The following is a 72,089-nucleotide window of genomic DNA, read 5'->3' as shown; positions in this document are numbered from 1 at the left end:
CTTTGTCAGCTCAAACCAATCAGGCCATTCTCTGTTGACCTCTCTCTTGAACAAGGCGTTTCCATCCGCAGAACTGCTGCTCACTGGATATTTCTTTTTGGCACCATTCAGAGTAAATTGTAGAGACTGTTGTGTGCTAAAATCCCAGGAGATCTGCAGATACAGAAATACTCAAACCGACCCATCTGGTACCAACAATCATGTCATGGTCCAAATCTCTGAGATCACATTTTTCCCTATTGTGATGGTTGATGTGAACATTAACTATAGCTCCTGACCCATATCTGCATGATTTTATACACTGCACTGCTGCCAAATGATTGGCTTGTTAAATAATCGCATGGATGATTGTTGGTGCCAGATGGGCTGGTTTGAGTATTTCAGTATCTGCTGAACTTCTGGAATTTTCACACATAACAGTCTCTAAAATTTACTCTGAATGGTGCCAAAAAAAAACATCAAATGAGTGGCAGTTCTGCGGATAGAAAGGCCTTGTTCAAGAGAGAGGTCAACAGAGAATGGTCTGACTGGTTCGAACTGACAAAGTCTACAGTAACTCAAATAACCACTCTGTACATTTGTGGTAAGAAGAATGCTATTCTGATAAGCGGGTTGGTGCTGATTTGGCGGCATGAAGAAGAGCTACACCAAATTAGGCAGGCGGTTTTAATGTTGTGGCTGATCGTGCATGTTCTATACATAGTAGAGTACAGCGCCCTCTTCTGGGTAAAGGCTATACACATAACTGGTAATCTGGTAATCAGAAGGATGCTGGTTCGAGCCCCACAGCCACCACCATTGTGTCCTTGAGCAAAAGCACTTAACTCCAGGTTGCTCTGGGGGGATTGTCCCTGTAATAAGGGCTCTGTAAGTCATTTTGGATAAAAGCACCTGCCAAATGCATAAATGTAAAGGCTGAATGACTTCTCTTGTGAGATATCAAACACATTGAAACACAATGCTAGGTGGTTTGGACTAGTATTTTGGTCTTTGATGATCTTCTGGGTTTATCAAATGTCTTTCAACTGTAGGTGTAATACATTTTAGGCTTTTGTACAGTGTTCCAGGTTTCCTGTCACTGTGGGCTCCAGGCACAGTAATACAGAGCAGACAGACAAATGACGGATCAGGTGGATCTGAATATTCTGTGACAAGAAAGAGGAACTCTGGTCGAGATCCTGGAAATTGACGATAACATTGCAAGTTGTTTACGTTCCCACTGTAGTTACAGGAGAGAATCACATTTTTACCTAAAAAAATATAATGTTTATAGGATAATGGTATTATTGTGTTTGCAAATTAATCCCCTGTAAAAAAGAAAAAAAAAATGAAAGAAATGCAACTTTTATTTATTATGCAGAAGACAGATTTACTCATCAGATGCTCTAAAATTATATTTATACATGCGTTTCATTTTCTGGCTTTGAATCTTTATCTTAGATCATGATGATTCGCTGACAAATGAAACATTTTTAAATACAAATAATGAAAATGACATCCAACAAAAGAGAAGCATGATGTATGACTGTCAGAGGATTGATGACAAAGACAAATTAGAGTGACTCTAAATCTTCCTTCTTGTACATTTATACACTTTGTGAGAGAGCTTCACCCTCTCTTATTCTGATAAATACAGGGCTTTTCTATACATGTCAACACTTCAAAGTGATTTGTAGTTGATTGATGTTAGAATATGTTCGAAGAATAACATTAGAACACCGTGATATTTTATATGATGTTGTTTAGATATTTTCTAATGTAAGGTGATTGTTGTCTCTGATTTTTGTACAATGTAGAAGGGTTTCCTGTTACTGTGGGCACCAGTGCACAGTAGTATATTGCAGAGTCTGCCGTCTTAGTTTCGGAGATCTCTAGGTCAAGTTGCTTTTTGTGCTTTTGAGCTTTAGCAGCAAGACGCTCCTTCTTCTCCAGACCCATATTCTCAAAAACTTGTAAAGTAAATTCTGGGGCAGTGTTGGGATACTGTCTGTACCACTGAAGACTCCTTATATTACTTTCATTGTAATTGCAGGATAGAATAATGTTTTCTCCTTCTAAAGCATGCTTTTCAGTCGAGAGGGATGTTATTGGATTTGCAAAGACACTTTCTGGAAAGAACATTTAAAACAAAAGAAGAAAAGTCACCTTAATCGAAGTTCAGTAGCTGTATCTGTCCACTCATGTAAATCTTATACTAGTTATATTAACATATGACTTTAAATAGCAAAGTTTAGTACCTGTAAGAAGTGCCAAAAGTGTGATGTAAAAGAACATCATAGTGTCTGAAGAAGAACTGCACAATGACGAGTAACACAAGAGCTGCTTCTGTGGAAATGTTCTGAACTCATCTCTGCTGTACCCATTCTCACAAAGCTCCACCCTAAGAATTGTGAAACTATTGGTAGACCCTAATTTGCCTTTCATTTCAGTGATAAGAAATAAGGAACTCTCATCCAGATCTGAAATACTACTGCAAATCCTTTAATTTATATATTTTTTTGCAGTGAAAATCCAACACGATTGTGGATATCCACATTGTAACATGTAGCACCAGGATCTGAGACAGAACAGTACAGTGGGTAAGTGTCATATCACAGGTTTGTGTACAGTGTAGATGGGGTTTCCTGTTACTGTGGGCACCAGGGCACAGTAGTATATTGCAGCATCTGCCACTTCAGTTTTGGAGATCTCCAGGTCAAGTTGTTTCTTGTCCTTATGAGCTGCAGCAACATGACGGTCCTTCTGTGCTGGAGCCACATTCTCAAAAGTCATTAGGAGAAATTCTGGGGCAGTGTTAGGATACTGTCTGTACCACTGAAAATTGTCATTACTTCCACTGTAGTTGCAGGAAAGAGTAACCTTTTCTCCTTCTGAAATATGCTTTTCAGTCGATTGTGATGTTATTGGATTTGCAAAAATGCTTTCTGGAAAAAATTATAAAAAACAAACGAAGTCACTCTACGTTCATTAGTCACATCTGTAAAATCTTTTAAGAATAGTCTTTAGTAAATACAATTCCAGATATATTAACATTTGACTTTAAAAATCAATATTGGGTACCTATAAGAAGTGCAGATACTGTAAGGTAAAATAACATCATTATGGCAGGAGGAGATCATACACACATTGACATTTAGAGCAACACAAGTGCTGAGTGCTATTTCTGTATTCCTTTTGCTGTTCCCATTCTCACAAAGCTCCACCCAGAAAATGGCCAAACTCTGTTCTGTGAACTCAAACAAATTCTGTGCAGTGAATAGAGGTAACATGCCGAAGGCTTACATATACAGTCTACAGTAAATATCTGACAAAATAATTCTAATTGTGTCCTTTTGTGCTGGAGTCACATTCTCAAAAGTCATTAGGAGAAATTCTTGGGCAGTGTTTGGATACTGTCTGTACTATTGAAAAGTTGTATTATTACTTCCACTGTAGTTGCATGAAAGAATTTCTCCATCTAAAACATCTTTTTTAGTAGAGATTGATGTTATTGCATTTGAAAGATACAACAAAATATAAATTATGCATCTGTAAATAAATGAAAATATTTTAGATGTAAATGAAAAAACTTGAATGGCTTTGAAATAAATACCAATATCAGTTAATCACCTGCAAGAACCTTAAGAACTGTTAAGTAAAAGATCATCATCTGGACTGAATACAGAAAGAGCAACAGCAGATACAGCAAGAGCCTCCTGTATTTTTTGTCATAAAGCACCACCCTGTGAATGACTACTTCCTCTACATTTGTTCAACTGATAGTGCAGGATGACTGAGTCTGGGTGAAGTCAAAGGTTTTGTTTTGTTTGAGAGAAAATAGATCTGAAGATACACTATAAGCTTTTCATTATACTAGATGTGCCTACTACACCATGGACTCAACTATTGTTAAATAGTTCATGCTTTGGCAGTAGACAGTATAATAATAGTCAGTAATGCATCTTTGAACTCTTCTGTTTGTTGTATCCCACATGCTTCTGCTAATCATTTCTGTCTATTTTCTTGCACATGAACATGACAGAGAAATTAATTGTTCCAACATGAAGTTGTCTCTTAAGTTTGCATAATAAATACAGTATCATATAGGAGAAGAGTAAGAGAGATGTTATTATATTCCCAAGAAAAAAGTATTTTCTACATAAATTCACTATTATAATCAGATGCAGGTGCATCAGTCATGGAAAATAATTTTTAGAATGAATCGAAAGTACAGTAGTGAATATACATTTTCCTTGCTTTAAAATATTTAAAATGAAAGAAAATGCTGTTGTTAAGTGTAACCTGTGAATTAAATTATTAAACCCTTTCCAGTAACCACAAACTATTGGACAAATCATGGAAATTAATTGGTCAAAAAGAGATTTTTTTTTAATATAAAGTAATTATATTAAAAGAGGTCAGTATATATCAAAAAAAAAAAAGAGATAATAATAAGTTGGTGATAAATAAAATAGCATATGTGAGCATTGAAAATGTTGGAAGTAAACATAGCAGCATGATGAAATGAAATGAAAGACTCAGATGTGCCTTGTCTCAAGTGAAACAATATTATTTAGGCATGGAGCTCCACCCTGTGGGAGAAGAGGAAAGCTCTCTATAAGCTTCTTCACTGTTCTGTGCAGAGCAACCATTAACTTTTCAACAAAATGCTGCTATTGTGCTACATATACACTTGGCAATTTTAGAATTGATATTTAATCTATCTATTGCATATACTGTAGATTTAAATCACAAAATATTGTTCCAAATTTAAAATTGTTCAATTACAAACATAAACCGTAATGAACAGACCTGCATTTAGATTTATTTTGTCATTGTTAAGCACTCAAAGCTCTGAGTGAATACCTAACTTCTGGTACTTTTATACATTTTCTTGTGACTTATATTGAGTGTGTGGAACCATTTACTGTGTGTGCATGAGGACTACAGAGTAGAGCATGTCAGCCTCTTATGAGAAAAATCACATTCAAACTTTTGTGATCTTAATAATGTCTGTAGGGTTAATCTAATGTCTTTCAAATCAGGTGTAATACATTTTTGTACAGTGTTCACATTCCTGTCACTGTGGGCTCCAGGTCACAGTAGTACAGAGCAGAGTCTGTTTCTTCAGCAGAGGAGATCGTAAGATCCAGACTTTTCATGTCTGTTTTAGCTTTTGCTGACAGACGAAGTGAAGGATCAGATGCATTAAAAAATTCTGTGATAAGAATGAGGAACTCTGGTTGAGATCTCTGATATTGACGATACCATTGTACATTGTTTACATTCAGTACAGATTACATTGTAGTTACAGGAAAGAATCACATTTTCTCCTCTGAAGATCTGTTCAGAATCAGTGGGAAATGGTAGAATTGTGTTTGCAAAGTAATTCTCTCTAAAACAAAAAAAAGAATGCATCTTTAATACTGATTTAAGCAGATGCTCTAAAATTAACATTTTAGTCATGTATCACATTGTTTGGCTTTTATTTTTTATCTCGTATGTATCATGATTATACCCTGACAACTGAAACTTATCTTACCTATGAATAATGAAAATGACATCCAAATTGATTACAAATTGTTGCAGGAGTGTATACAGTATGTTGTTTACATATTTTCTAATGTAATGCGAGAGTCATTCCAGGTTTTTGAACAGTGTAGAAGTCTTTCCTGTTACTGTGGGCACCAGTGCACAGTAGTATATCACTGAGTCTGTCACTTCAGTTTTGGAGATTTCCAGGTACACATGTTTTTTGCCTTTATTAGCTGCTGCAACATGACGGTCCTTCTTTGCTGGACCCGTAGTCTCTGAAACTTGCAAGAGATATTCTGGGGCAGTGTTGGGATACTGTCTGTACCACTGAAGGCTATATATATTACTTCCACTGTAGTTGCAGAAAAGAGTGACATTTTCTCCTTCCAAAGCATGCTTTACAGCAGAGAGGGATGTTATTGTATTTGCAAAAACACTTTCTGGAAAGAAAAAAGAATCAATCAGTGCACCCTCAATAATTAAATAACTTCATTAATCTAAATTTGGTATAAGAATAGAGTCTTAAAAATACTACATATAAATATATCAACGTGTGGAAATATAAAATTGAAATACCTGTAAGAAGTCCCAAAATGACAAAACAAACGAACATTATGAAAGCAGGTGATATTCAAAATGAGATATGGAGAAACACTGGAGCTGAGTGGCTCTTTTGTGGAAATGTTTTACATGACATTCAACATAAACTTCCTTCAGCTCTACCCATTCACACAAAGCTCCACCCTGAGGAACCCTCTGTTGATTCTTCATTATTAATAGTGGCAACAGGCGGCAGGTATAGAGCCACAGATACTTGTCACAACAGAACTGAATGACTAGACCTTATTATACAAATTTTGTCATTTTATATTCAGTTTGATATGCATAAAAATGGCAACTTTCTTTGCAGAATAGTGAGCATTCAGTTACATGATATACAGTAATTGCTTAGTTATTAAACTTATAATAATCAAAACATAAAATGCCCTAAATCTTAATGTCACAAAGTTGCAAAATAGATTATTATAACATTAAGTAATCTCACTCAAATAAATCCACAAACTGATAAGTGACATTATGGTTGAAAATCTGAATGACTGTCATCAGATATGTGCAACTCCACTATCTACAGAACATACAACATCATAAAACCAGATGCATGTGTCTAGCCATGCATTTCTTCTCCCCCTCTAGCATGTTTAAGATCATGCCAACATGTTTCTATTTTAATGATAAGCATTGCCACTATCCTAAGAAATGTAAAGATGAGATGTTCATTGTTATAGTACTGATATAGAATCTACTAATTAGCAAATTTTCTGTGGTGAAGAGGTAACTACTGTATAATTCAATTGTCACAGAATTTTAAAGGGCTAGCTCTTCAGGATTGCATGGCTACTCATTTTTACTAGTCAAGTAACCATCCTAAAAAGTAACCAATTACTAAGTTACTCAGCAGCACAATGTTTCCCTTATGTAAATAGGTGTGTCCTAAACCGTACACTTCTGCACTCTTCTACATCAGTGTACTCTTCTACAGTAGTGTAATTAGTGCGAGTAGTATGTTTACACTGATCATGCATCAAAAAGAAGTGTACTGTGAATACCTGGATGATGCATGTTTTCAACCGTCAAAACGGAGCGTGGAATATTGGCAGAGATGGACAGTAACAAAATACATTTACTTCAGTACTGTATTTAAATACACCTTTTGAGTATCTGTACTTTACTTGAGTATTAGTTTTTCTGGAAACTTGTGACTTTAACTTCACTACATCTGAAAGACAAATATCGTACTTTTCACTCCACTACATTTCAATCAAGGTACTCGAGTAGAAAGTTGTTACTATGTAGCAGGTTTGAAAATCAGTGGAGGATTTGTTTTTCTTTTCTAAAACGTGATTGTTTTTTAACAGGTGACAGACAGCCTATCAGTAATCACTCTTGTAGGGTCATGTGTCGTGAAGTTTAATCATTTCCCAGCATTATTTTAACTCTGATCAGTTGGCAAAATGGAAGACGGCGGTTCCTCGGCGCAGTGAACTATGGCCATACTTAGAAAATATGTTCCAGTTTTTTGAAAATGTTAAAGATTAGTTTCGTTAAATGTTTTTGCCTAAAACGAACCATATCACAGCCTTCAAAAACTCGCCGTCCAACCTGCCGAAGCATATTGAGATATGTAAACTTTTAATTTCTTGTGAAAGCTTGAAATTATCTGTGCTTAAGAGCTACAGTTTCAGTATGAAGTATGGTCAGTAGAATAATTTTTTATTGATTTGCCAACCAAGTTGACATAGCCTTGTGGATACGCCGCTAACGCATAGGTAACGTTCAACAATGACGTTAGTTAGCATGCAAAAGCGTGAATTCAAATATAAATTGTAAGTATTACAACAATGCAACAATAAGAAAACAATGCGTTGACATAAAAAAGGAAATTAACTTTTGATACTTAAGTACTTTTAAAACCAAGTGCTTCTGTACTTTTACTTAAGTAAAAATCTGTCTTTACAACTTTCACTTGTAATGGAGTAATATTTGACCAGAAGTATCTGTACTTTCACTCAAGTAATGGAGTTGTGTACTTTGTCCACCTCTGAATATTGGACACTTGATGCACTCAGCACTCATGGCTTGCCATACAAAGTGGAAGGGGTGGAGTTACCTTGCTGCATTGCTGGTCTGACAAAACAATTGTAAAGAATGCCACTATCCTATGAGATTTAAAACAAACAAACAAACAAACAAAAAACTTAAAGTTAGAAACTTCAGCCAAGACAGCACCTTACAAATATTAGTTGAATGTTTTATCATTACCACATGCTGTGTTATTATGCAAGTAGTTTGAGATACAGGTGTTGTTCAGAGGTTGGCTAATGCGCTAAAGCTAGTGGCAACACATTGCTTGCGTTTGAAACGTCACTTTAATCAGCTGTTAAATGGCGGATTCCGCATAATTAAAAACTGTTGTAGCGTTCCATTTGGGACAATAATACACTTTTAAAATGCATACACTACATGGCTAGATTGTTAGTGCATAGTGTAGGCTGTAGTGTGTCATTTAGAACACAGCTCATGACTCTGAGGTTGTGTTAACCTAAGTGGTTTCACTTATTTCCACATTTTAAAGGTGTACTTACTAACTTTTTGTTCATGTCATCTTGGAATTACAGTGACAGCAGGTCATGTGACTCTAAATTGGCAGCTCCCATAGGGGCTTGTATGACTAGAGTCCTCATCTCATGTGAGTGGTCATGATTTTATATATATATATATGTTTCGAAATTGCAATTCATTCCTATTTTTTAATGGGAAAAAATTACTGATTGCACCTTTAAGAAGATTGATGGATAATTCCAAATAACATCTGTCTATTTCACAGATAAAATATATGTTAGAAAGCCATATAAACCACAGCACGTTCATTTTCATTTAACCAGTTTTTCTGTACGTACTGCACATGGTATGTTTATAGCTTCACTAAGTGAGTGATTGAAGAGAAAGTCCAAGCAACTGAAATGACGCAGATCACGGTGAGAAACGAAAGCATGCAACAAGTATCTCCATTGACAGCTATGTTGCTTATAAACATGGTGTTGTCATACACAGTACAAAAACAGTAATTTCCCTAAAGTTTCTTGATTAATTTCAGGGCGCATCACAAGAATTTAATGGCTTGCATGTGAAAAATAAAACTTTTAATGTCCACAGTGCGATTCCCTCACACATGCTTCATAAACGCAAAGTGTTGAGGTTAACTTAATTTATAATGTATAAATATCTCCTTTCCTCCCAATTTGGAATGCCCAATTCCCACTACTTAGTAGATCCTCGTGGTGGTGTGGTTACTCACCTCAATCTGGGTGGTGGAGGACAAGTCTCAGTTGCCTCCGCTTCTGAGACAGTCAATCCAAACATCTTATCATGTGGCTAGTTGTGCATGACTCCGCGGAGACTCCCAGCATGTGGAGGCTCATGCTACTCTCTGCAATCCACACACAACTTACCACGTGCTCCATTGAGAGCGAGAACCACTAGTTGCGACCACAAGGAGGTTACCCATGTGACTCTAACCTCTCTAGCAACCGGGCCAATTTGGTTGCTTAGGAGACCTGACTGGAGTCACTCAGAACACCCTGGATTCGAGCTTGCGACTCCAGGGGTGGTAGTGAGCATCAGAACTCACTGAGTTACTCGTGCCCCTATTCATACTTTATTAATATTTATACTAGCACAATTAAAATAAATTTTTTTTTTAGATAAGATTAGATTCAACTTTATTGTCATTGTGCAAAATACAAGTACAGAGCCAATGAAATGCTCTGCGTCCCAATTTGTAGACTTGTAATTTTCCTCCTGATATCACCATATGTAACAATAGCATCTGTAATCATGTGATCCACAAGTACTTGGCACATACCCAACATGTTGACTTTTGACAAAACTAACAGACTAACCGAGAAGTCAACTCTTAGGTTCAACAGCTACAACTTGCCAAAACTGTCATTATTTATTCACCCTCATGTTTTTCCATTTCAATAAGTGTTTCTTTCTTCCAATGAACACAAAAGGAGATGTTAGGCAGAATGTTACCTTCGGTCACAATTCACTCTCATTGCTTCCTTTTTCCATACAAAAAGTAAATGGTGACTGAAGCTGTCAGCATCCTTACATTCTGCCTCACACATAACCTTTTATTTTCAGGTGGTCATAGATTTGGAACAACATACTGTAAAGGTGAGTATATAGTGAACATTTTGGGGTGAACCATCACTTTAAGATAGTGGTCTTCAAACAGGGGGCCTCAGCAAACTTTCGAGGGGGCCACACGATGACTAATTAAAAAACAAAAGTTTATTATTCATCAATTAATGAATTTGCAATGGGGCCCTTGGAGTTAAAAAGGCTGAGAACCTCTGCAGAGGAAGAGTAATGAAAATGTTTTATCAGAAGACCACTAATGTACAAAATCTTTGTACATGAGCTCCACCCTGTGGCTGAATGCATTTTGTATGTGATTGTATAGGTTCAGGAGATCTTTCAGCATGAGTTTTGTTTTAAATGTAGCCCTGCTAAAATATTAGTGTAGACCTGTTCAAATGTTATAGTGTAACCTTGGTAAAACATTAAGGTATCTTAATTGATTGTTTATTTATATATTTTATTTTCTGTATGTGTTAAAAGAATATACATGGTTATTTGATGTTGCATTGAAAAAATAAACAAAAACATTGATGTGAAGGTTTACATGTACATAACTGTGAGCATGTCTGTGATTGGTTAAGAAGGAGGGGCGGGGAGGAACGAAGTAGAGAGCGAAGGGGAAAAGAGAGTGAGTAAAGTTTAGAGAGAGCTAAAGCTATTCTTTAACTACTGTAAAGGACGCTTTTAATAGATTATTGTGTGATTGTTTAAGCAGTGAGAGATAGCAATTTCTCTCATAAGTGGTTTCAAGCAGATCGAGATTGTGAGTGTTATAGACCATAAATTCACTTCTAGAACAACGAAGTGAATGGAGTTGACCACTTCTTGCCGAAGAGTCTTAGGAAGAACCAGATAGCACCATGAGATCCAGGAAATTATCAGTGGTTCCTCTGGCAACGGTGGAATGTTTGTGATATCTGTGTTCAAAGGACCGATCGCTCATGAAATGTGAAGGGTATGAAGAAAAACTCGGATTGCTAACAGTGAGGTATCCATTTTGTTCGAAGCACTTGCACCATCAAAGTAACAGGACTGCAAGTTTTATTTAATTTTATTTCAAAGAGTTTGAGTGTAAGTTTGACACGATCACGTGCGTATTGACATTCCAAAGGGTGAAACCTCTCTACAATAATGCCAATATTCTAATATTGGCAATGGTGTTTGAGCCCCACCTGTTTTGGCGCGAAACTGACCGCTCGTTGGCGCGAAACTGACCGCTCGTTTTGGCATGAACTGACCGCTATAAAACAGGTGCATTCCCTCAGAATCTCTGACTGAGAACAAGGAGCGCATTGCTGGTGCCTCAAGAACTCTGAGTCTTGTGGTGTGGCTAGCGTTTGCAATGTCTCATTCCCTTCGTCTCAGGGAACCTAGGTTATGTACGTAACCAAGACGTTCCCTTACGACTTCAGTCCACTTGACATCACGTTTACTAACGCATATGGGGAACAGAATCCCATCACGCTGCTCTACATGACATAACTTCCTAAGGAGGAAACATGGCAGCGTAGTCTTATGGGACGACGACCGACATGTGTATGCTGCAGTGAGTGAACCTCATGATGGCAAGGAGGAGAGCACTCATAATTAATATATGAGTTATGGCCATATAGTATGAATTACTCTTTATGAACAAGGCCAGGAGGGGAGTTTATTTATAATGAAGTGCTTGTGACTTATGGAATTTTAACAGCCTTGAATGCAGGCGGTTGTGTAAATGATGTGGAGCCCGTACTTAAAAAGGGGGCATAAGTATATAGATATCTATCTATCTATCTATCTATCTATCTATCTATCTATCTATCTATCTATCTATCTATCTATCTATCTATCTATCTATCTATATATATATATATATATATATATATATATATATATATGGCAGGGTGGAGGGCGGGGCCGGGATGTGATTATACACACCCGGTCCCTTATCAGGCTAAATAAGCCTCCGAGAGGGATAAAGGCCGATGACAGACGGTGGTGCGTGGAGAGAGAGATAGTTTACGGACATGTCCGTCATGTGTGTGTTTGTCAATCACCTCTGTTCTTCCAAACTCTCTCCATTGCTTGGCGAAGCAGCTCCCTGTCAGTGGTGCGTACACGGTCCTCGCCCTCAGAACGAGGGTGATTCGTGAGCGAAGCGACTTGAGACTCATGTCCTCACAGTGAGGACAGTCTGTCTCCATGAGAGCTGACTCTGCGTGGGCACGGCCCAGACAGAAAACGCAGCTCTCTCTGACGGTGGGATGTGTCTCTCGCACAAGGAACATGAAAAAGATGCGAACCCGTAAGTGGATCTTCTAGATATATAAATATAAATGTACAGTCAGGTCCATGAATATTGGGACATCGACACAATTCTAATCTTTTTGGCTCTATACACCACCACAACAGATTTGAAATGAAACAAACAAGATGTGCTTTAACTGCAGACTTTCAGCTTTAATTTGAGGGTATTTACATCCAAATCAGGTGAACGGTGTAGGAATTACAACAGTTTGTATATGTGCCTCCCACTTTTTAAGGGACCAAAAGTAATGGGACAATTGGCTGCTCAGCTGATCCATGGCCAGGTGTGTGTTATTCCCTCATTATCCCATTTACAAGGAGCAGATAAAAGGTCCAGAGTTCATTTCAAGTGTGCTATTTGCATTTGGAATCTGTTGCTGTCAACTCTCAATATGAGATCCAAAGAGCTGTCACTATCAGTGAAGCAAGCCATCATTAGGCTGAAAAATCTAAACAAACCCATCAGAGAGATAGCAAAAACATTAGGTGTGGCCAAATCAACTGTTTGGAACATTCTTAAAAAGAAAGAAAGCACCGGTGAGCTCAGCAACTTCTTTCCCTGGTGAAGAAAACACCTTTCACAACAGTTGGCCAGATCAAGAACACTCTCCATGAGATAGATGTATGTGTGTCAAAGTCAACAATGAAGAGAAGACTTCACCAGAGTGAATACAGAGAGGGTTCACCACAAGATGTAAACCATTAGTGAGCCTCAAAAACAGGAAGGCCAGATTAGAGTTTGACAAACAACATCTAAAAAAACCTTCACAGTTCTGGAACAACATCCTATGGACAGATGAGACAAAGATCAACTTGTACCAGAGTGATGGGAAGAGAAGAGTATGGAGAAGGAAAGGAACTGCTCATGATCCAAAGCATACCACCTCATCAGTGAAGCATGGTGGTGGTAGTGTCATGGCGTGGGCATGTATGGCTGCCAATGGAACTGGTTCTCTTGTATTTACTGATGATGTGACTGCTGACAAAAGCACCAGGATGAATTCTGAAGTGTTTCGGGCAATATTATCTGGTCATATTCAGCCAAATGCTTCAGAACTCATTGGACGGCGCTTCACAGTACAGATGGACAATGACCCGAAGCATACTGCGAAAGCAACCAAAGAGTTTTTAAGGGAAAGAAGTGGAATGTTATGCAATGGCCAAGTCAATCACCTGACCTGAATCCGATTGAGCATGCATTTCACTTGCTGAAGACAAAACTGAAGGGAAAATGCCCCAAGAACAAGCAGGAACTGAATACAGTTGCAGTAGAGGCCTGGCAGAGCATCACCAGGGATGAAACCCAGCGTCTGGCTATGTCTATGCATTTCAGACTTCAGGCTGTAATTGACTGCAAAAGGATTTGCAACCAAGTATTAAAAAGTGAAAGTTTGATTTATGATTGTTAATCTGTCCCATTACTTTTGGTCCCTTAAAAAGTGGGAGGCACATATACCCTATATGTAAATACCCTCAAATTAAAGCTGAGGATGCTGAGGTCCGTTCACCAGCGAAGCGTCAGTCGGCGAGGTGGAGTGATGTTCACCGGAGCAATGCAGGGGAGCGGAGAGTCTTCTCGCTGCCGTGAAGATTCTGTCCGCTGACTGGTGTGAATCGACGGCGAAGGTAGAGGGCTTCGAGACAAGAGGTAATCGCTGTCTTGAAGGAAGTCAGTTTCGGCGCCAAAACAGGTGGGGCTCAAACACCATAGCCAATATTAGAATATCACCTGAAACAGGCAAGCAAACATCATTGTTGTCATCAACACAAATCACAAATGATTAATGTCTGATTACCTGTATTTGAAACAAGGAATATTTAATTAAAAAGACTGTTTGCCCGAAAATGAAAAAAAAAGACAAAAAAAAAAAAATGTACGTTCTGATTAACGTTTTCCTTTGTGTTCCTCAGAAAAAAGTTGTACTGTTTTGAAATAATCTGAGGGTAAGTAAATGATGACAGAATTTTTTTTAAAGTATTCCACTTGAATGTCAAGTATCTTACCTGCAAAGAGAGGAATGAGCCAGATACTGCATAGGAACATCATGACTGATAATCTCAAGCTGCTACAACTTGATACTGCATAGGAACATCATGACTGATAATCTCAAGCTGCTACAACTGTAGGGTTGACTTATTTTGACTGATCCAACTCACTTCTTCCCTTATTTAGCTGTTAGACCCAATGTAATTGTTTACATTTTTCTGTGACCACTGTCCTCTACTGTACATGTTTAACTATTGCATTAATTAACTTTTGCAATGACAAGAAGCTCTACTGATGCATTAGGTGATTGCTGTTTTCCCACTGAATGGTTCTAGGCTTACATATATATATATATATATATATATATATGTATGTGTGTGTGTGTGTGTACAGTATATATATATATATATATATATATATATATATATATATACATACTGTATATATACATACAGTTTTTCCACTTTCTTGAGAACAGAAGGTGATCCAACTGATGATCGAACAACACATTGTGGTATTTGCTCTTGCTCCTGTGACGCTCTTGTTCTACCCGCTTCGTACGGGACTCCAAACCAAGGTCTCCGGCGTGGGAGGCGGGTGCTCTAACAAGGATGCTAAAGGCTACAGCCTCTAGCGTCAGTCGCTAGTGCACCTCTTGAGGTCAGGAGAGTGAGGTTTACACACTGCACAGCTATCTACCAGCTGGCTCCCGTTACACTCCCATGAATTGTTCTCTCTTCATAGTGCTATTCAAAGTTATGATCAGTGGCAGTTACAACACAGCCAGACACGCTAATCAGATGTAGATGAAGGTGCATTCTCGTTCAAAATTAATGCAGTAAGTTGTGAGCCATACATTTTTCTGGTCTGTTTAGCCGGAAGAGAGAGACTGCTGATTTTTAATGCTTATATGCTCAAAAAAATTTTTGTCAACTTTTAGAAAACACTAGTATGTAGATGGCCTGAAAACTGATTGATATGGACTAAAAGTTTTTATTTTACTAAATATTAGTTAATATTAAATGGAAGTTTTATTGAGTAAAATGTCCCATCCTAACCTTTAACCTTAACATAAACCTAACCAATAGTGTCCTGAAAGCAAAGCAGAGGTGAACAAAACAGACATCCTTACCCTTAACTAACACCTTAACCTAAAGGCGAATTCAAATTTACCTTTGCATGGCAAAATTCCCCGGGCGAAATACAGTTATCTTAATGGGAATCCCCACTGTTGTAAATGTTGCCAATGAACATCTAGTGGCAAAGATTTCCCCTCGTTGATTTCTTGTGGAGTTCAAGTTGGGTAATGTTCAACTGGGGAATTCACCGCATTGACCAATAGGAAGCTGCTTGGTTTGTCAGTGACCTCTGTGTGTACACAGTTACACTGGATATTCACAGTGGACAAGGAAATAATTTAGTGGTGACTTTCTTTTTAACTTAACTTTACCATACTAATATAAAGTGCAGATTTAAAAAGTATTTTTTTCACCGTCCGCCCACGCCTTCTTCGCCAGCGGAATTTCGTCATGCAGTGGCAAATGTAACAGTGCTTTTACCGATAGTGTCCTAAAAGCAAATCAGAGGTAAAGAAAACAGACATTTAAAATAAGAAATAAAAGCACTTTTTAAGAAACTATTTACAAGCTTGCATGCTTGTGTAACCATACCAACCCGTATAATAGAGAACCAACTGATATACTCAAAGTCTAGATAAATGTTTTAATGCAAAGAGGAACTTGACGATAGATTTGATTATTATGACTATTATAACACATCAAAGTGTGAGTAATATAGTGAAAAATAAGTGTTTATAAATTCATAATCAGCCATTGCACAGTAATTGTAGCACCTAGTGTTGATTTCAACAGAAAACTGCTGCAAAATGCACACACACAAAAAAATGATTTTTCAAATTTTCTGTGATAATTGTGGGGGGTCTGTGAGAATAACACAGTAAAATATGCTGAGAGAACAATTATTCTTGTCAACAACTTGTCTTATTGATAACTTAAAGCGAAATAAAATTATTCAAAGTGTTGAATAAATGAAACTACAAGGAGCTGGTAGAGTTGGTACAAAGAGGAAGAAGTTTTCATAGACGTTTTTGTACAGTGTTGTTGTGTTTCCTGTTACTGTGGGCTGCAGGGCACAGTAGTACAGAGCAGAGTCTTTTACTGCAGCAGAGGAGATCTCCAGATCCACCTGCTTATCTCCCAGTTCGCCATCCAGTCCTGGGATAGGGGGGTCCGCATATATTACATTCCGTTTAGATGACACAATGACAAGGAGTAGAAATTCAGGCCTGGACCCAGGAAACTGTCGATACCATTGCAGACTGTCTGCATTTCCATCATATTTGCATGAGAGAGTGATATTTTCACCCTCAGTGGCATACATTTTGATCTGCAATGGTGTTATTGACTGTGCAAAACCTGCATTTGTATATTGAAAATAAGTATTTCAGTTAACAGTCACAAAATGTTTACAAAATGTAAATCAGTTAGCAGATGATGAAATAATGATAATTCATTACTATGTACTAGCATATATATATTTTTATTGATACAGTTTATTACTGTAACACATTTGAGCAAACTTTCACTTACCTTGCGTTACTGTTAACACAAACAGACAGCACAGAAACATCATCTTTGCACAACAGCAAGCAAATGGAAACTGATGACAGATCTGATGTGCAGTTTTGTTTGATCTTTCAAAGCTCCACCCAAAACTACCAGTGTATCTTTCAGAGAGTGAAAATAATCCGATATACAGTATAACAGGTTATGTGTGCACCAGATTCATTTTGATGTTGAAATATATTTGATATACTGTATATTGTTTTTCATGAATTGAAAGGGGGTCATATTGTGAGGAATACAATTTTCTATGATCTTTTGAGATATTTTAGAAGAACTTTATCAAGACATTCTGTACTTTAACTTCCAGAACTCAAACTTCCTCCCCAGTCCAAATTGAGTATTTATTACAGTGCCCTAACTTAACCCCTAACCCTAACTGTGAATCTTCTAAAATTAATGCCGCAACCACTTAGAGCAGAGGTCTTTGACAGAGGGTCCACAAAGGTCCTGCAGGGTGTCTGCGAATTAGGTTTTGATCTCAAACAAGTTTTTGTGAAAACTTCAAACGTGTTAAACTAAATTTCAAAGTTAAAGGAATAGTTAATCCAAAAATGAAAATGTTCTCATCCTTTACTCACCCTAATGCCATCCCAGATGTGTATGACTTTCATCTGTTGAACTCAAATTAAGATGTTTAGAAGAATTTCAAATAATTTTTGGTCCATACAATGCAAGTGTGAATGGGTGCCAACATTTTGATGCTCCAAAAATCACTCAAGTCAGCATAAAAGTAATCCTTAATACTCAAGTGATTAAATCAATGTCCTCAGAAGTGATAAGATTGGTGTTTAAAAAAAAAATATATATATATATGGTATATGATATATATAGGCTGATATATATATATATATATATATATATATATATATATATATATATATATATGGTCTTCCTTGCTCAGTCAATCTTGACTTTCACTTTCACATTTTTTTTCTGTTTATGGTTATTCACATTATTCATGCATATTGTCCCCTACTGGGCAGGGAGAAGAATTTCTAGCAAAAAAAAAAGGACTTAAATATTGATATGTTTCTCACCCACACCTTTCATATCTTTTTTGAATGTAAGGATGTCATATGGATTACTTTTATGATGCCTTTATGTGCTTATTGGAGTGTCAACATTTTGGCACCTATTCACTTCCATTGTATTCCTTTAATTTAACTTAATAAATCAAAGCTAAAGTTAAGAAGCTAAAGATCAGCTAAATGTTTCATTGTGCCTCCCACACTAAAATATTTTAAGTCAAATTAAAATCTAATGTATAAGTTTAATGACTCAATATATAAATAATTATTACTTTAATGGATATTTAATGGTAATATACGTAAATTATCATAATGTAAATACATGAATATGTTACTATATGCGTGTAATTATGAGCAAGGATAAAAAAATAACACTCAGATTTCTCAGGCTTCCTGTCACTGTGGACTTCAGGGCACAGTAATACATAGCAGAGTCTGTGGTTGCAGCAGAAGAGATATCCAGATCCACCTGCTTATCTCCCATATTCAGTTTGCCATCCAGTCATTGAATAGGATGTATGACACTCTTTATGGATGACTCGATGACAAGGAGCAGAATTTCAGGCCTTGATCCAGGATATTGTCTATACCAGTGCAGACTCTTTGCACTGAAAGAATGACTGTCTCCTGCTTCATGACAATGACTGTCTCCTGCTTCATGACATGCATTGTGTTCTGCAATGGTGTTATTGACTGCGCAAAAGATGTATCTGCATATTGAAAATAATGTCTTCAATTAGCAAGAATGATAAGTTAAAGAAGTTACACAAAATGGAAATTGTTGTGGAACCTAACTATGCGAGAGCTCTGTGTACAATTGTGTTGTTACAATTGATCCATCACAGATATAAAGTATTTTCAATTGGCTTATACAGAAATCAAATAGCAGATGATGCTAATTAAAAGCTTTTCATACAGATTACTGTATGTTTACTAGCTTTTAATGAATGACGTCACCTACCGTGTATTACTGACAACACAAGCAGACAGCATAGCATCATCATCTTTGCACCATAAATAGGAAATGAAAGCTGGAGATAGATCAGATGTACACTTATGCCATCCCAGATATGTGTGACTTACTTTCTTCAGCAGAACAAACGTTAAGATTTTTAGAAGAATATCTCAGCTCTTCTGGTGTATATATAATGCAAGTAAATGGATGGCACAATTTGGAAATTTGGAAAGTCACATAAGAAAGCATAAAAAGTAATCCATAAGTCTCCAGTGGTTAAATCAATGTCTCCAGAAGTGATATGATAGGTGTTGGTGAGAAACAGATCAACATTTAAGTCCATTTTTACTATAAATTCTCCTCCCGGCTCAGTCAGTCTCCACTTTAACTTTCACTTTCACATTCTTCTTCTTGTCTTTATGGTGATTCACATCCTTTATGCATATGGCCCCCTACTGTGCAGGAAAAATTATTTCTAGCAAAAATTTACAAAACGTTCATATGTATCATATACAGTATGTATCATATCACTTCTGAAGATATGGATTTAACCACTGAAGTCATATGGATTTTTGGCACCCATTCATTGATAAATTCAAGGAGAACAAGGAAGCATACTCAGAAGAGCAAGGCGAGCGCTTCCATCAGGATATACTGGACTTTGAACAAATAACGAGAACATGATGGGAGACTACATTTGGGGGCTGATTCGTGAAAGTGATTTACAGTTTAATCGTAAATCTGTAGAGTAAATACACATTCATTTGGATTGATATGTTGTTTTTTCTGACTTCATGTGAATGAAAAGACACAATTCCATCCGTTTTTCTCATTGGAAATATGTAAATTTCAAAATATCAGTGTCCTGGTCACAAAAGCAAAGTTTGTGGGGAATAATAGCCATTTTCTATACTTTTAGGCATAAGCAATTTGTAAATACCATTTACTACCCAGGAACAAAAATTGTGTTACATAGTGTTATTAATGATATAAGTGGACCGCAGGGAATAAAATGAACCTTGAATCTGAAGCATAAAGTTGAATCAAACCTCCAAAAATCTTGATTTCATGCAAATTGCAGTCATTTAAACAGACAATGCCAATATTGGAGCTAAAGCATTGATAATAGATTAGTTGGAATGTTAAGGATACATGGAAGGGACTGTCACTTAATAATAATATTAGATTATAATAATATACTGTGGAACCACTCCATAAGATCCAATCCCTATCACAGAGGTTTTCTGTACAGTGTGGCTGCTTTTCCTGTCATTGTGGGCTCTAAAGCACAGTAGTACAATGCAGAATCTGTGACTGCAGCAGTGGAGATCTTCAAATCTACCAGCCTCTCCACCTTATTCACTGTGGCATCCAGTCTTGGGAAAGGGGGATCTGCATGTAATGCATTACTTGATGATTCATAAAGAAGCAGCAGGTATTCAGGTTTGGATCCTGGATGCTGTCGATACCACTGTAAACTACGTGCTTGGCTATCATATTTGCATGATAGAATGATTGTGTCTCCCTCCATGGCATGTTCTTTGGTCTGCAATGATGTTATTGACTGAGCAAAAGATTCATCTGCAAAAACATATAATACTATATCAACCATAATATCTGTAATATTATAACAAAACTATTTCAAAATAAATTAAAAATCTAATTTATTGATCAATTATGTTTGATATTCACCAACTATTATTAAGGAGTTAAAGAAAGATTATATCACTCACCATGTATGACTAATAGCACAACCAACATACAAAGAGACATCATGTATGCACTGCTGGTGAAAAAGTTCAAATAAATAATAAATCATGATTGACAGAAAAATGTCTCCACCTGTAGACCTCTAGAGGCTCCACCCACACATCTCAGGATGATACATTTTTTATTTTTTTAGGCTTGTACCACTAACAGTTTTGTGACTACTGAGGCCACAAACACATCAGTATGTTTTAGGGTTGAGATGTTAATGCCTCGCACACTGGAATGGCATTATATTATCCCAGTCAGCAAGTGAGCCCATAAATGGTAGCATTTGAGTCATTACACTTGTGTCTAATTTTTATAAAGAGCTGACATCTCCTGCAACTGTGGGCTTCAGAGCAGAGTAGTAGCTACAAAGCAGAATCGGTTTATGCAGTGGTTGAGATCTCCAAACCAACTCAGTTTTTCCTCATTTAATCTAGATATTCCAGGAATTGTAGGATCAGCTTACTGCTCAAACTTGGCTTCTTTAACCACATACAGGAACTGTGGTCTGAATCTTTTTGAGTACTGACGATACCACAGGAGAGTATCTGTAGTGCCTGATCCTTTGTAACTGCAGGACAGGGTGACAGATTCACCTTCAGACTCAAGTTCATTAGGGAAATTGGTGCAATTCCTTCACTAGAGGCTCACCTAATATAAAAGGAAGGGAAAAGGGTAACAATGAGTGGAAAAGAGGGAAAAATAAGTCTTCAAGGAACTAAACAAAAACACAATCAGCTCACATATATTCAAATAGCATAATGTATTACATTTAAAATCTTTCATTCCCATCTGTTTGATTGCATTTATCTGACCTGTTAAGAGACAAGCCACAGAAGTATCATGTCTGACAAGGAACTTATAAAAATTAAGATAAACTATCTATAACTTCTGCATGTCTCAAGTTATTGCCTTATTTCTCCTACCCTTGTGTGTCCTTAAATAATTTTCTTTACATTTTTATTCAGTTTTGGGTGAAGAGTGTCCTCTTGTGGATCATTTCAGCTATCACATCACAGGTATGTAAACATGTTAATTTCACATTTGATAGAGGAAATACATTTCTTAGTAAGGGAGACCATAAAGACAGCTCACAGTGTACATTATGGCAAGGGTTTTCAAAATGGGATCCGCAGAACCCCAGAAGGATGCTAGGGGGTCTGCCTAAAATATTTTATAGTTTTTATAAATTATAAATTTTAACAGTGATAACCTAATCTGCATATCCATATTGCATTGTATTTTATTTGAGTCTTTTTAGAATTTATTTATAGGAAAATAGAGTATAGGCAAGTTGGGGTGACACAGCTCTGATAAAAAAGAAAAGGCAAATTATAATATTTGTATTAGTTATATAGTCACAATTTTAAAGTAAAAGCAATGAATTAGAGTATGTCACATACAGACACATTTAAGTTACTTTTATTGAGATGGAATTTGGAGTCTGACTGTGACTGCAGCAGAGGAGATCTCCAGATACACCTGCTTATCTCCCAGCCAAAATGTTGGAAAAAAGAATGATTGGTTAATTATTTGAAAATAATAGGTGCATATAACAATATAGAATGCTATGATATATATGATTTATAATATTTTACATATTATAAATGGTCTCTTACATTGTATAACTGACAGCAGAAGCAGAGAGCACAGAAACATCATGATTGCACAGTAAAAAACAAATTAAGCTCAAGACTGAATGTCTCTCTAAACTCCACCCACAGATCTCATCTCTATGTTTAAAGGTTAAAGATGTAATTGACCAGGATAAATAAATTGTGCAAGAAGAGAGTCCTACTGTCAGGAAAACTGAACTACAGTATGACTGTCTGAGAGTGGGGCAAATTACCTTTTGGACAAACTACATTCACACTTACCTCTCTTTTTGCTTATTATGATTTAAAATTACATTAAAGCTGCTTCTTGGCTCATTAAAGTATACAAGAAAGCGATCTATTAGTTGTCACAAATTAAAAAGGAATAGTTCACCCAAAAATGTAAATGTTCTCATTATTTACTCTCCTTCACACCATCCAAAATATGTATGACTTTCTTTTTTCTGCAGAACACAAATTATGATTTTTTTAATAAAATATCTCACCTTTGTAGGTCCATACAATTCAAGTGAATGGGTGCCAACATTTTGACATGACAAAATGCAAATTAAGGCATCATAAAAGTAATTCATACCACTCCAGTGTTTTAATCCATGTCTTCTGAAGTGTTATTATAGCTGTGGGGAGAAACATCAATATTTCAGTCCTTTTTTTCTCCCTGCATGAAGAATGTGAATCACCAAAAAGACAAGAAGAAGAATGTGAAAGTGAAAGTGGAGATTTACTGAGCAGGGAGGAGAATTTATAGACTTTTTGATCTGTTTCTCACCTACACATATTATATAGCTTCTGAAGACATTCATTAATGGATTACTTTTATGCTGATTTTTGTGACTTTTGGAGCTTCAAAATATTGGCACCCATTCACTTGCATTGTACGGCCCAAAACAGCTGAGAAATTCTTCTAAAAGATGAAAAGTCTTTCTTCAGATGAAAGTCATACACATCTGGCATGGCATAAATTTTTGGGGGTGAATTATTCATTAAAACAGTTAATTTAATCAGGAATTTTTATTTACTCAAAAAGCATCTTGCTGTCTCATAAGTATTTCCTTTATTGCCTAAACCATTGTCCTTATATTTAAATGATATCTCTACAACCCTCCTGGGTGCCTTTAACCCATATGTGGGATAATTTTCTCCCCAAGTGTGGGGTAAAAGTCTCTGCCAGTTTTATTATATATATTTTTATTATCAATTTTAATCAAAATAATGTTCTGCTATTATTTATTTTCACACAATTATGTTGGTCCATGTCCATCAATATTGAATTCAAATATTTGTATTTTTTCAACTTGATACACTTTGTGGCCAGACAAAAAAGCACTTTTGGCATATTATGAAGTCATGAAAGTGATCTATTCATTAGCAATATATATTCACCAATTCCATAGATGTTGAATTTATCTTAAGCTACAAACAGTGCAAAATAATCATTTTATCCTCATTGTGTTAATGTTAAATATAAAATACATTTCTCTGTTTCAAGTTTTTGTACAGTGTTGTTGTGTTTCCTGTCACTGTGGGCTTCAGGGCACAGTAGTACAGAGCAGAGTCTGTGACTGCAACAGAGGAGATCTCCAAATCAATCTGTTTGGTGTCTTTATTAATTCTTGGTGATAAACGTGGTGGTATGTCTTCACTCTTCATCCCACTTTCATAGATGTAAAGGAGGAACTCTGGTGCAGATCTGGAATATTTACGGTACCACTGGAAAGTACTTCCAGGGTCTGCGCTGTAGTTGCATGTGAGCGTTACACTCTCACCTTCTAAAACTTGTTTTTCTGAGCCATGGGAAATTATTGTGTTTGCTAGGATGTTCCCTATGAGAACAAACAAACAAACAAACAAACAAATGAACAATATGGTAAAGACCTAAAGTAATTTCTTTTCAGAAGGAAAATAGTATTTTCATTGAACACAAAACATTGCATTCTATTAAAAGGACATTTTGTTTAATTTATTAAATCCAAGTAATTAATGAGAAATTAATAATAACTCACCTATTTGAAGAACCAAAATAACAATGACAAGAAAGCACATGCTGGTTGATGCACTGAAAAAGAATGACAGTGAACTGATTCAACAGACAACAAGCCAGATCAAATAACCAGAGAGCTCTTCATCTTCACAGAAGGCTGTACCCACTGGAAGAGAGAGAGAGAGAGAGAGAGAGAGAGAGAGAGAGAGAGAGAGAGAGAGAGAGAGAGAGAGAGAGAGAGAGAGAGAGAGAGAGAGAGAGAGAGAGAGAGAGAGAGATTGATTGATTGATTGCCAAATTAGATAAGGTGACACATTTCAGGAATAGCAGGTGGGTTTGTTGGAACCGAGATCAAGATAATAGGCAATAACAAAACATAAAAACAAAAACACATCCAATGCAAACATTATTGATTAGTGAGTTGAAATTGCATACATTTTTTCGACACTATATTTACGCCTCATTTCCAAACTGGAACTGTAAACTATTCAGGTTTGGGGGCAACGTTCAGCCTCTGCACCTCAAAGATAAACCGCTAATAGGCTACAGATAGAGATTGGTGTCAGTTCAAAACAGTGCTACAAGGAAGTTATTTTTGAACATCAAAGTACAATGACAGGTGATGGGCACAGTGCTTAGTAAGAAGACGAGAAACAAGAAGATTTTAGTTTGCACAATGGAATTAGCACAGCAATGCATGGATACAAATAACTATTTTCAACTTTTATTCAGTTGGTGGTTCATATAGAGAAGGTAATATGCCATCTGTAGGCTGGAATGTGACACAACAACTGGAAAAACCACTGAGTGCAAGCATCTGACACCAGTTAACACCCTACTGGCTGGCAAACTGAACAATTAACATCTTAGTGTGTGGTAAAATAGCGTTTGGAGAAACTACAGTGCTCTCACATTTAACTTTCTTATTCTTTATTCTTTAAGTACAGACCATTTTATTCACAGAATGTCTTATTTAAAAATGAACATAGCTAACAAAGACAAAAAAGCACTTTTGGCATATTATGCAGTCATACAAGTGATCTATTCATAATCAATGTATATTCACCAATTCCATAAATATTTAATTGATCTTAAGCTACAAACAGTGCACAATATTCATTTTATCCTCATTGTGTTAATGGTACAAATTTTTTGTACAGTGTTGTTGGGTTTCCTGTCACTGTGGGCTTCAGGGCACAGTAGTACAGAGCAGAGTCTGTGACTGCAACAGAGGAGATCTCCAAATCAATCTGTTTGGTGTCTTTATTAATTCTTGGTGATAAACGTGGTGGTATGTCTTTATTCTTCAGCCCACTTTCATAGATGTAAAGGAGGAACTCCGGTGAAGATTTGGTGTTTTTGCGGTACCACTGGAGAGTATCGGGTACACCGCTGTAGTTGCATGTGAGTGTTACACTTTCACCCTCTAAAACTTGTTTTTGTGAGCCATGGGATGTTATTGTGTTTGCGAAGATGTTCCCTATGAGCACCAGTAAAATACAAACAAACAATCTTGTAAAGAACAAAATCACTGCATAAAGCAATAAAGCAAGTATTTTCATTGAGCACAAACACTTTGCATTATTTTGAAAGGTAATTATGTTCAATTTCATTTTTTATTAAATCCAAGTCATAAATTTTATTAGAAATGAATCGTAACTCACCTGTATGAAAAACCAAAATAACAATGACAGGAAGACACATGTTGGCTGATGCACTGACAGAGAATGACAGTGAACTGATTCAACAGACAACAAGCCAGATCAAATAACCAGAGAGCTCCACCTCATGACAGAATGTTGTACACACTGGAAGAGAGAGAGAGAGAGAGAGAGAGAAACGCTTTATTTTGACAAATTTTGACATCCCTGATTCAAACATCATATCCCAACAATATTCAAATGGAATAAAAAAATAAAATAAAAAACATATTCTTTTAAAAACCGAAGACCAATTGATCATCATGTACAACACATAAAACCTCATTAATACACCAAATTTCACAAAAAGCAGGTACATTATTTGTAAGACTGTAATATTCAAATTCCGTTCTCAATCTTGCTGCCACCAGACTCATACACATTGCTTTAGAATTCATTGCTGCCAACTCTAGGCCCTTATTCTTTCTTGTCTTCCATATGGCCAATTTTGCTGTTCCTATTAGATAATTAAATAAACATACTCTCCTTCTTAATAAAAAACTATATTTCAAACCCCCTATAAATATTTTGTCTGAAAATTCTTCAGCAAACCCCTGAAACCAAGTTGCAAGTAATTCAAACAAAAAATTTAATCTATTACATTTTAAAAACAGATGCTCTAAATCTTCACCCTCACCACAAAACCTACACTGCCCCCCCACTGCTGGGTTCAGGTGTGCCACATGCCTGTCCGTAGCTATCGCCCCATGTATGATCCTCCACTGCAGATCACCAGTTCCTTTTTCTACAGGGAGTTGAAGTCTGGTCCCAACAACCCTAGCCATCTGGAAGCTTTTTGTCTCTTCAGTGATTTCTGATGTATCACCTTAACTGCTGTGTGGTAAAGTTCTCTCTTTGAAGCACAATCCAGATACTCCAGTTGTGGTGTCTGGAAATTCAAAATTGAATCGGGAACTTCCCCTTCATTCTCATCACACATTTGTGACGAAATGTCACTCTGGTTTGACATTTGTCCTATTAATATACTTTCTCCATAAGTTCTTTGTATTGCCAGCGAAATTTCCTCTATCAGTTTTGAAACAAGTCTCTGTGATCGTAAACCAGTCACTTCCTTAATAGTTTCGACAGATTTCCATCCATCTTTATCCATTAGATGACCCAGCTTCACGATACCATTCCTGAGCAGACATGCACGCACACTCACGGAGGACAAAAGACTTGTTTGGATCATGTCATTAAAAAACAATGGTTCCTCAGGAGCCCAGTGAATAGAACTTCTCCTATCTCTGTCCACCTTTAAAACACTCCTCCACACGTGAAACATTGTCCGATAAAAAGGTGTAATTTCAGACAAATTCATACCTTCCAGTCTCATTAAAAACAGGTGTTTATCAAGACCAAGCCCACCTGCCCTCTGCAAGATGGCACATGCTGTAGGAGTCCATAATAAGTCTTTTTGATAAAGGAATCTTTTTGCTGCTTGTAATCTGAATGCGTGGATACGACTCTTAACATCCACCAAGCTATGTCCTCCCTCGCAAACTGGCAAAAAAATCACTGATGCTCGGACCCAGTGCTCGCCACTCCAGAAAAAGTTGACCAATTTCCTCTGAATTTCACATATAATGTCCTCAGGTGGATCCATGACTACACACCTGTGCCACAGTGTAGAAGCTGCCAGGTTATTGGCGACCAGAACTCTCCCCCTATAAGACAAGATGGAGTGGTGGTGGCGTAGTGGCTAAAGCACAGGGCTGTTAATCAGAAGGTCACAGGTTCTAACCCCACAGCCACCACCATTGTGTCCTTGAGCAAGACACTTAACTCCAGGTTGCTCCGGGGGGATTGTCCCTGTAATAAGTGCACTGTAAGTCGCTTTGGATAAAAGCGTCTGCCAAATGCATAAATGTAAATGTAAATAAGACAACTGTGGTAACAGCCATTCCCACTTAGACAATCGGGCAGACACCTTATCCAGCATACCCTCCCAATTCTTCATTTGATATTGTCTATTGCCTATAAAAACACCCAAAACTTTTAAACCTTCCCTTCCCCATCTCAAGCCACCTGAACATTTTTCTTTTCCAGGTTAAAAAAATAAGAACTAGGGGCATCCATGTCTTTAATAGAGCAAAACCTTGCTCTAATCAGTGCTCCCTTAGTCCGTTCCTGTAAAAAAGATCCAAGTTCCATTCTCATGTTTTCCAAAAAGTCTTTCTGCACAGTTCCAGAATTATCAAGGGGTTCTTTTTCTAATTGCAAAATGTCTCTTTCCAGTCTTTGTACCGTTACTTTAATGTGAGATGAAGAATGCAAGGTATAATCCTGACAAAAAACTCTTATTTGGGCTTTTCCCACTTCCCACCACTGGCTAATATTCTCAAAAAAACTCTTTCATTTTCCACTGATTCCAAAACATTGTAAATCTTTCACAAAACAAAACATCTTGTAACAGTTTAACATTAAAATGCCTGTAATATGTACGTCTCGACAATTCTTTCATGTTAAGATCTAAACCAACCATATGATGATCTGAAAAGGCATTTGGTGAATGAAAAACATTCATTATTCTGTTGTTCCATATTTTTCCAAGACAAAACCGGTCCAATCTAGCCCCACAGACAATATTGTCAGTCACTTTAACCCATGTGTACTGTCTTTCCCTTCCATTCCTTACTCTCCATATATCTACCAAACCTCTTTTTCCCATTATTTTGGATAGTACTAAACTAGATTGATTATGTGGTTCTTCACCATTTCTATCAACAGTGAAATCTGTTGTACAGTTCCAGTCTCCCCCTAAAATAATACACACACCATCATCAATTTTTTTACGGGGCATATACATTAACAAAAGCAAACACAAAACCTCCAAACTCTATTTTTGTTATTATAGCCCTCCCCTTTTCAATTTCCTCAACATTTAAAATATTGACATTCATGCTCCTTGAAAATAAAATGGCAACCCCAGCACTATTACTTGACCCATGACTTACAACGAGCTTTCCATCCCACCACATACCCCATTCTATTTCATTATTATTATCAGTGTGCGTTTCTTGTAAAAAGGCAACATTTATTTGTTTCATTTTCAAGAATTCTGAAACCATTGCCAATTTCTTCCTGTCTCTACCCCCATTTATATTTAAGGAGCCAACCCTCAGACACTCCATAGAAAAATGAAAGGATAAAAGGACAGAACAGAAAAAAAAAACCATAGTAAGAGAGACACCCTGTGCAACTTAATCATTACTTTAATAATTTGAAGCACAAGATTTACCTTGACGTAATTTCGTTAAGAATTTCTTCAAACGAAATCTCTTCTTCTTACTTAGTTCATCATAGCTTACCGTTCTCTGTAGCATAATAACCGAAGAAATAAACTTATCCACATCTGGGAAGAAATCATTTACTTCAACTATTTTACCAAAAGTTACATCCAAGAAATTATTTATTTCCTGCAATGTATACAAATCTCCCATAACTTGGGAACCAAATTCAGAAATTTCTGAACAAGCATCGTCATCCACCATCTCATTGTCATCGTTACTCATTTCAAAACCCTGTGATGTTCCAGGTTGTGGCTCAATTTCACTTCCACCAACTTCACCAATCACCGTTTCTACACCTACTCCACTTACTTCTGCTGTCACTGTAACTTCATCAGCCCTCATCATTCCCTCAATATCCCTGCTTTGGTTCACATTAACAGTAGGCTCCTCACTAGGCCTCATATCACCCACAGCAACGCCACTATCATGTACTTCACTCACAGCCTGAGGTTGTATTTCTCGATCTATTTCATGATCTCCATCATCAACAACATTGCTGCGTATTCTCAACATTCTGCTGCGTATTCTCAACATTCTGAGCCTTATGTGGACATGCAGCCCTCTTATGCCCAATGTCTCCACATTCAAAACATTTATTGTTCCCTGTACTCGCATATACCAAATACGATTTTCCTTCATGCCATAGTCTAAAGGAAACATTCAAATCTTGTTCATTCAGAAACATAAAAACTTGTCTTCTGAATGATAACACGTGCTTCAAGGCCTCATTTTTACATCCAAGAGAAATCATTTTAATTGGACTAGCAAACTTTCCGCAACTTGCAAGAACTCGTTCAATTTCACTATTCTTAATGAATGGCGGCACATTTGATATAGTCACTCTAGTAGTGGGTGTAACCAGCGGTGAAACAGTAATATAAGTACCACTTACCACAACACCGTTGCTTATCAGACGATTAACCAAATTTTCTTCTTTCACGAAAATCACCACTGCCTTATTCATTCAAGAAGCCGAACAAATATTGTCGTAACCGATCTGCTCCCCAGCCGCGATCAATACAACCTCCACATTTACGCCAGGTTCTGCCATGCACCTGACGCCATGACGGAGCGAGAGAGACGCTGCACTCCCCTCAGGAAGGGATGCCATCTCGGCTCCGTCACACTTTCCAAACAACTCACGAAAACTTTCAACTCACCTATCCAAAATAATTAATATCCTTACTTATCCGTCGTAACTTCCAAGTAAAAGAAGTAAAAAAAAAAGGAAATAGGAAAAAATCCGCCCTCTCACCACATTCACCCTTGCACACACCCAAACGCTCCCCACATACACAGAGAGAGAGAGAGAGAGAGAGAGAGAGAGAGAGAGAGAGAGAGAGAGAGAGAGAGAGAGAGAGAGAGAGAGAGAGAGAGACACTGATGGAGATTGCCAGATAAGGTGACACCCATCAGGAATAGCAGGTGGGTTTGTTGGAATTTAGGATGATCAAGATAATAGGCAATAAAATAACATTTATGTGACAGGGTAGGGGGCGGGGCCGGGTAGTGATTCTACACACCCGGCCCCTTATCAGGCTAATCAAGCCTCAGAGAGCTATAAAGGCCGACTGTGGACGGTGGTGCGACAGAGAGAGAGGGCTTTAACGCGCAGCTGTCCATCATATATGTGTGTGTGTGTGTGTGTGTGTGTGTGTGTGTGTGTGTGTGTGTGTGTGTGTGTGTGTGTGTGTGTGTGTGTGTGTGTGTGTGTTGTGTCTTTTCGTTTAAGTTCTTTATTAAAAATTTGATTTATATTGTCAAGCTGGTTCTCGCCTCCTCCTTTCCCTAAATCCTTTTACACGGTTGCTGAAATCCGGGAAGGTGGAGGGACCCCAACGGAGCAGCCGTGGTAAGAAGAAAGAGGTAAGAACCGGCGAGTAAGTGTTTTTTTTCCCTCTCTCTCTCTCCCACTGCCACTCCGCAATGGCCTTTTTACAGCGTTTATTTTTTGGGGGTACTGGACTGTTACATGGAGTACCCCCTATTCTAATAATTATTGTTTCCCTCCCCCGTCCCCTCCCAGAATAAGGCAGGTGAGGATGAATTTTATGCTATTTTTTTCTCACAGTGTGTTACACTAGATAAAGTTTTATACATAATTTGACAGTCGATGTAAATAAAACGTGGGTACAACATTCTGTCAAGAGGTGGCGCTCTCTGGTTATTTGAGTTGGCTTGTTGTCTGTTGCATCAGTTCACAAGTGGAGTTTGGAAGTTAAAACCTAAACCATAAATATGAATTTAAGGCAGAAACACTGAATGACTACGTAGAGCCAAGTTATAAAGACACTGAAACTAAATCACTGAATAGAAATTATTTTAAATCACATGTCAGGAATATCCCAGTCAGCATGTAACTAAATGGTAGTGTTTAAGTATCTACATTTGTGTGTCTAATTTCTGTGCAGTGCTTATATGTTTCCTGCCACTGTGGGCTTCAGAGCACAGTAGTACAAAGCAGAATCGGTTAAAGCAGTGGTTGAGATCTCAAGATCTATTCGATTTTTCTCCTCATTTATTTTAGTAGATATTCCAGGAACTGGAGGATCAGCTGGCTGCTCAACTTTCGCTTCATTAACCAGATACAGGAACTGTGGTCTGGATCTTTTTGGGTACTGACGATACCACAGGAGAGTATCTGTAGTGGCTGATCCTTTGTAACTGCAGGACAGGGTGACAGAGTCACCTTCTGAGACAAATTCATTAGGAGAGAATGGCGCTATTCCCTCACTGGAGGCATCACCTAATAAAAAAGGAAGGAATGGAAAAAGGGGGATGAGTGGAGGAGAGTGATAGAGAAGTGCTGAAGGAACTGAACAAAAACACAACCAGCTCACATGTATTCAAGTAACACAATTTAATACATTTTAAACCTTGTATTCCCAGCTGTTTGATTAATTGCATTTATCTTACCTGTTAGGAGAGAAATAAGCCACAGACTAAATGGTACTATCATGTCTGACATGGAACTAATGAGAAATGATGTTGAACTATCTCTGTAACTTCTTTATGTCTGATTAGTATGTATTCACTAATCTAATATACCCTCCCTTAATGTACTCACTGGATGAACTTTATCTCAGTCTTTATACATTTTTGGGTGAAGTGTGCCGCCTTGTGGATTATTTCAGCCAGCACAAGTATCTTTGTACATGTACAGTATGTGCAAATCAATGTAATTTCACATTTGTCTTGAGACAACACATTTTTCAGTGAGGGAGACTATCCTGTGTCCTTAGTTTTTCAAGCTCTGAGAATAACAGAACTTTGTAAAAGTGCTTTTACGAAACCATAAACCAGTTACTGTATCTAACTGTACTGTAAATTACAGGATATATTACTTACAGATATGCATGATTGTATAGGCTTATGGACTTATTTTTTGCTCATGGAGCAGTTGGTTCTGTATTGAAGATGCTCTACAGTGTAAACATTTTTGCAAGTTGTTTTTACACCAAAGGAGGACTTCCTTCACTACAGTAGTGTGATTTCCATTTATACACAGATTAGCAATGTACAGTTTTTTTTTTTTTTTTTGAAAAGGACAACTGTAATGTATTATAGTTATATTTTTATTATTATGTTTACAGTTTTGGGTTACTTTTTAGTATAATGTATGATGTTATGATCACAACTGTACAGTTAAATCAATAGTATGCAGCAGGGACATGTATATATATATATATATATATTTACTCTACTGGTCAAAAGTTTTGAAACACTTGACTGAAATGTTTCTCATGATCTTAAAAATCTTTTGATCTGAAGGCATATGCTTTAATGTTTGAAATTAGTTTAGTAGACAAAAATATAATTGTGTCATCATATAAATTTATTTCATTATAAAACTACAATTTAATTAAAAAAACTTTTTGAAATTGATGACCAAATAATAAATAAAAGCAGCCAATACATGCCCAACAGAGATGAGAAATGCATCTCAGGATGATAATTCAAGAAGTTGGTTGAGAAAATGTCAAGAGTAGATGTCTGCAAATTTTAGGAAAATGGCGACTACTTTGAAGATGCTAAAATATAAAACAGTTCTGATTAATTTTGTATTCTGTTTAGTCACAACATAATTCCCATAGTTCTATTTATATTATTCCATAGTTTTGATGACTTTACTATTATTCTAATATGTGAAGAATTAAAAATATAATAATAAGTAAGTGTTTCAAAACTTTTGACCGGTAGTGTATATACTGTATATGTACTATATACACTATACTGTATATAGAGTTCTGTATTTGCATAGGTTCATAAAGATTTTTGTACAGTGTTGTTGTGTTTCCTGTCACTGTGGGCTGCAGGGCACAGTAATACAGAGCAGAGTCTGTGACTGCAGCAGAGGAGATCTCCAGATCCACCTGCTTATCTCCCATATTCAGTTTGCCATCCAGTCTTGGGATAGGAGGAGATGCATATATTACACTCCTTTTTAATGACTCAATGACAAGAAGCAGAAATTCAGGTCTGGATCCAGGATATTGCCGATACCACTGCAAATTCTGTACGCTCCCTTCATATTTGCATGAGAGAATGACTGACTCTCCCTCGGTAACATGTGTTGTGCCTTGTAGTGGTGTTATTTTCTCTGCAAGGCATTCATCTGCAAAATGTTGATAAAAAAGAATGATAATCTGAAGTATGAAAGGCATAAATCATACTGGTGAACTCTAACAGGTGCATGATAGAAGGAATCCATATACTGTATTTAAAATAGTAATATATATATATATATATATATATATATATATATATATATATATATATATATATATATTGTTTTAAAAATAGTCTCTCACCCAGTATTGCAGACAGCAGAAGCAGAGAGCACAGAAACATCATGACTGCACAGTAAAGACCAACTGAGTCTCATGGTAAGAAATAATGTCTGCATGTGAATGTCTCTGTAAGCTCCACCCACACATCTCTTTATTTGAAGTTTAAAGATTTGAATGTGATCAGCCATGATAAATAAAAGTTGCAAAAAGAAAGAGAAAAGAGTGAATGATTTTATATGAATGATTACACTGTGATGTGGGTGATAATCAAAGTATTATTTCTGTTCTTAAAGTTCTTAAAGAGCTTCCTTTAAAAAGCTGTTTGTTTTTAATTTCAGATCTGTTGCTTTAAAAATAGAGCGATTGATTGATAGTAAGTTTTAGCATAAATAAATGTCAAACCTTTAGATTCTTGTCTATTATCCTTGTTTTGTTGGAAAATTAGTTTTTCATTGGATTACAGAGCACATTAATACAATGCCAAGTTTTCTTGTTTCTTCAGAAGATAACAATTACAGATCAAACCTCTCAGTTGTTTTCATTTTCAACTTTTTCATCATGTGGAGGAATGGGGTTACTCTATCTATGGTCTAGAACAAAGACAAGCTACGACCTTATGAATCTCTGTAGGGTTACTTGTTTTTTGTGCAGTGTGATTGCATTAATATACCACAGAGTCTGTTACTGTAGCGCAAGAGACTTCAAATCCACATGCCTTATTGTATATTTAACTCTTGGTGTTAAACGTTGTGGTATATTTTCACTTTTCAGCCCTTGTTCATTGATGTAAAGGAGGAACTCTGGTCTAGATCCGGGATATTTGCGGAACCACTGAAGAGTGTTGGGACTTCCACTGCAGTTGCAGGTAAGAGTTATCTTTTCACCCGCTAAAACTCGCCTTTATGAATAATATGGTGTTATTGTTTTTGTAATTGTGAAGCATAAAAATCAAGAGAGATGAAAAAGCTGTAAAACAGTGTAGTTTTTGTTTTGCCATTTTACACAGCTAAAATAATGGATTTGTTTATCAAGCATATGAAAAACTTGCTCACCAATGTGAAGCACCAGAATGATCACACTAGTAACTAACATGTTGGCTAAGCTGCAAAATGGGTAAATTATTCCTTAGAAGAACAGCCATATGAGGTCATGCGGAGCTTGAACACAGAGTTCCACCATTATCTTACTGTAAAACAAGCTAGAATTCAAGTACATTTAATAATAAACAAATTAAATTCTAAATTAAAACATTTTGATAATGCATGTTAATTACTTTGTCTAGTTTGTCAAAATGTGATAAAATGAAAAATTTTGAGCAAAAGAGGTGTGTTTTACTGTCATAATTGAACTCAAATATGTGAAGTGCAATTCTCAATTTTAGACTACTTTGATAGCTTGATACTTGAAGCAACAACTGAATGCATGCATACTTGATAAACACACAAAGTATTGATTGACAAAGATGCCTTTGCCTTTTTTTTCTAACTGATACCTGTATGAATGGCCTAATAAAATAAGATGATGCGTAAGACAAGACTTGTTTTTCCATTCTGTATAGAAATTCCTCTGTAATGGCCTGATCTCAAGGGCTTTTTTTCTTAAGTTAATAGAGTGAATAACTTTAACATACATGTCATACATTTCAGTTTTTGACAACTGCAGGTGTTACCACAAGCAATTTATGTCCTAATTTGCCTGTAAACTATATCAGGTTTGGGGGCAACTTTCATCATCTGCACCTCAAAGATAAACCGCTAATATGCTACAGATAGAGATTGGTGTCAGTTCAAAACAGTGCTACAAGGAAGTTATTTTTGAACATCAAAGTACAATGACAGGTGATGGGCACAGTGCTTAGTAAGATGACGAGAAACAAGAAGATTTTAGTTTGCACAATGAAATTAGCACAGCAATGCATGGATACAAATAACTATTTTCAACTTTTATTCAGTTGGTGGTTCATATAGAGAAGGTAATGTGCCATCTGTAGGCTGGAATGTGACACAACAACTGGAAAAAATACTGAATGCAAGCATCAGACACCAGTTAACACCCTACTGCATGGCAAACTTAACAATGAACATTTTAGTGTGTGGTAAAATAGCTTTTGGAGAACCTACAGTAGGCCTACTCACATTTAACGTTTTTAGTTCTTTATTCACAGAACGTCTTATTTAAAAAGGAACAAATCTGCTTCTTGGCTAATTAAAGGATATAAGCACTGGATTCATTGTTGGTTACATATTTGCAACCATTAATAATTTAAAGCTAAGCCATACCAGGAAATCTTATTTATGTAACAGTATAAAGGGATTCCATGCATGTTCGGTATTAATTTATTCACAAATTCTACTTGAGATGTTGAATTGAATTAAAGGTATTGACAGTAAAATATTCATTTTATCCTCATTGTGTTAATGTTAAATATAAAATACATTTCTCTGTTTCAAGTTTTTGTATAGTGTTGTTGTGTTTTCCTGTCACTGTGGGCTTCAGGGCACAGTAGTACAGAGCAGAGTCTGTGACTGCAGCAGAGGAGATCTCCAAATCAATCTGTTTGGTGTCTTTATTAATTCTTGGTGATAAACGTGGTGGTATGTTTTCACTCTTCATCCCACTTTCATAGATGTAAAGGAGGAACTCCGGTGAAGATTTGGTGTTTTTGCGGTACCACTGGAGATTATCGGCTACACCGCTGTAGTTGCATGTGAGTGTTACACTTTCACCCTCTAAAACTTGTTTTTGTGAGCCATGGGACGTTATTGTGTTTGCGAAGATGTTCCCTATGAGCACCAACAAACAATCTTGTAAAGAACAAAATCACTGCATAAATCACTGTTGAGCACAAACATTTTGCATTATTTTGAAAGGCAATTATGTTCAATTTCCTTATTTATTAAATCCAAGTCATACATTTTATTAGAAATGAATCGTAACTCACCTGTATGAAGAACCAAAATAACAATGACAGGAAGACACATGTTGGCTGATGCACTGACAGAGAATGACAGTGAACTGATTAGACAACAAGCCAGATCAAATAACCAGAGAGCTCCACCTCTTGACAGAATGTTGCACCCACATTGTATTTACATCGACTGTCAAATGATGTATAAAACTTTATATAGTGCAACAGATTGAGTGGAAAAAGGGGTAAAACTATGTAAAAAACAAAAAAGATAGAATTTTGAGGCATTAGCCAAAATGCTAAAACAAATGTTCAATCTATTTAGATTGAATCCTGACTATATGCCTTAAAAAAGTTCAACAAATCTGTGAAAAATCCTTCAGTGGGCACATAGATATTACTTGCACGCTTAAAGCATTTTAAAACACATAATTCGGACCAAAATAGAGGGTCACAAGTCTTTGCCTATTTATTTAAAATTAGTTCATTATATTACTTACCAACAACTCTTCACAAATACAGAAATAAAAAGCAAATCTTATCTCAAATATTTGTTATATACATAAAGAAAAAAGAAAAAAATCCTCCAAAACAAAAAAAATCCAACAAAGTGTCTTATGCTATGATGGTCAACCTCCTGTTTCCTCAATACAATAAATATTTAATTTAAATGGGTCAGCTGTAATTTCACTTATGAAAAATTAATAGATAAAAAAAATTAATATGCCTGAACAGATGTAGTAAACCGCTGTGTCAGAAGACACATTAGCAAGTGGGTATGTTGTTTTATAGTCTTTTTTCATATAGTCAAGTCAGCAACACGTTTTTGTACGGTGCTGTCGAGTTTCCACTCACTGTGGGCTTCCGTGCACAGTAGTACACTGCAGTGTCGTTTACTTTCACAGAGAAGATCTCAAGATCCATAGACATTTTCTTTTCATTTAATTTCATTGACATTCCATGTTTCATGTTTTCAGACTTCCCGGCGTTCTCCAGTAGCAAAAGAAGGAACTGGGGAGTTGATCCTGGATACTGACGATACCAATATAAAGAAAAGGCTGAGGAGTAGTTGCAAGACAGTGTTATTTTAGTTCCACTCTCCCCATACACCTCAGTGTGGACAGGATTAATGATCTCTCCACAGCTGCCATCTGAAAAAAAGTGGCACTTTTGTAAATAAACGGTTATCTTTGATGGTCTTTGTATTTTAGGGGTCCATTGGGAACCTAAACTCTGTATTATTACTATTATTGTTCTAATAATATCTCATAAAAAACTTTATAATGTGTTTGGTTATAAAATAGAAGTTATCCAAAAATTGACAAACAAATCAATTGTATATGTTCTTACCTCCAAGCGTGTAAAGAAAACTAAGCAAACATAGTAACATTTTTCAGGCTGATCCTTTGACTGACAGCTCAGCATTTACCTAATCTATCTTAAAACCACATCCTCAGGATGGCCTAGATGGTGTCAGAACACTGAAGCCCCTCCTACTGACCCAGAACAGACGTATTAAGGTTTCGAGTCAGGGGTCCAGTCTTAAAAGACATTGTAAAATGATTAAACAAACATAAGATATTAAATCTTAAATGTTGTTTAATTGTTGCAGCATTTTTATAACCATATTTATTTTAAAGGGCTTTTCGGTCTTTGCAGTGCCCCTCAGATGACAGAAGTCATCTTCTTTAAAGTCAGCTTCTTTAAAGCCAACAATATTAACAACAACAATTCTATGATATTACTACTAATAGGCTTATTAATATGAAAACTAATATACATTTTTCTATCTATCTATGATCTATGATGGACATTTTGAGATTTCTAACTTACAAAAATAAAACAAAAAACAAATTCAATTTAATATTTTTTCTTGTCAAAGCATTCTGTGCTCATGAAGATAAAAAGAGATCTGTTAAAAATAAAATATTAGGGAGTTTGGCATAATCTATCATTATTATGTCTTTTAAAGAAGCAGTTTTGCTTAAAAAGTTATTAACAACGTTTGCCAAACGTTTACTTAGGGCAATGTGACGTTTATTTATTTATTTTTAATATAGAACATTCAAATATATCTTAGAATATTGTAAAACAGTTTATTTTCTATATCATTTATATTCTTTTGCACATGGGCAAATTTAAGGACTTTTCAGGTGATAAATAATTATTTTGGATCAAATGGCATTATTTAATTGACAAAATAACTCTAATGACTGACTCTGAAATTATGCAGTATTCAAAGTATTTCACATGCCAGAAGAGGATATGTATTACCTGTTGCTAATTTAGCTCATAAACCGCGATGCTAAAAACAAGGGGTTGCTTCCCTTGTATTTGAAAGATTTAATTAAATATATCTTATTCAGGGGCATCTTTATAAAAATGTACTGTATCTGCCTGAGAGATTTTGGTCAAGATTATAGGAAAATATAGTAAAAGCATCATCTGGATAGTGGATACTTAAATATTCTTAATTTCAACATCATACTGTTTTCATATTGCAAATGCTGTTTCATTACAATCATTGGCAGGTGTACCCACATACCGTGTGATGCCAGAGTGGTTATGCAGATAATGAATTTGGGTTTTGATAATACTTTTTTATTTATTTCAAAAGGAATATTAAGCATTGGAGTTTTTGTACAGCTTCTTAGAGACTTTGTATCACTGGGTCTACCAAAGCACAGAAGTAGAGAGCTGTATCTTTCAGAGCAGCCTCTTTAATAATCAGTTCAGTGGATGTTCTGGTTGTAGATGATTCAAAATGAGGATCTGGTATATTTTCTTCACCAGCTCTTGATCGTGCACCTTTCCACAGTAAATACTGTGGCCCACTGTTAGGATATTGTCTATACCAGTAAAGATAAACATATTCACTGCTTGCTTCATATGAGCAGCTCAGTGTCACCCGGTCTGTTTCATTTCTAACAATAACAGCTTGGTTTGGTCCAATGCTATCACCAAGAGAAACTGCAAAGGAAGTACACAGTTGTATGTGACAGCTTTTTGATTATTACAAATCTTCATTCTATACAATTAGACATTTAAATTTGTAATCCATATAAATTATGTATTGCGTACCTGATATAGTAGCCATGAGAATAAGTATCACTGATCCCCCCATCCTGAATTTGCACATCAGTTCTGTGCTTCTGCTCACAATCTTCAGAGCAATTGCTTTAGAAGTTTCTGTGTCATCTTGTGGTTGAAAGCGCAGACATAAGAAAACAGGAAGTGATATCATGATCGATATGGTAGACTATGCATCTCTTAATGTTGCTTATTTTTCCTAATTGTTTCACTTGTCATGAACTTAAGAATGGCTCCATCCACTCATCAATTTTTTATTTTTTTCTGTGACTGTTCATAGTTATGGTTAAATACACAAATTAACAATTTCAATCCATAATTTTAGTTTGTTGATTTGCTAATTGTCATTTACCTCACATCGTTGTGCAAGCTAGCATTAGACAGTTTAAGAACTGCGGTACAGTATTTTACACAGGTTATTAAATGAACTGTCCTGCTAAAGGCTACTGTAATGATAGATCAGGACCATGACTTTAGAAACTGTTCAGGGTATGTATCACTCATGTCTGTGAAAACACACCAAACATAACACTGCAGTACCAAATATGTGCAGTCTCAGAACAAATAGCAAGAATGCCAGCATTTACTGGGTGTTTCTCATAGACTTTGTATCACTAAGTTCCATATTTTAGAGAACAGCAGAAATGAATATGTAAATTCATTTCTTAAAATTAATTATTTAAATGCCATACATGACATACATATGTAGGTGTTGCAGGTGTAAATTGCTACATACTATAATTAGTAAATATTGTGATGGAGATTTTAATGTGTTAAGTCATCTAAGATCATGATTTATGAGTCTTGTTTCCAGCATCTACTGTAAGTGCAGTCAAGAAATGCCCTATTTGTAGCTTTTGTCTGATTTTATGGATTCAATTCACTGTTTGATTTATTTTAATTCTATCAAATAATTTTCAGAGCAGTTATTTCCATCTAATTATCACAAAACTGAAAACAAGTGTTTTGTGTATAGTTTCTATGGATTAATGCAGACACAATGTACATAAGCACACATAGAATTACTGGAGCCCATAATATTATTTTTGGCAATAATCATGCAATATTTTCTGCTCCACCTCAGGACTAAATCAAACATTAAAGTTGTATCCTAATTTATGATTGCCAGGGATTCACTTAATAAGAGCATTATTTTCACTTAACATGAGATTTTCGGTCTGTGAGGTGGAATAAATTCTGTAACACTTTACAATGAGATTGTCTTTGTTACATTAGATATAATAAAATAACAATTATTTTTTACAGTATTTATTCTTCTTTGTTAATGTTCATTTATCAAAATACTATTGTTCTATGTTAGTTCAAATTGCATTAATTAATTTTAACATATACAACTTTTAATGTAACAAAATATATTAGTATATGTAGAAATGTTCAAATGAATCAAAATTAAAAAAAATGCTGTTATAGGATTGTTCATGTTAACTAATGTGTAATGAATGTTAACGAATGTAACCTTGTTGTAAAGTGTCACCCAACTTCTTTAGCATCTATAGCATAATTTAGCTCTGTGTAGGTTTTTGTATGGTGAAACTTGGTTTCCTGTCACTGTGGGCTGCAGTGCACAGTAATACAATGCAGAATCCTTCACATCTGCAGGGAAGATTTCCAGATACACCATCTTGTTGTTTTTTAAAACTGAGGCTTTCAGTCGAGGGTTAGGAACTGTAGCGGACTGATTTTGTCCCGACTCCATGATTAGAACAAGGAATTCTGGCACAGTGTTGGGATACTGACGATACCACTGCAGGTTATTCATTGATACAGTGTACTGGTATTTACAAGAAATAGTAACTTTTTCATTCTCCTTTGCAATGACTACGGGGGATGTTGGAGTAATGGTGTCTTGTATACTGGCACCTGAGAAAAAATTAGAAAAATATTATTATATATTACATATTATTTTTTATCATAAAAGGGATAGTTCACCCCAAAAAATGAAAATTTGTTTATCATTTACTCACCCTTGTGCCATCTGAGGTGTGCATGACTTTCTTTCTTCTGCAGAACACAAATGAAGATTTTTGAAGAATATTTAATCTCTGTTCGTCCTCACAATGCAAGTGAATGGGTTCCAAAATGTTTAAGCTCCAAAATCCTCATAAAGGCAGCATAGAAGTAAACCATATGACTCCAGTGGTGAAATCCATGTGCTCAGGCACAATATAATAGGTGTGTGTGTGAGAAAGAGTCAAGTAAGTAAGTGTAAGTAATTTTTTATCATAAATTCTCCTCTCTTTCCAGTAGTTGGTGATATGCATGAAGACTGCGAATCACCCAAAACAGAAGGATAATGTGAAAGTGGAGATTGACTGAGCAGGGAGGCGAATTTATAGTAAAAAGTACATAAATATTTATCCTTTTCTCACCCACAACTATCCAATCACTACTGAAGACATAAATTTAACCACCAGAGTTGTCTGGAGTACTTTCATGCTGCCCTTGTGTGGACTTTGCAAATTCAAAATGTTGGCACCCATTCACTTGCATTTTGAGGACCTACAGAGCTGAAAGAATCTTCTAAAAATCTTCATTTGTGTTTCTGCTGAAGAAAGAAAGTCACATCTGGGATGGCATGAGGGTGAGTAAATGATGAGAGAATTCTTTTTTTGTTGAACTATTCCTTTAACTAATGGCACTGTTAACTAAAAGTATGTCCAAATTTACAACAAATTAGCTCTTCTTATCTGAAAAGAAAGGTAATGTAATGGTAATTGATCGCACATATAGAATTGAAATCTTACCAATGAATGCTAGTAGAAGCAGGAACAAACAGAGAGACATTTTGTAAATAATGGCTTCCTCAGTGAGCTTTGCAGAACATCAACAGCCCTCATACACAACACAACTGAACCTCTCAGTCAGTCCTTGACTTGTAACATCCAATTACTGTGCAGTGATGTCTTTTGCAGGCGTTGCCAAAAGCAAAATGCTGAAAGGGGCTGTTACAGACTCTGGGGTTAATGTTCCTGTGATCTCAAGTACTGTGAGGGAAATAAAATGTCCTATAAATGCTTATAGCTGAAATACTTTAAGATAATATAGTAGTGTTCAAAAATTTTAGAACACTAAGAAATTTTTCTGTTCACCAAGGATGCATTAAATGGAACTATTTAGAATCAGTGAGATGTCTGTTTCTCAAACTAGGGACTCAGATATGCTTGTCCTCTTTTTGTTGAGTAACCCCCCACCAATTTTAAAACTGTTTGACTTGCAAGAATAAAGTGAGTTGTATGAAATGCACATGTAAACAAGCCCTCAGAAACTGGAAGTAGACACTGTATTGCACTGTAGAAAAAACGTAATTTACATGATCACAATGGCACTGTAAAAATTATTATGTTAAATTTACATAAAAAAAATATCATAAACCTGTTATTAACCTTCTGAAGCTTTTTTTTTACTTTGTACGGTATTGTTATCACTGTAAAACATGAAGTTCACCAATAGTGGCTCTTTCCAGGAGCAATGACCAATAAAAATGTAGAGACAGAGCTCAGTATAACTCAAACAACACCAAACACCATCAGGGTAACACATGTGAAATATAAATAATGCAGAAAACATGAACTAATCTTCAAATATAAAACAGATCACCCCAGTGTATGTAATTGATATTAAAAATAAGAAGAAACATAACTATTCCCATAAAATACAATTAAATATGATGGATCATGCAGGGAATTGTGGGAACACCCGATTATTATATTATGTCATTTTATCAATAATTTACTTTAAAAAGTGCATGTACTCCCTTATTAAACAATGTACATTTTCACTATTAATTATACAGGAAAATCTAAATTTTTACATTTAAAACATTTAATTTTTACAACGTTTTATTGTAAAAACTACTGTTTCGTCTTTAAAATATATGAACTTTTTTACTGTATATTTTACAGTTATTAACGTTTTAATTCTGTAGCATTTTTACAGTCTTTTACTGTTAAAATAAAAATATAATCAATCAAATAAAAATAAAAATATTAAACTAATTTCAAAAGTAATAATATTTGCAACATTATCAGTGTTTTGACAGTATTTTGATCAATTTTATGCATCCTTGGTGAACACAAGCATAAAAAAATAGACTTAGTGGTCTGAGACTTTAGAAAGATTGTGTATATGTTTACCTGAACATGAAGACATTAATATGACAGTTTCTAGTGCTCTTTAAACACAGTCATATAGCAAAACTAAACATTAGTTTGAAACAAGTAGTTATTATAGATTGCAGATTAGCTGTGTTTGTTACTTTTTTCGAGGCATTGATCTGTTGTTAAGTTTTATCTGTTTGTATTAGTTCTCCACTGGATTTTTGTGTATTTTTGGATGTCCATATAGATGCAATTTCATTTTTTTTATAATGAATTTCCATCATATTTTCAGAAGAAATAAGTGTATGTTGTAATTATGTTATATTATGAACATTCAATAATCATTGAATTGTAAGTTGACGTTTTAAGAAAAAATCATGTGAATTAACTTTGATTTTAAGTTCATAGTTTTATGTGTATATGTAAAAAAAGTGTTGTTTTTTGACAGACAGTGGCATAATACAAATATTTAAATATTGCACTCTGTGGGTTGAGAATGCCATGTTTTTGTTAGAATATTCAATATCCTGTTTTCACTGTGGGCCTCAGAGCGCAGAAATACACAGCAGAGTCAGACAGATGAGGGCTCTGAATAGTCAGTGTGAATCTTCTTGATGCAGAATCCAATTGGGATTGGAATCTTTTGTTGGGGAAGTCTTTAGCATTACTTCCATTTCCAAACTTATGTCTTACTAATAAATACTCTGGAGGTAAATTAATTTCTTGTCTGTACCACAGCAGGGCAGGCATTGTGTCTGTTGTATTATAATCACAGTTCAGGGTTACCCTCTCTCCTATAAATGCTGAAGTATAAGTTGTCGGCTGGTGTACAGTGTGTTGTCCTCCGCATTCTGTAGGGAACACATGATACTGTATCACTTAACCCAATCTGTCTCTCACATAACATTGTCAAACACAGTATGGAAATGTGAAATTAAAAAGTTATGTTCATCACCTAGAAAGGATAGAACAATAAGTAGTTCCCTCAGCCAAGTTCTCATCGTGGTCCAAAACCAGTTTGCAAAGAAGATCTTAAAGCAAAAGCAACAGTTAATCATGGACCCGAGGCACACTCTATTAGTGTCTGTGCAGCCTCTCAAGGTTATATATAATTTCACACAACATAACTGACTATTTTACAGGTCAAATCTCTGGGTGCTCCCTGCTGGTATAATGTAAAAATGCAACCATCTGCTCTAATGGGCATCCATGCTGGCTGTATAAAATGTAATTATCTTGAGTACTGTTGTACACTACAAATCAGCAATGTGGATACTTGACTGAATTTGTGTTTCTCATGGTCTTAAACCTTAAGTAATCTTCACTTAAGGCATAGAAGCTTGAAGCTTAAATGGTTGAAATTAGTGGGAATACTTTACAATAAGGTTCCATTTGTAAACTTTATTAAGTGCATTAGATATAATTGTACAGCATTTGTTCATATTTAATGCTATTTTTTGGAAATACAATTGTTCATTGTTAGTTCATGTTAGTTCATAATGCCTTAACTAATGTTAACCTTTAGAACTAAAGTATTGTTAATGTGGAAATTAATATTAACAAAGATTAATAAGTTATTAAAATAAAATTATTTAAACTTAAATATATTTTCAGTATATAATATTTATGTTATATAGATATATGTAAGTTATATTAATTTAAATGTTTTAACTTTATTTTTGAGTGTTGTTTATGTTCATAATGCATTAACTAATGTTAGCATATGCAACTTTTTATTTTAATACATCCTTGTTGTTTTAAAGTGTTACCAAATTAGTTTTGTTGACAGATATATATTGTGCCAATAAAACAACATTTTTAATGGGGAACAGATGAACTGTATGAGTTGGACCAGCTAGTGAAGGAAAAGCTGTGAAAAAGTACCCAGCTTCATGAAGTTTTTTTGAGAGAATGCAGAGCTGTAGTCTAGGCAAAGAGTGGCAACTATAAAGAAGCTAAACTATAAGATAATTAAATAATAAATTATTAATTATAATAATTTCCATTTGTGTTATTTCATAGTTTTGGTGACTTCACTATTATTTTAAAATGTGTCAATGTGGAACAATCACATGAAAGAATGAGTTCCGCTTTGCATTTTGCTATCTGATTTTTGTACAGTGTTGTTGGTTTTCCTGTCACTGTGGCTCCAGGGCACAGTAGTACAGAGCAGAGTCCATTACAGTAGCTGAAACGATCTCCAGATCCACTTCTTGGGCTTTATTTCTATGATTAATGGATATCCCTTGGATTGGAGGTTCAGCTTTTACTATACTCCCAGAATAGTCCAGCATGAGGAACTGAAAGTGTGAACCCATATACTGACGATACCAGTGAAGACTACTCACATAACCACTGTAGTTACAAGAAAGAATAACTCTTTCCCCTGAAGTGGCTAACATATGATCCCTCTTTGAGGTGATGACATCTCCAGCACTTTTACCTGCAAAAATCAACAGCGAGTCAGCCACAGGACCACAGAGAAAGCTTTACACAATATTGTCAAAACATAAACATAACAAGATTTTTGCATGATGTTAAGTCATTTTCTCACTCAGCCAATGACAATATATTGTGCATTGTAGTACAATCATTAACTTAGTTTATTTGTTTTTGTGGTCTTTAATAATACATCTGCTTACCTCTAAGTGTAGAAAACAACAGTAAAGTTAAAAGCAACATAATGATTCAGATCTCACACACAGGAGTAAGGCACTGATCTCTTCTGTATGACTGCTTTGAGATGTACTGTAACTCCTCCTCCTCGCCTTATATTTTACATTTGCTCATGCCAAAAATAGACATCACATTATTTCTTCCAGATTTCTTTGTACATATCAAAATTTATTTATTATATTTATTTATTTTTTGGTCTTTGTTTTGTTTGCTTTCATGATCTGTTTTTGTACAGTGTACATGTTTATCTGGCTCATCTGGACAAAAGAACAGATAGCATCTCAAATACTCTTTTGTTGCCCTTAGCATGGATATTAAGGTTTTGTTGTTGTGTTTATAGATTCAAGAACATAATAATAATAATAATTACACTAGCATGATAAATACATAATAAAATAACAGAGGAATACATGGATTCCAATCTTTTGAAGAGATATTTATTCATCTATTTGGAAACTAACATTTTTTCATTGTATTTATTTATTTATTATTTTTTGTGTACTTACTGGTACATAAGTAAATCATTGATGTCAGAAAGCATAAGGAAAGTAAAAATTTCCCAGGTCAGTGTACTGAGCCTAATGGTCCACCAGGTGGCAGATTAATCCTACAGAGTCAAAAACATGGCTAGATGGAGTTTAATTCATGATCTATATTATCTTTTCTCTTTATCATTTTCATAATATAATAGCATATTGTTGTAACTCTTTATCTATGTAAGAACTTCATGTTTTTTTAAGTAGATTATCAGAGAACATGTTTGTGTGTTTTAAGTCCAAAAATCCTTTGCTTTCATGAATAAAGAACATGATGCTAATTTTGCTTGGAGAAAGTTATTTATTTTATTTCTTAGTTGATCTCAGATTACTATGTATATGTGAACATGAAGAATATTTACATATTTACATAAGGGCACACATGTCCTCATGTCACTGGACATTTATTGGAAAGAAGAAGGCTTTAACAAATAGGCAAAGTTATAAACATGTGGGTTAAAAATATGAAACAAGTTCAGAATCTGATTGATTCTTAGGCAAATATACTGGATTATGTCTCCTCTGCACTTGTCAGGTTTTTGTACAGTATGCAAAGGTTTCCTGTCAGTGTGGGTGACAGGGAACAGTGCAGAGTCTTCCACTTTGACAGAGGAGATCACCAGATCCACACGGGTTTTATTTTCATTCAGTCTCGCTGAAAACCGAAGATCTAAATTCTCTGCGCTCTGGATACGTTCCATGGTTTGCAGAATTAATAATAAATATTCAGGAGTGGATCTGGGATATTGCCGATACCACTGTAAACTAACTGCTGAGGAGTAGCTACAGGACAAAGTTACATTGGCACCCTCCTCTTTATAGACCTCAGTTTGGTCTGGTGTAATGAGACTCTCAAACCTTCCACCTGAGAATGGCAATAAATGTAATTACATTTCAGCGAATTACATTACAATTGTATTTATAAACTATAACAATCCTTCATCAGTTGTATACTATACTTTGTTTTCTTTGGGACTGTTTATGTAAATACATTGTTATGAATGCAATCAGGCAATTCAACAAAAATTGACATTGTTAACAGTGTAATCATTTTCACATATGGTTCTATTAAAACAAACACCAGAATTAAAAGTATATAGGATTTGTACTCACATGCAATAGCACAGAGCAGAATAACTGCGTGGAGCAGCATTATGTTGAGATGATGGCTGTGGTGCCACTGCACTCATCATTTGCTTATGTTGAGATCTTTGGTTGAAGCACCTCCTCCTAAGTTTGAATAATATTTGAGTCAAATTTTTTCCTAGAGCATCATAAATCCATTTAGATTTAGAAATTGACATACTATATACAGTACATGTATTGTGAATATGAGTAGATAAAAATCATTATTTTAATATTCAAAATTTTAATTTGTGCATTTATTACAAGATTTTGTGCTTACCCACAGGCTGCATAAATTACGCTTGCATTGCCCAAAATATTATTTTGTGTCACCAGTTAAGTACTGCAGCATTGTTGACCTCTGCAGAGCAAAATAACAGAAACTGGTGAGTGACAGAAGTGTAACATTTTGGAAGCTCCGCCTGCTTGCTTACAATGTTATTTGAAAGATTGGATGTGGCTTGAACAACTTTTTTATACCTTGTGATATTATCTAAAGTAACATTTCAGAATAGAGCCTAGCAATCATATTATCTGCTGATTGCTTATTCTAAAGCACATTATGATTTTATTATCTTCATTTGCCAGATGTATTCACTTTGCCAGATGTATTCACTTTGCCAGATGTATTCACCTATTTTATTGTTCTCAAAATGTGGGAAGGAAATTATTTAATCAGTCTTTGGTTTTGAAAGACAGCATGTGTATAAATTAGATTTTAAGCAGCTTAATAAACACATTTCACCACAGTGTTCAATCTCTTCAAGCACACAGTGGTAGGAAGTGTCTTCTAGCTTTAAATCTTTAATGATGAGATGAGTGGATGTCTTTGAAGTTGCAGAATCATAGTGAGGATCACTGGTATGATACCGTGCATCTGATCAAGAACCCCTAAGCAACAAATACTGAGGTGCCTTCATTGGGATCAGCCTACCCCAGTAGAGCACAACAGAAGAACTGCTTGATTCAAACAAGCAGGTGAGAGTCACATATTTCCCCTCTGTACTGATTGCACGTGTGCCTTCTGCCTTTGGTCCAACATGAGCACTGAAATTGATTTCTGCAAAAACACAAATGGATATTTAAGCAAGGAGAGGCTAAGTTGAGTGATGTTGAAGTATTATAATACAGTGCATTTGTAACTGCCAGAAATGTGAGACAGATGAGGAGTGATGAAGTCATCTTTGTATTGCTCAGTGAATCATTTGATAAGCAGCTGTTTATAAATTCGAAGGCCTCCAGAACAGGAGTTTCTGCTAGTGTCTGATTGGCTCATCCATGAAGCATGTTAACACATCATCTTAATGTATTATCAACAAAGTCCCACAATCTGTCCCAACAACATTCTCGACTTCAATGTCCACTTTCTTATATTAGATTAGAAGGCATCCTACACGCATTTATGCATTCTCAAAAGGTAAGGTAAAAAGTTAAATATATTAGCCCTGGGATGTAGTTGATCCAAATCGAATGTCTGTTATGTTCTCGTAGCTGTTTGATCGTCTACCCCTCACCAGTATATATTGTGGCTCTGTGTTAGGGAAGCACCTATACCAGTAAAGAAAAACATAATTGCTGCTCGAATCATATGAACATTCCAGTGTTATAAAATCTCTCTGCTGGAGTTGCTTCATAAGGGTTTGTAAATGTTATACAATGCACTTAAAATGTGCAAATTAGCCTTTGTTTTCATGAACATTTGCTGCAACTTGAATGTTACTTTACATTTTTTTTCTTAACTTATCTTTCAAATAAGTAATGCTCAGTACAATTGTATTTTACAATCATCTATTGTTGTTGGGAAGGTTTTTGTACAGTGTTCTAGTGTTGGGTTAAAGTCCACCGTTTGTGAATCTGAATTAAAATTGTAACCATAAAATCAACATAAATTTTTTAAGCTTATTTTAAACTTCACAACTACGAAAAACAATTTGTCAATATAAATGCAACAAAAACACCTGTTGGATTTAATATTCAGATGTTATTAGTATCCTGCTGAACAAACTTCAAATTGCTTTAAGAATGAAAAAATATGCTTTATGTGTGCAAAGACAAAACTGTCCTTCAACACACTTCTTAATGTATTCTGTTGAATTTTTCAATAATTTGATGATTTTCCCCTCCACTCAAACATAGTTTAAAGAAACTGAAAGCTTTATTAGTCATTACAACCAGTTATTATTATTTTAAAAAAAAATAATAATAATTCTGCTTCATTTTCAGTTTGTCAACATTATGGGTGAAATACATGTAATTTAATTAATTATATACATTTAATATGTTTAATATATTTAATAAATGGTCATATTAAAACATTTAATAATGCCCATAAAATTAAACAGAAAATAAAAACAGAAAAGTTCAGATACCATTAGAAATGTATTTTTATTCTACTACACTTCACACCTTTCAGTACTCCTGCTTTGTCAAGTCAATTTTATTTGTATAGCGCCTTTCACAACACATCGTTTCAAAGCAGCTTTACAGAAGATAAGACATTAACAGAACATAAAACTATGTCTATAATGTCGATGACTCATCGATGTGTAATTGTAATTTTCCCTAAAGTTAAGATCACAGTGTTTATGACAAACTCTCCTTGAGCTGACGTGTTGTTCTTTTCACATTATATTTAGTATGGATAATAGGTGAATGTCCCCTCTACTTCTTTCTGAGTCACCCAGCCCCCCCTGGGTCTGGACGCGATGGCACATACATGGCCCAGAATGCGCCTTATGCTTCCCCCCGGTTTCTCTGCTCCCGGGAGTCTTGGCTAGAATTCGCCAGCAAGGGTCCTGAATCTTACTGATAGCGCTGCACTGGCCGAACAGGATATGGTTCTCTGAGATAATGTCTCTCCTCGACGGCTCGCCTTGGGCGATTCCGGATAGGAGGGACCTTCTGTTTCAGGCACAGGGGACTATATTTCATCCCCGGCCCAAGCTGTGGAACCTTCATGTTTGGCCCCTGAAGGGTACCAACTGAGGGACACTGGGCTTTCACCTGAAGTTATCGAGACCTTTCTAAGTGCTAGGGCTACCTCTACTTGGAACAAATCTGGGTGAGATTTTACAGGGCAGAAGAAGATACGCCAATAAATGGGGTGTCTTTAAAGCTGGTGCAGTGCACATAATGCAGATCCAGTTAACTGCCAGATTGCTTCATTTCTGGACTTTCTGCAGGAAAAAGTGTCAGCAGGCATATGTCCCTCCACTCTCAGGGTCTATGTGGCCGCCATTTCGGCTTGCCACGCCTTGATGGACGGGGTGCTGTTGGGGAGACATCCTCTACTCGCTCTCTTCATTCGCTGAGCTATGCGACTGGTAGCACCAGGACCCCTTCATGGGACTTATCAATAGTCCTTGAGGGTCTGGTTGAGACTCCCTTCGAACCTCTAGAGTCAGCGTCTGATAAACTTCTGACTCTCAAGATGGTTTTTCTTATGGCGATTACCTCTCTAAAGAGAATTAGAGATCTAAAGGCTCTGTCTGTCTTGCCAGCCTGCTGAGATTTTGCCCCAGGAATGGCTAAAGCAATTTTGCACCCTCATCCGGACTACCTGCCTAAGGTGCCTTTCTCGAACTTACATCCGGTCACTCTCGAAGCCTTCTGCTCCTCACTGTTTACAACGCCAGAGCAGGAAAGACTTCACAGACTTTGTCCAGTACATGCCCTCCAGACTTATGTCCACCGCACTAGCCAGTGGCGTAAGTCAGGGCAACTATTCATTTGCCATGGGGGCCGCAACAGGGGTGCGGCCACCACCAAGCAGACTGTGTCGCATTGGGTGAGGAATGTTATTGCCCTGGCCTACGAGGTGCGCGGTCAAGCTTCGCCAGTAGGTATCAGGGCTCACTCTACCAGAGAGGTTACCTCCTCTAAATCCATGGCTAGAGGTGTCCCTCTGCAGCATGTTTGTGATGCGGCAGGCTTGTCCTCTCTGCACACATTTATTAGATTTTATAGTTTGGATGTTCATGCCACTCCGGGCTCTTATGTCCTTGAGTCGATATCACCAGCTCATGTCTGAGACCTCACGCGCTCTTGTGAGCACACTACACAACCGTAAGGGGTCCGGACATCCACAGTGCAGTGGCGTGGGACTTCTCGTTCCCAAAGCACTAATTCAGTGCAGCATCATAAGTGTAGCTTTTTGAAAGGGAACGTCTCGGGTTACTTGACTGTAACCCTTGTTCCCTGATAAAAGGCGGAACGAGATGCTGCGCTTCATTGCTGCACTGGGATGCCCCAGGACTGCTCTTCAGACAAAATACCTGACAATGCACCTGTGACACATCTATTTATAGCCCTGCTACAGGTGTATCAAATGATGTCACCGTCAGAGGCTATAAATTCCGGTCAATTTTCATTGACGTGTTGCACAAATATTCACAGCTGGTCACATCTAAAGTTGTTCCCAAAGCGCTAATACAGTGCAGCATCTCGTTCCGCTTTTATCAGGGAACAAGGGTTATAGTCAAGTAATCCGAAACGTTTTGTGGACAAACATTACTCTATATAACAAACTTGATATATACATTAATTGTTACAGGCTATTACAAGCTTTCCAATATTATGTTTTTTTACAAGAGACAAAAAAATTAAAGGTAATTTAGATGAAGACATTTTACAAGGCATAAAACTTCACAACAGCCTGGGCGACTGAAAATATTTGCAGTCATCTCACAAATATTTTCATAAAGAATTACTTCAGAAACCTCTTCAGCCAGAGAAACTCATATAAATGACAAAAAAAAAAAAATCTAAATTTCATCTTACAAAGTTTTCTTGTGCCACTAAAGCATAACCAAGGAATTAAAATGTACTTATTCATAGTAGTAATAACCCAGTGAAAGCTTGTTATCCTCTGTTCATCTCATTTAAATTCTAACAGGTATTACCATATCCTTACATCAATAGAGGTTTTGTGGTTCACCAAAATAATAACTGTGGATTGAGTCTTACTTTATTAAATACTGTTCAAAGTAATAAAAAAAGCCTCTCAGTCACTTTGTTTCACTGAGCACAGTAATAGAGAGCCGAATCTGACAGAGCTGCTTTTGCAATATTAAGTTCAGTGGACGATCTGGATGTAGTTGACTTAAACCGATGGTCTGGTATATTGTCATAATTGCCATTTAATCGAGCACCTTTCAGAAGGATAAACTGAGGTCTGTGTTCGGATACTGTCTGTACCAGAAAAGAAATACATAATCACTGCTTGTTTCATATGTGCAGCTCAGTGTCACAGATTCTCCTCAACTCCTGAGTATATCCACATCCTTGTCTTTTGGACCAATGCAGTCAGCAAATACACCTGCAAGGAAATTATTTCATATTTCACAAGAGTTAGAATTAGACATCTGTCACATCATTTGGTAAATTAAAATATCACAAATAAACAACATTAACAATTATACAGTATATACACCATATGAAATGTGTCCTCTAATTCAAAGCTAGTAGAAATATGAACACGGTCAACATACACTGACACTATTAAAAGAATGAGAAGAATGTATCTCGTGTTGATATTTCCCTCTAATACACTACATCATTACTGTCTTTATGAACTGAATATTTAAGGCAAATGTACGGCCTGTTGTGTAATTATTATGTAGGTAAGTGTGTGTGTGGTTTCTGATATTTAGACTACCCTCTATCTTTAATTAGTAGAAACTGGGATGATTGTGCCATATGCCAAACCAGCACTTTCTCTTGTCTCATAGTTTTTATGTTAACACTTCTAGTAACATTTACTGTAAATATACCATGCAATTTCTGTATTCAGAAAAAAAATGCTCATGTATTTTTTTCTGCTCTCCCAAACGTTAATCAGGTATACACTAAAATACATTTTTTATATTAAAATTTTGAAAGTCATAATGTTGATATCTGTGCCCTGGAGAACACATATGGTTGTGTATTCAGACTAAAGTTTGCTTTAGATTTGTGTGTTCATATATTATTAAATTTCTAACCTTTACAAGTTTACTAACCCATCTCATTGCAGAAAGAACCCTTCTATTGTGACTGATACATCTTGATACTGATCTGCAGAATGCACTGAAAATGTGTAAGTACTTGACAGTAAAGTGATGTATGCTCGTCTTTCCTCTTTCTGTGTTAGAGTGGGTTTTTGTTCATTGCAGTTAGATTTCCTGTCACTGTGGGCGTCAGTGCACAGTAGTAAAGAGCAGAGTCTGTTACTTTAGCTGGGGAAATCTCCAGAATCACTTTCTTTTCATTCACTTTTCCAGAGAATCGAGTATCTAGAGTAACAAACTCTGACTTTTGTGAAACTTTCCCAGTGGCATGTAGAATGATGAAAAGATATTCAGGAGCTGATGCAGGATATTGTCGATACCACTGTAAAGAATTTGCTGAAGAGTAGTTACAGGACAGAGTTACATTTTCTCCCTCTTCACTGTACATCTCATTTTGGACTGGAGTGATGACATTTGCAAAAGAGTAATCTGCAAAATAAAAAGTCAAAATGTCATGCATGTAAAACTGTATGGAAACAACATTTTAACACGTGCTAGTATCAATCACAAAAACAGATTTTCAGTCTTCATAATATTTCATAATACTTACATACAAAAGAACAAAGTAAAACATGTAAGCAAAGCTTCATTTTGAAGGATGATGTATTCAGCACAAACTCTGTTGTTCAGTGTTCAAAATAAATAGTAATTCCATGTCAAAGAAAGGATGTCTTAAAATAACTCCTCCTCTTAAAGATGAAGTGTTTTATTTTGTCTATGTTATGAAAAACGTTCTATTTTTAGAAATGTAACTTTTAACTATATCATTCCTGACATACAGAATGACATGTACAAAAGTGACTCATAGCAGTAATTATTCAGCAAAATCATTTTGTATTTTTATTCACCTCAGCTCATTTACAGGGGTTTCGAGGTTCACTTAAAATAACTGTGGTTTGATTCTTACTTGATTAAAGACTTTTCAAAGCAATAAATGTGTTTATGTTTTTTTTGTAAATAAAACGTTTTATCTCTAGGCTCCTACACTAAGAGCAAAGTGAGAGCTGAATCTGACAGAGCTGCTTTTACAATTGTGAGTTCAGTGGATGATTGGGATGTAGATGACTGAAAACGGTGGTCTGGTATATGCAGACCACTGAATGATCGAGCATAGGGTCCCGTATTTCAAGATAAAATTCTGCGTCCTGTATTGAATCAATCTGTTCCATGTTTAAGCTGGTCGGATGGCGTCAAGGTGAAATTGTTCCTGATCGGCAATTTAACATTGATATTAGTTGGAAAAACTGCCTATGGTGGGTAAGGGACTGTCTGAAAAGTCCACAAATGTTGTTAAAACTGTGGAGTTTTGTTCTATATAAACGTTCAATAAGATTAAAAAACATTTATGAATAAAATAATAAAGACAAGTACAGGTGAAGGAAAAAATAAACAACTAAAATAAATAAAAATTATAATAAAATAAAAAATATGTATAAACATTCCAAAATGTATACATAAATGAGGTATATAAGACAAATAATAAAAATAAATAAAATAAATACAATTTTAACATATAAATGATGTAAGTCATGTGTCAGGAAAGTTCTCATTTTAGCATATAAGGATATACAATTATTTTTATTAATAATGCATATTAACTCAACACATTAACCTGCCATTATTATAATAATTATTAGAATATATCTTCACAAGTTGATTTTTTCCCCTTATAGACTGCATTATAACTTGCTTATGAAATGAATCTTTAAGGTTAAAGTATGGCCTGTTGTGTAACTATAATGTAGGTGGTAATTGTGAGAGGGGTTTGTGACAATTAGACCTCCATATGGAAACTGAGATGACTGTGCCAATATCAAACCAGCAATTCCTCTTCATGCATTGTACAGTACGATCAAATCAGTGTTGCAGTTTTTCTTCTCACTGCATTGAGTTAGTAACACCTAAATATACCATGTGATTTCTGTATTCAGATTTAGTCAAAATAAAAAGTGAACCACGTCTTTTTGTGATGCTTCTATTAATCTTTTGCCTTCTGATTTGACCTAAGGGTAGGATTGAGCCAACTGTGCGTAACTTAGGATGTAAAGTTAAAACTAAGGGCTTAGAAACTACTAGTAAGTTTGTAACCCAGTCAGTGCTAATTTGGATGCAACTGCAGTTCTTAAGGCAAGACTTAGCATGTAGGTATTAAGCTGTTTGTATAGTAACATTTCATCATATAATAAAATTATTACCATTATTGATCCAGTAAATAATGGGAAACATACACTCACATGTGACCATGCGAAAAGGAGAATGCCAACCAAAGGAATGCTGCTCATCTTTATAGGGGACTAAACCAATTGCTGCTTTCAAATGTGCAGGTGAATAAACTGGAAGGCTTATTTAAAATCTTTGAGTATACAGCCTACAGTGAAAGGCAACCAGGAGCAGGGATACAGTAGTAGTGTAATTCTATGAAACTAGTTTGTGCCATGTTGAGAAAGGAGATGTATGTAGTGGAGAGATGGCCCATTTTGTGTTATGTGGACTAATGTGAATGTGACTGTCTGCAGCACTCTTACATCTGTCTTACAGCATAAACACTGAATAAAGTGACTTATAGTAGTACATTTTCTGCAAAATAATTTGGTAACTTTTAGCAGGTGTTTCATATCTTGCCATGAACAGGGGTTTTGCAGTGTGCGTAACATAACTGTGGTTTGATTCTTACTTGATGATTAAAGACTGTTCAAAGCAATAATTTTGTGAGTTTTTGTAAAGCCTCACAATCATTTTGTATCATTGTGCTGCTCTAAGAGCACAGTAATAGAGAGCTGAATCTGACAGAGCTGCTGTTTCAATAATGAGTTCAGTGGATGAATCGGATGTAGTTGCCTGAAAGTGACGGTCTGGTATATCATCAGAACCGCTATATGATCGAGCACCTTTCCACAGTAAATATTGAGGTTCTTTGTTGGGATATTCTCGATACCAGTAAAGCATAACATAAGTGCTGCTTGTATCATATGTGCAGCTCAGTGTCACAGACTCTCCTTCACTCCTGATTATTTTAGAATCCTTGTCTTTTGGTCCGATGCTGTCAGCAAAAACACCTGCAAGGAATTGGTTATATTTCAGAAGACTTTAATCAAATATCTCTATTTTTATTGTACATAAATAAATATAACAAACATACCAAAATATGATATTCTGTGATGTCTATATTCTAAGATCTGGTAGTTCACATATTAGAGTTTGACACTGAGATTTTAAATGCACTTTACCTGGTACTATTATAAGAATGAGTGGAACATATCTCTCCATGTTCATTTTAGTATACACATATATATAATTAATGTCTTGGTGAATTAAAGTAGATAAATGTATGCAGAGGAGAGATGACTTGATGTGAAGCTGTAATATGGGTGTGGTTTCTAACATTTGGCCCAGCCTCTCTTCTTCACAAATACTGAGATAGTAAGTCAACACTCAGCTTCCTGTTGATGTATTTATTATACAAGAAACTCAGTGTCAAACGTCTTCTTGTCACTACATATATGTATCCTCCTCCACTGGTCCAATTTTATTGGCACATGTGGTAATAATGATGTTTTCTGCTTAGATAAATAAGAAAAGTTGAAGCTCATGCTGTGTTGTCATTTCTCCAAAAACTAAATTTTAGGTTTAAGGATTTACAGTGAAATATCTTTGAGATGAGCTTTTGTACTTTATCTGCTTTTCCAGATTGGTGTTTTGATAAAATATTGAATATATTTTTGAAAGTTATAATGTTGATGTCTGTATCCGGAGAGTGGGGCTTGAACTTGTGGCATTGTGTTCACATCCTAATATTACTGTCTCATATTTGTGTCTTATTGTACCACACATCAAGAAGAAAATAAAAAAGGATTAATTGTCATGAAAAAATCTCATATTGCAAAAAATCTTTATGCTCCTACATATACGCTTCATTTCCTGATGGAGAAGAAGACGAGGCAGCTGATTTTAAGGAACAATTTCACTCAGTTTTAAGTTCAGCAGAAAATTCATCATGGTACAATAATCTATACGTACATCATTAATATTTTGTGCAGTATAAGATTTTTTTCATGACAATTAATATATATTTTTTTTTACCCAAGTAAAGGATCAATATTCTATACGAGTTCAAAAACCGAACCATGTGTTTACATTTCAACTAACTTTATGATCATGCATTTTCAATTCTTTATAAAGAATTTATAGAGCAATATGGCCATCTGCTGATGCGTACTGAACATGTGAATTCATACAGATAAAATGGTGTGGTCTATCTAAAGTGTTTGAATATCTCTGATAGAATTTCCCCCCCCTAGTGGTGCTGTGAAATTAAGACTTTCTCAGGCAACATCTGCACTGACAATAGACAAATTTGTAAAACTGATCAGAAATGGTAATTATAGTCTAATATATAATCTAAATCTATAAGTATTAAAAATAAACTGATACAAAATTATTAAGCTACTTTTACCTTGGGGAATCTTCATGACATTTTTTCTGATATTGTTTCCCCATGTCTGTACACTGAATAGTCAAATCTGAACTGTTACGAAAGCATTTTAATTACTGATATTTTACCATACATGACTGCATGCTTCAGAACAAAGTCTGATGGTCTATCAATGCTAATTTGTATCAACTTATTCAATAATATCAATTTACTAATTAATGAAAACAAAATGAATAATTCTGTTTTATTAACATTTTAAAAGTAAATTTAGTGCATACAACAACCACAGCCAGAAAGCTTTAAATCTAATATCAGATATTAAACATAGAATGTATAGTGATTATGTGTTGTTAACTGCTGAGTCGTGTTTTTTATGGTGTGAAGAGTTTTTCCTGTCACTGTGGGCTGCAGGGCGCAGTAGTATAGAGCAGAGTCTGATACTGCAGCAGAGCAGATCTCTAGATCCACACTAGTGCTTTCTTTTCTGTGTTTGATGGAGATTCCAGAAACTGGAGGACGAGCTTCATTAATAAATCCTGAGTAATCCAGTATAAGGAACTGTGGAGGCAAACCTGTGTATTGCCGAGACCAGTGAAGACTATCAACAGAACCAGTGTAGTTACAAGAGAGTGTCACATTCTCACTCTCAGTGGCAATTATTGCATCGCTATACGGCATGATAACATCTCTGGCTCTGTTTCCTACAAAAAAACAATCAAGCATAATTACAATATTCTGTATATATAATACATTTATTTACAGTATTGCAAATGTATGTAATATTGTGATGTAATGATACTTGTAATATTTTACCTTCAGTTAAAGTCAGCAATATAAGTATAAAAGCAAACATGGCAGTAGATAAAGTACAGGTTAAATCAAACATCTGCTGCTTCTCCCAGTGATCTGTGATGTGGATTCCTAGTTTAACTGATAATGTTTTACCTGCCTGTATTAAGCTCCACCTCATAATATACATGTAGCCTTCTAAAATGAACATACATTAGGTACAGTTAGACAGGAAAAAGTGACTGATGGATCAATATTCCACATCCAAATCAGCTTAAAAGAAATCTGATATTTAGGATTATGTTTAGGAAGATCATGTTTAGGTCTCTCAGGCTGAGAGGCATGCGGTGGCGCAACACGGCACTGATAGTGTCAAATTTATATAAATATACAAACAGTGATTGAATGTGTGACAGCCATATAATCTCAACCTGGACCCCTAATCAGAGTACCAACTTAAATAATTTATGTATTTGAACATATCTGCACTTGGCTTCCTTACATGTAGCCAACAGCCGGGGTTGGGTAGTAACGGAATAGATGTAACGGGATTACCTATTTTAAATACAAAATATAAGTAACTGTATTCACTACAATTACGATTGAAATAATTGGTAATTAGAATACAGTTACATTCAAAAAGTATTTTGATTACTGAAGAGATTACTTTGCATTTTATTGTCATTTGTTTCATTTAATATTTAGTGCTTTCAGATGGAAAACATTTATACATATAAATTATGTGATCCAAAGTGCATTTGAACAGCGGTGAAAATAAATTTTTTTACACTTACATTTTGAAAGTCATAATGTTGATGTCTGTGCCCTGGAGATCACCTATGGTTGTGTATTCAGACTAAAGTTTGTTTTAGATTTGTGTGTTCATATATTATTTAATTTCTAACCTTTACAAGTTTACTAACCCATCTCATTGCAGAAAGAACCCTTCTATTGTGACTGATACATCTTGATACTGATCTGCAGAAAGCACTGAAAATGTGTAAGTACTTGACAGTAAAGTGATGTATACTTGTCTTTCCTCTTTCTGTGTTAGATTGGGTTTTTGTTCATTGCAGTTAGATTTCCTGTCACTGTGGGCGTCAGTGCACAGTAGTAAAGAGCAGAGTCTGTTACTTTAGCTGGGGAAATCTCCAGAATCACTTTCTTTTCATTCACTTTTCCAGAGAATCGAGTATCTAGAGTAACAAACTCTGACTTTTGTGAAACTTTCCCAGTGGCATGTAGAATGATGAAAAGATATTCAGGAGCTGATGCAGGATATTGTCGATACCACTGTAAAGTATTTGCTGAAGAGTAGTTACAGGACAGAGTTACATTTTCTCCCTCTTCACTGTACATCTCATTTTGGACTGGAGTGATGACATTTGCAAAAGAGTAATCTGCAAAATAAAAAGTCAAAATGTCATGCATGTAAAACTGTATGGAAACAACATTTTAACACGTGCTAGTATCAATCACAAAAACAGATTTTCAGTCTTCATAATATTTCATAATACTTACATACAAAAGAACAAAGTAAAACATGTAAGCAAAGCTTCATTTTGAAGGATGATGTATTCAGCACAGACTCTGTTGTTCAGTGTTCAAAATAAATAGTAATTCCATGTCAAAGAAAGGATGTCTTAAAATAACTCCTCCTCTTAAAGATGAAGTGCTTAATTTTTTCTATGTTATGAAAAACGTTCTATTTTTAGAAATGTAACTTTTAACTATATCATTCCTGACATACAGAATGACATGTACAAAAGTGACTCATAGCAGTAATTATTCAGCAAAATCATTTTGTATTTTTATTCACCTCAGCTCATTTACAGGGGTTTCGAGGTTCACTTAAAATAACTGTGGTTTGATTCTTACTTGATTAAAGACTTTTCAAAGCAATAAATGTGTTTATGTTTTTTTGTAAATAAAACGTTTTATCTCTAGGCTCCTACACTAAGAGCACAGTGAGAGCTGAATCTGACAGAGCTGCTTTTACAATTGTGAGTTCAGTGGATGATTGGGATGTAGATGACTGAAAACGGTGGTCTGGTATATGCAGACCACTGAATGATCGAGCATAGGGTCCCGTATTTCAAGATAAAGTTCTGCGTCCTGTATTGAATCAATCTGTTCCATGTTTAAGCTGGTCGGATGGCGTCAAGGTGAAATTGTTCCTGATCGGCAATTTAACATTGATATTAGTTGGAAAAACTGCCTATGGTGGGTAAGGGACTGTCTGAAAAGTCCACAAATGTTGTTAAAACTGTGGAGTTTTGTTCTATATAAACGTTCAATAAGATTAAAAAACATTTATGAATAAAATAATAAAGACAAGTACAGGTGAAGGAAAAAATAAACAACTAAAATAAATAAAAATTATAATAAAATAAAAAATATGTATAAACATTCCAAAATGTATACATAAATGAGGTATATAAGACAAATAATAAAAAATAAATAAAATAAATACAATTTTAACATATAAATGATGTAAGTCATGTGTCAGGAAAGTTCTCATTTTAGCATATAAGGATATACAATTATTTTTATTAATAATGCATATTAACTCAACACATTAACCTGCCATTATTATAATAATTATTAGAATATATCTTCACAAGTTGATTTTTTCCCCTTATAGACTGCATTATAACTTGCTTATGAAATGAATCTTTAAGGTTAAAGTATGGCCTGTTGTGTAACTATAATGTAGGTGGTAATTGTGAGAGGGGTTTGTGACAATTAGACCTCCATATGGAAACTGAGATGACTGTCCCAATATCAAACCAGCAATTCATCTTCATGCATTGTACAGTACGATCAAATCAGTGTTGGAGTTTTTCTTCTCACTGCATTGAGTTAGTAACACCTAAATATACCATGTGATTTCTGTATTCAGATTTAGTCAAAATAAAAAGTGAACCACGTCTTTTTGTGATGCTTCTATTAATCTTTTGCCTTCTGATTTGACCTAAGGGTAGGATTGAGCCAACTGTGCGTAACTTAGGATGTAAAGTTAAAACTAAGGGCTTAGAAACTACTAGTAAGTTTGTAACCCAGTCAGTGCTAATTTGGATGCAACTGCAGTTCTTAAGGCAAGACTTAGCATGTAGGTATTAAGCTGTTTGTATAGTAACATTTCATCATATAATAAAATTATTACCATTATTGATCCAGTAAATAATGGGAAACATACACTCACATGTGACCATGCGAAAAGGAGAATGCCAACCAAAGGAATGCTGCTCATCTTTATAGGGGACTAAACCAATTGCTGCTTTCAAATGTGCAGGTGAATAAACTGGAAGGCTTATTTAAAATCTTTGAGTATACAGCCTACAGTGAAAGGCAACCAGGAGCAGGGATACAGTAGTAGTGTAATTCTATGAAACTAGTTTGTGCCATGTTGAGAAAGGAGATGTATGTAGTGGAGAGATGGCCCATTTTGTGTTATGTGGACTAATGTGAATGTGACTGTCTGCAGCACTCTTACATCTGTCTTACAGCATAAACACTGAATAAAGTGACTTATAGTAGTACATTTTCTGCAAAATAATTTGGTAACTTTTAGCAGGTGTTTCATATCTTGCCATGAACAGGGGTTTTGCAGTGTGCGTAACATAACTGTGGTTTGATTCTTACTTGATGATTAAAGACTGTTCAAAGCAATAATTTTGTGAGTTTTTGTAAAGCCTCACAATCATTTTGTATCATTGTGCTGCTCTAAGAGCACAGTAATAGAGAGCTGAATCTGACAGAGCTGCTGTTTCAATAATGAGTTCAGTGGATGAATCGGATGTAGTTGCCTGAAAGTGACGGTCTGGTATATCATCAGAACCGCTATATGATTGAGCACCTTTCCGCAGTAAATATTGAGGTTCTTTGTTGGGATATTCTCGATACCAGTAAATGTAAACATAAGTGCTGCTTGTATCATATGTGCAGCTCAGTGTCACAGACTCTCCTTCACTCCTGATTATTTTAGAATCCTTGTCTTTTGGTCCGATGCTGTCAGCAAAAACACCTGCAAGGAATTGGTTATATTTCAGAAGACTTTAATGAAATAGCTCTCTTTTAAATATAACAAATATATAAAAATATGACATTCTGTGATTCTATATTCAAAGATCTGATATTTCACATATTTGAGGATGACACTGAGATTTTAAATGCACTTTACCTGGTACTATTATAAGAATGAGTGGAACATATCTCTCCATGTTCATTTTAGTATACACATATATATAATTAATGTCTTGGTGAATTAAAGTAGATAAATGTATGCAGAGGAGAGATGACTTGATGTGAAGCTGTAATATGGGTGTGGTTTCTAACATTTGGCCCAGCCTCTCTTCTTCCACTGAGATAATAAGCCAACACTCAGCTTCCTGTTGATGTATTATACAAGAAACTCAGTGTCAAACGTCTTCTTGTCACTAAATATATATATCCTCCTCCGCTAGTCAATTTTATTGGCACATGTGGTAATAATGATGTTTTCAGCTTGGATAAATAAAAAAAAGTTGAAGCTCATGCTGTGTTGTCATTTCTCCAAAAACTAAATTTTAGGTTTAAGGATTTACAGTGAAATATCTTTGAGATGAGCTTTTGTACTTTATCTGCTTTTCCAGATTGGTGTTTTGATAAAATATTGAATATATTTTTGAAAGTTATAATGTTGATGTCTGTATCCGGAGAGTGGGGCTTGAACTTGTGGCATTGTGTTCACATCCTAATATTACTGTCTCATATTTGTGTCTTATTGTACCACACATCAAGAAGAAAATAAAAAAGGATTAATTGTCATGAAAAAATCTCATATTGCAAAAAATCTTTATGCTCCTACATATACGCTTCATTTCCTGATGGAGATGAAGACGAGGCAGCTGATTTTAAGGAACAATTTCACTCAGTTTTAAGGTCAGCAGAAAATTCATCATGGTCCAATAATCTATACGTACATCATTAATATTTTGTGCAGTATAAGATTTTTTTCATGACAATTAATATATATTTTTTTTACCCAAGTAAAGGATCAATATTCTATACTGAGTTCAAAAACAGAACCATGTGTTTACATTTCAACTAACTTTATGATCATGCATTTTCAATTCTTTATAAAGAATTTATAGAGCAATATGGCCATCTGCTGATGCGTACTGAACATGTGAATTCATACAGATAAAATGGTGTGGTCTATCTAAAATGTTTGAATATCTCTGATAGAATTTCCCCTAGTGGTGCTGTGAAATTAAGACTTTCTCAGGCAACATCTGCACTGACAATAGACAAATTTGTAAAACTGATCAGAAATGATAATTATAGTCTAATATATAATCTAAATCTATAAGTATTAAAAATAAACTGATACAAAATTATTCAGCTACTTTTACCTTGGGAAATCTTCATGACATTTTTTCTGATATTGTTTCCCCATGTCTGTACACTGAATAGTCAAATCTGAACATGAATATGAACTGTAAAGCATTTTAATTACTGATATTTTACCATACATGACTGCATGCTTCAGAACAAAGTCTGATGGTCTATCAATGCTAATTTGTATCAACTTATTCAATAATATCAATATACTAATTAATGAAAACAAAATGAATAATTCTGTTTTATTAACAATTTTAAAAGTACATTTAGTGCATACAACAACCACAGCCAGAAAGCTTTAAATCTAATATCAGATATTAAACATAGAATGTATAGTGATTATGTGTTGTTAACTGCTGAGTCGTGTTTTTTGCATGGTGAGAAGAGTTTTCCTGTCACTGTGGGCTGCAGGGCGCAGTAGTATAGAGCAGAGTCTGATACTGCAGCAGAGCAGATCTCTAGATCCACACTAGTGCTTTCTTTTCTGTGTTTGATGGAGATTCCAGAAACTGGAGGACGAGCTTCAGTAATAAATCCTGAGTAATCCAGTATAAGGAACTGTGGAGGCAAACCTGTGTATTGCCGATACCAGTGAAGACTATCAACAGAACCAGTGTAGTTACAAGAGAGTGTCACATTCTCACTCTCAGTGGCAATTACTGCATCGCTATACGGCATGATAACATCTCTGGCTCTGTTTCCTACAAAAAACAATCGAGCATAATTACAATATTCTGTATATATAATACATTTATTTACAGTATTGCACATGTATGTAATATTGTGATGTAATGATACTTGTAATATTTTACCTTCAGTTAAAGTCAGCAATATAAGTATAAAAGCCAACATGGCAGTAGATAAAGTACAGGTTAAATCAAACATCTGCTGCTTCTCCCAGTGATCTGTGATGTGGATTCCTAGTTTAACTGATAATGTTTTACCTGCCTGTATTACATGCTCCACCATACAATAATATACATGTAGCCTTCTATTATTAACCTGAACATACATTAGGTACAGTTAGACAGGAAAAAGTGACTGATGGATCAATATTCCACATCCAAATCAGCTTAAAAGAAATCTGATATTTAGGATTATGTTTAGGAAGATCATGTTTAGGTCTCTCAGGCTGAGAGGCATGCGGTGGCATAACACGGCACTGATAGTGTCAAATTTATATAAATATACAAACAGTGATTGAATGTGTGACAGCCATATAATCTCAACCTGGACCCCTAATCAGAGTACCAACTTAAATAATTTATGTATTTGAACATATCTGCACTTGGCTTCCTTACATGTAGCCAACAGCCGGGTTGGGTAGTAACGGAATAGATGTAACGGATTACCTATTTTAAATACAAAATATATGTAACTGTATTCACTACAATTACGATTGAAATAATTGGTAATTAGAATACAGTTACATTCAAAAAGTATTTTGATTACTGAAGAGATTACTTTGCATTTTATTGTCATTTGTTTCATTTAATATTTAGTGCTTTCAGATGGAAAACATTTATACATATAAATTATGTGATCCAAAGTGCATTTGAACAGCGGTGAAAATAAATTTTTTTACACTTACATTTTGAAAGTCATAATGTTGATGTCTGTGCCCTGGAGATCATATATGGTTGTGTATTCAGACTAAAGTTTGTTTTAGATTTGTGTGTTCATATATTATTTAATTTCTAACATTTACAAGTTTACTAACCCATCTCATTGCAGAAAGAACCCTTCTATTGTGACTGATACATCTTGATACTGATCTGCAGAAAGCACTGAAAATTTGTAAGTACTTGACAGTAAAGTGATGATGCTTGTCTTTCCTCTTTCTGTGTTGGAGTGGGTTTTTGTTCATTGCAGTTAGATTTCCTGTCACTGTGGGCGTCAGTGCACAGTAGTAAAGAGCAGAGTCTGTTACTTTAGCTGGGGAAATCTCCAGAATCACTTTCTTTTCATTCACTTTTCCAGAGAATCGAGTATCTAGAGTAACAAACTCTGACTTTTGTGAAACTTTCCCAGTGGCATGTAGAATGATGAAAAGATATTCAGGAGCTGATGCAGGATATTGTCGATACCACTGTAAAGAATATGCTGAAGAGTAGTTACAGGACAGAGTTACATTTTCTCCCTCTTCACTGTACATCTCATTTTGGACTGGAGTGATGACATTTGCAAAAGAGTAATCTGCAAAATAAAAAGTCAAAAAGTCATGCATGTAAAACTGTATGAAAACAACATTTTAACACGTGCTAGTATCAATCACAAAAACAGATTTTCAGTCTGGAAAAATAATACTTACATACAAAAGAACAAAGTAAAACATGTAAGCAAAGCTTCATTTTGAAGGATGATGTATTCAACACAGACTCTGTTGTTCAGAGTTAAAAATAAATCATTCCATGTCAAGGAAAGGATGTCTTTAACTCCTCCTCTTAAAGATGAAGTGTTTAATTTTTTCAATGTTATGAAAACTTTCTATGTTTTGAAATTTTACTTGTAACTATATCATTCCTGATGAGCAAGAAATAGAAATACAGCAAGAAATAGAAAAAAGTAACTAATATCAGTAATTGTTCAGCAAAATCATTTAGTATTTTTATTCACCTCAGCTAACTTTCTGAAGGTGTTCCAAATCCCATCATGTAGAGGGGTTTTGAGGTTTACATAAAATAACTGTGGTTTAATTCTTACTTTATTAAAGACTTTTCAAAGCCATAAACAGTGTTTATGTTTGTTATAGGGCTGTCAATGTTAACTCATTAACGCATGCGATTAATCGAAACATTTTCAGCGTTATTATTTTTTTAAAGCAAATTAATCATTTGATCAAGTATGACCCCAACATCTTCCCGTGATCGCAGCGTGGGGATGGTTACAAAGCTTTCTGTGATAAGGGCATGGCAATGAAGTGATGAACTGTCCTTCCACCGAAACACAACAAGTTTGAGGTACCATCTTCGGGCAAAACACATTTTTTCTGATGTTAGCAAAGATGCTAGTGCTGAGTCAGTGTCAACAAGCCGTGCTCGTCAAACGACACTGGCGGCGTGCAGTCGGGGCAAATTTGTCAACAAAACAACAACAGCAAAGCTAACTAGTGCAATCGCTAAATGGATCGCCACAGACTGCAGGCCCATCAACATAGTTCAGGACAGGGGGCTTCAAGACATCATTCAGATCACCACAGGCAAACCATCATTCAAGCTACCTTTGAGGGGAACTATTGTTGAGGTGTGGCAAAATCTGGGTGAGATGCTGAAGTATAGAGAACCATGCGCCACAGACCTGTGGAGAAAAAGTGGAGCCAGAGCCACCAAACAAGAAGATGGCCCTCCTACTGATGAGATCAGAGTCAGAGTCTGATGATGAGGTACTGTCCACAGATAAATCGCTAGAGAGGTACAAGGCAGAGCCCTGTGTCAGCATAGAAACAAGTCCACTACAGTGGTGGTTGTCACAAGCAGGTGCATATGGTAAGTTGTCCCAAAGGTACTTGGCTACACCTGCCTCAACAGTAACATGTGAGAGCCTGTTCTCTTTGGCAGGCTACAATCTGCAGAAGATGTCAGCTCTATCATCTGAAAATGTGAACAAGCTAGTCTGCCTAAGCAAATGATTGAAATAAGAGTAGACTGTATGATTGGTTGACAGGAGGCATGTTGCACAGATGCACACTGAATGTAGAAACTGTTCCCTCTGTCTCTTCACAGACATTATGGCATTCCATTACAAAAACAGGCCTATTATTCTTGCATTCATTTGAGTTGACTTTACTATTCAAAAATTTTACAGGTAAGCTATTTGTTATTTTGTAGCAGACATAACTTCGTAACATAAGATGGTTTCTGCTAAATATGTCTGCAGTTCATACGGATGCTTCAACAAATTAAGAGATTGTTATTGAACACTTGTTAAATAAATGTTAATGGTTGATATAATAAAACTGATGTATATACAGACCACTGAATGACTGAGCATTGGGTCCCGGATTTCAAGATAAAATTTTGCGCCCCGTATTAAATCAATCTGTCCCATTTTTAAGCTGGTCGGATGGCGTCAAAGTGAAATTGTTCCAGATCAGCAATTTAACATTGATATTAGTTGGTAATTGTGGGAGTGGTTTGTGACAATTAGACCTCCATATGGAAACTGAGATGACTGTCCCAATATCAAACCAGCAATTCATCTTCATGCATTGTACAGTACGTTCAAATCAGTGATGCCGTTTTTCTTCTCACTGCATTGAGTTAGTAACGCCTAAATATACCATGTGATTTCTGTATTCAGATTTAGTCAAAATAAAAAGTGAACCACATCCTTTTGTGGTGCTTCTATGACTCTTTTGCCTTCTGATTTGACCTAAGGGTAGGGTTGAGCCAACTGTGCTAACTTAGGATGTAAAGTTAAAACTAAGGGCTTAGAAACTACTAGTAAGTTTGTAACCAAGTCAGTGCTAATTTGGTTGCACCTGCAGTTCTTAAGAAAAGACTAAGCATGTAGGTATTAAGCTGTTTGTATAGTAACATGTCATCATATAATAAGATGATTACCTTTATTGATCCAATAAATAATGGGAAACATACTCTCACATGTGACCCTGCAAAAAGGAGAATGCCAACCAAAGTGCTCAACCTCAACAAAGGAATGCTGCTCATCTTTATAGGGGACTAAACCAATTGCTGCTTTCAAATGCTCTGTTGAATAAACTGGAAGGCTTATTTAAAATCTTTGAGTATACAGCCTACTGTGAAAGGCAACCAGGAGCAGGGATACAGTAATAGTGTAATTCTATGAAACTAGATTGTGCCATGTTGAGAAAGGAGATGTATGTAGTGGAGAGATGGCCCTTTTTGAGTAACGTAGCTTTATGTGGATGCGATTGTCTGCAGCACTCTTACAGCAGTCTTACAGCATAAACACTGAATAAAGTGACTCCTAGTAATTTTTCAGCCAAATAATTTGTAATTTGGTAACTTTTAGCAGGTGTTTCATATCTTGCCATGAACAGGGGTTTTGCAGTGTGCATAAAATAACTGTGGTTTGATTCTTACTTGATGATTAAAGACTGTTCAAAGCAATACATTTGTGAGTTTTTGTAAAGCCTCTCAATCATTTTGTATCATTGTGCTGCTCTAAGAGCACAGTAATAGAGAGCTGAATCTGACAGAGCTGCTGTTTCAATAATGAGTTCAGTGGATGAATCGGATGTAGTTGCCTGAAAGTGATGGTCTGGTATATCATCATAACCACTCGATGATCGAGCACCTTTCCGCAGTAAATACTGAGGTTCTTTGTTGGGATATTCTCGATACCAGTAAATGTAAACATAAGTGCTGCTTGTATCATATGTGCAGCTCAGTGTCACAGACTCTCCCTCACTCCTGATTATTTTATAATCCTTGTCTTTTGGTCCGATGCTGTCAGCAAAAACACCTGCAAGGAATTGGTTATATTTCAGAAGACTTTAATCAAATATCTCTATTTTTATTGTACATAAATAAATATAACAAACATACCAAAATATGATATTCTGTGATGTCTATATTCTAAGATCTGGTAGTTCACATATTAGAGTTTGACACTGAGATTTTAAATGCACTTTACCTGGTACTATTATAAGAATGAGTGGAACATATCTCTCCATGTTCATTTTAGTATACATATATATAATCACTGTCTTGGTGAATTAAAGTAGATAAATGTATGCAGAGGAGAGATGACTTGATGTGAAGCTGTAATATGGGTGTGGTTTCTAACATTTAGACCAGCCTCTCTTCTTCCTCACAAATACTGGGATAGTAAGTCAACACTCAGCTTCCTGTTGATGTATTTATTATACAAGAAACTCAGTGTCAAACGTCTTCTTGTCACTACATATATGTATCCTCCTCCACTGGTCCAATTTTATTGGCACATGTGGTAATAATTATGTTTTCAGCTTAGATAAATAAAAAAAGTTGAAGCTCATGCTGTGTTGTCATTTCTCCAAAAACAAAGTTTTAGGTTTAAGGATTTACAGTGAAATATCTTTGAGATGAGCTTTTGTACTTTATCTGCTTTTCCAGATTGGTGTTTTGATAAAATATTGAATATATTCAAGAAAGTTATAATGTTGATGTCTGTATCCGGAGAGTGGGGCTTGAACTTGTGGCATTGTGTTCACATCCTAATATTACTGTCTCATATCTGTGTCTTATTTTACCACACATCAAGAAGAAAATAAAAAAGGATTAATTGTCATGAAAAAATCTCATATTGCACAAAATCTTAATGCTCCTACAAATAAGCATAATTTCCTGATGGAGATGAAGATGAGGCAGCTGATTTTAAGGAACAATTTCACTCAGTTTTAGGTCAGCAGAAAATTCATCATGGTCCAATAATCTATACGTACATCATTCATATTTTGTGTAGTGTAAGATTTTTTTCATGACAATTAATATTTTATTTTTTTACCCAAGTAAAGGATCAATATTCTATATGAGTTCAAAAACAGAACCATGTGTTTACATCTCAACTAACTTTATGATCATGCATTTTCAATTCTTTATAAAGAATTTATAGAGCAATATGGCCATCTGCTGATGCGTACTGAACATGTGAATTCATACAGATAAAATGGTGTGGTCTATCTAAAATGTTTGAATAACTCTGATAGAATTTCCCCCCCTAGTGTTGCTGTGAAATTAAGACTTTCTCAGGCAACATCTG

General features: G+C 35.6%; 2 protein-coding genes and 3 gene segments (V, D, J or C); all 5 read right to left on the bottom strand.

Annotated features, from left to right (window-relative positions):
• Window positions 1-16,332: 16,332 nt before the first annotated feature.
• On the bottom strand, window positions 16,333-17,149 carry LOC127645408 (T cell receptor alpha variable 27-like). The segment is given in 2 exon segments: window positions 16,333-16,932; window positions 17,107-17,149. Coding segments are annotated over 2 exon segments (447 nt in total).
• A 19,313-nt stretch (window positions 17,150-36,462) lies between these two features.
• LOC127645166 (uncharacterized) lies at window positions 36,463-39,801 on the bottom strand. The gene is made up of 4 exons (XM_052128680.1): window positions 38,519-39,801; window positions 37,989-38,319; window positions 37,202-37,254; window positions 36,463-37,043 (listed from the first exon to the last, which is right to left on the bottom strand). Exons 1-4 carry the CDS (start codon window positions 38,556-38,558, stop codon window positions 36,667-36,669), a joined length of 801 nt encoding a protein of 266 aa, XP_051984640.1. The 5' UTR covers window positions 38,559-39,801; the 3' UTR covers window positions 36,463-36,666.
• Window positions 39,802-57,502: 17,701 nt separating this feature from the next.
• Window positions 57,503-58,027, bottom strand: LOC127645165 (T cell receptor alpha variable 18-like). The segment is given in 2 exon segments: window positions 57,503-57,816; window positions 57,988-58,027. Coding segments are annotated over 2 exon segments (354 nt in total).
• A 1,483-nt stretch (window positions 58,028-59,510) lies between these two features.
• Window positions 59,511-61,547, bottom strand: LOC127645164 (uncharacterized). The gene is made up of 4 exons (XM_052128679.1): window positions 61,503-61,547; window positions 61,074-61,381; window positions 60,006-60,141; window positions 59,511-59,893 (listed from the first exon to the last, which is right to left on the bottom strand). Exons 1-4 carry the CDS (start codon window positions 61,540-61,542, stop codon window positions 59,511-59,513), a joined length of 867 nt encoding a protein of 288 aa, XP_051984639.1. The 5' UTR covers window positions 61,543-61,547.
• Window positions 61,548-65,705: 4,158 nt separating this feature from the next.
• On the bottom strand, window positions 65,706-66,218 carry LOC127645163 (T cell receptor alpha variable 9-2-like). The segment is given in 2 exon segments: window positions 65,706-66,067; window positions 66,179-66,218. Coding segments are annotated over 2 exon segments (402 nt in total).
• Between the last annotated feature and the right edge of the window lie 5,871 nt (window positions 66,219-72,089).

This window comes from Xyrauchen texanus, chromosome 6 (genome assembly GCF_025860055.1).
Source record: "Xyrauchen texanus isolate HMW12.3.18 chromosome 6, RBS_HiC_50CHRs, whole genome shotgun sequence".
Taxonomy (NCBI): domain Eukaryota; kingdom Metazoa; phylum Chordata; class Actinopteri; order Cypriniformes; family Catostomidae; genus Xyrauchen; species Xyrauchen texanus.
This window is presented reverse-complemented; position numbering and strand designations above follow the sequence as displayed.

Excerpts from the sequence above, each read along its gene's own strand:
- LOC127645166 (XM_052128680.1), bottom strand. The coding sequence starts at position 38,558 with ATGTTACTATGTTTGCTTAGTTTTCTTTACACGCTTGGAG. Across the intron at positions 37,255-37,988 it reads ACAGCACCGTACAAAAACGT|TGCATCAGCCAACATGTGTC; the intron begins GTTGCTGACTTG and ends ATTCTCTGTCAG. Across the intron at positions 37,044-37,201 it reads TATTTTGGTTCTTCATACAG|GGAACATCTTCGCAAACACA; the intron begins GTGAGTTACGAT and ends TGGTGCTCATAG.
- LOC127645164 (XM_052128679.1), bottom strand. The coding sequence starts at position 61,542 with ATGAAGCTTTGCTTACATGTTTTACTTTGTTCTTTTGTAT. Across the intron at positions 61,382-61,502 it reads TTTACTTTGTTCTTTTGTAT|ATTACTCTTTTGCAAATGTC; the intron begins GTAAGTATTATG and ends TTTATTTTGCAG. Across the intron at positions 60,142-61,073 it reads ACTGTGCACTGACGCCCACA|GCAGGTAAAACATTATCAGT; the intron begins GTGACAGGAAAT and ends AGCTTAATACAG.